Raw genomic sequence first — 72,089 nt, 5'->3', positions numbered from 1 at the left:
TTGCAGACCGAGCGCCGCCACACGGCAGGTCTAGAGACTCCCTAGCACTCGCCCCAGTTGTACAACCGACTTTGCTAGCGATGGTTCACTGACAAAATACGCTCTTATTTGCCGAGACGATAGTTTAGCATAGCCTTCAGCTACGCCATTTACTACGACCTAGTAAGGCGCCTTATTCAGTTACTATTCTGACAGATAATATTGTGAATCATGTACCGTCAAGAGCGACGTTCATCATTAATGGATTAAAATTAAGTATTCCATCAGCTACGTCCGTTTTTTCTAAATTCTAATTTCCTTGTCCTGTTCCAGACCTCACGCCAGCCTGCGTGAGCTAAAACGCGTGCCTTTCGGCCTCCTCTAGTAACACGGTGTTGACTCTCCTGCCAACCACAACACTTTGAAATATCTTTGAGTAAATAACTAGCTGTCAAACTCGAATTTCTACAATTGTCAGATACTAAAAAATGTATTATAATATACGTGCAACAGCTACTTTAAAACGTTGCTGAAAGTAACAACCAACAGCTACAGACAGCAATAATACTTTGTTGAAAGTTGAGATACGTCCATCTACAAGTCAGGACACGTACTGATGAAGGCAATAAAGCCGAAATAAGCTTATATACTAACATAAAATATCAAGCTGCCAACTGTCTTCCAATTTTCTGCATAAAATCCAGATTGCTGCTATAGTAGTTTGATTATGTATTTATTGTGATGGATCGATTTCCGCTAGATTGGCGTCTTCAGACCATTCACAAAAATTACATAACATTTTTATTTTATTATAATATTGGTTGATCGTATTTTCGTATATACAAATTTGGCACTTACGTCCATGTACCGTTTGGTTCAAAAAGATCGTCGGTTTTGATGTATCAAAGTAAATAGTTTTTAAAAAAAAACACAAACAAAATGCATGAACATGTTCATCTAACCTTCCCATTTCATGTATGAAAAATGTGAGGTATGTGACCTCCTCTACTGCGCTGGCTTGCAGAACTCTGTCCATGAAATCCACTATGACTGTACCGTAAGTTTCCTCATCCATTTCGCTGACGACTCGTCAAATTTCCTCCATCAGGTAATAGATGTTTCGGGTCTGTTGGCATCCACCATTGACTTAAGATGACCCCAAAGAAAAAAGTGAGAAGGAGTTAAGTCGCAGGATCTCGGTGGCTGTTGATGATCGGCGTTGCGCGAGATGACACGATCCGGGAATCGCTCGTAAAGCAACAGAATTGTTTTGCGGGACTATCCTGCTGAAACCATACCGTTCGACCCAAATGAGGCTACAAAAACTCCCTTATCATCGTACGGTATCGGTTGCCATTGACTGTCACCAAAATCAGCAACAAACTGTCACTCGTAGTGGATGCGGTTCTCTTTCTTGACTCGTGCGAGGGTTTTCTGAGCCCCAGATACAGTAGTTATGCATATTCACAAAACTATTCAAGCGGTGATGTGCAGATGATTTTGTTTCGAAGCTGTCTTGTTAGGACCCAGTCCACAAACTGTTGTCTCTTCTGGAGATCCGTCACTTCCAGCTGCTGCGTCGACTGAAGAACAGCTTAGGCCCAATTGTTGGGAATGGTTACGAATTGATTTCATCGGGCTAACAGCCATACTGTCTCGAACCACTCCAGTGTTCCGCTCATGTCAGCCAGGACGACGACGCCGAGGACTTTGTTGTACCTCTCTTAAAGTCTCCGAACTATTGATCCATTCAGAGTTTCATCACGCCCTCGAATCGCACGAAGTCGCCTGACACTTGGTGCGTTCTTACAAAACATTTTGACGACTTGCACACGTTGTGCACAAATGGACTGCTCCTTGGTTAGACGCCAAATGCGAGAAATTCAGAACTGAGCCAACAGATGGAATGTTCCTGGAAATAAAAACGAAGCAAAACAATGTCAGCAACCAACAAAGAAAAATTTACCAGCAGTTTCAAAACCGGCGGTCATTTTGAACCACCCTTTGTCATCACTGGTCGCTGTCACTCTGCGTAGTATTATAATGTATCGTAGTCTTAGGACTCTTATGCTGTAATCTGTTTTGTGCTTTGCGCCCGTTGTTAATCGGACTTTTTTGATAATTTTTATAATTTGACGTTTTTTTTATCGTCTGATATCCTAACCATAGCTAACGGACGGACACAAACATCTACCCACTGACCCATCGATTGCAAAATGATGACTTCAACACACCATAGCAACGGCAACCATATAGCATCTTTGGTCAACTGTCACAACCATAAATCAGTCACATCTGTTGAGAAAACGTCGAATTATAAAAATTACAAAAAAGGACGATTAAGAACGGGAACAAACCAGACAACAGCGTATAGAGCAAGATTCCTAAATCACACCACGTTATAATACTATACGGAGTGACAGCGACCCCTGATGATGTATGGACATAAGTACCAAATTTGTGTATCCAAAAATAAGATTAACCAACATTATAATAAAATAACAAATATGACATAACTATCACAGAAAATGCATCTAAGAGATATCTTCTACACTGCGGGCCACTTGGATCCTAAAGTGTAAAAATATCAATATTGTCATGTTGAGAATCATTACGTGAACTGCCACACAGTGTACTAACAGTTTGTGTTTAGAACACGGATTCTAAGTGCTTTGCTGTGTTCACAGATAGCTACATTTTCAATCAGTCAATGTAAAGGCGATTCAGAGACTCAGAGATAGGTTATACATCGATAGAGTCACAGTTCCGGTGTAACCACAAGCGCCGACACGAAGATGAAGAACGCAAGAGCAGAGAAGGCTGTGAGGCGACGTCAGCCAGTAGGCCGCCGACTAGGACCGCACCGCGACACGAGCGGCCTCTACGTGAAGAGAATACACTCATGGAAATGGAAAAAAGAACACATTGACACCGGTGTGTCAGACCCACCATACTTGCTCCGGACACTGCGAGAGGGCTGTACAAGCAATGATCACACGCACGGCACAGCGGACACACCAGGAACCGCGGTGTTGGCCGTCGAATGGCGCTAGCTGCGCTGCATTTGTGCACCGCCGCCGTCAGTGTCAGCCAGTTTGCCGTGGCATCCGGAGCTCCATCGCAGTCTTTAACACTGGTAGCATGCCGCGACAGCGTGGACGTGAACCGTATGTGCAGTTGACGGACTTTGAGCGAGGGCGTATAGTGGGCATGCGGGAGGCCGGGTGGACGTACCGCCGAATTGCTCAACACGTGGGGCGTGAGGTCTCCACAGTACATCGATGTTGTCGCCAGTGGTCGGCGGAAGGTGCACGTGCCCGTCGACCTGGGACCGGACCGCAGCGACGCACGGATGCACCCCAAGACCGTAGGATCCTACGCAGTGCCGTAGGGGACCGCACCGCCACTTCCCAGCAAATTAGGGACACTGTTGCTCCTGGGGTATCGGCGAGGACCATTCGCAACCGTCTCCATGAAGCTGGGCTACGGTCCCGCATACCGTTAGGCCGTCTTCCGCTCACGCCCCAACATCGTGCAGCCCGCCTCCAGTGGTGTCGCGACAGGCGTGAATGGAGGGACGAATGGAGACGTGTCGTCTTCAGCGATGAGAGTCGCTTCTGCCTTGGTGCCAATGACGGTCGTATGCGTGTTTGGCGCCGTGCAGGTGAGCGCCACAATCAGGACTGCATACGACCGAGGCACACAGGGCCAACACCCGGCATCATGATGTGGGGAGCGATCTCCTACACTGGCCGTACACCACTGATGATCGTCGAGGGGACACTGAATAGTGCACGGTACATCCAAACCGTCATCGAACCCATCGTTCTACCATTCCTAGACCGGCAAGGGAACTTGCTGTTCCAACAGGACAATGCACGTCCGCATGTATCCCGTGCCACCCAACGTGCTCTAGAAGGTGTAAGTCAACTACCCTGGCCAGCAAGATCTCCGGATCTGTCCACCATTGAGCATGTTTGGGACTGGATGAAGCGTCGTCTCACGCGGTCTGCACGTCCAGCACGAACGCTGGTCCAACTGAGGCGCCAGGTGGAAATGGCATGGCAAGCCGTTCCACAGGACTACATCCAGCATCTCTACGATCGTCTCCATGGGAGAATAGCAGCCTGCATTGCTGCGAAAGGTGGATATACACTGTACTAGTGCCGACATTGTGCATGCTCTGTTGCCTGTGTCTATGTGCCTGTGGTTCTGTCAGTGTGATCATGTGATGTATCGGACCCCAGGAATGTGTCAATAAAGTTTCCCCTTCCTGGGACAATGAATTCACGGTGTTCTTATTTCAATTTCGAGGAGTGTATAAGCGCCGCTCCTGCCATGCCTCGGCCCCATAGTACTAGGACAGAACTAGCAGAGAGCATTGCGATAGTACTTGTTAGTGTTCCACATCCAGTTATTTACATGGACTTTGTAAATGGCGAAGAACATTAATGGTTTGCATGTCGCCCATCGCTTGTGACAACTCTTTGTAGAACAAAAACTATTAATGTGATTTGCTTGAATTGCATAGCCATCCGAATATGCAGCATCCTTTAGGCACCCTGTAAGTGGGCAGACCCCACAGAAGTAAGTAGGAACTTCAGCCCAGAGGCGCTCTCACTTTCCACGTCAGTTTGGGCAAAACATTTTCCCAACACTGTTGAAAGTGAAATTTTGAGGACAGTGTTATCTGCTCATTATTTTTTCATATTAGTTTCTACAGCGCACATTTAATACCTGGTCAATGCTATAAACATAAACAAGCTCACAGTATAATTATAGCAAAACCTGTTTTTAGATTCAAAGATTTTACGTTGCCCCGCCGTTGACGTTATTTTTGTTGGTCATATTTAAGTCCTTCATTTCTTGCGTGTTGTGTTTAATTTACATTTAGGACACAACAATTCAGTTTTTTAAAATTGGCAAGAACGAGCAATGGACATGCCTCTAGGAAAAAAGGAACAAAGTTCTTCGTAATTGTATTCGTATATGTTGGAAGAAAATTGGTAGTTCGTCTGCTTTTGTCATTGTCCCGTCACGGGCAACAAATTTCACTACAGTTCTGCCCAGCGTCACCAATGACGTGCTCCACAATGGTAAGGTCGTTACACCCCCTCCTACCCATATTTCACCCCTATTTTCGACGCCTCTGAATGGAGGTGAAAACCGAGACGGTCAGTGTTGAAATCATATGATTTTCTTAAGGGTGGTCACGGAAAACATTTCAGACATACCACCACCCACAATCGACACGAAAAGGCCTAGGAAGTTGGCATAAAGGGCTTCAAAGGAACCACTCATTTCCTTGGGGAGTTCATTTTCACACAGTTCGCTCAAAACGACAGCTCGCAGTGCGATGAGCAGCAGGACGACGTTCTGGCAACTTTCGTCACTGCTGAATCCCCAAACGTTTCACTCCTCCTATAAGGACACTCTGGGGCTGCATCCTAATTGAACACCACCGTACCCCTTTGGGGCGAAGTGCTCTTGTGTACAGGTTGGAACTACTGGGGACCGTTCAAAACAATTCGACGTAACTTGAATATAATCTGATAATCATCGCCAGTCCCGTTTCGTTTCCACCTACAGCACGATGACGACGGGCTGCGACATTGACACGTGCCTGATAGAACAGCAAACGGTCCCCCTAACACACCCAAGTCCAGCAGTATCCTCAGTGGCAGCCACTCGACTTTACTGAAAGTTTAATAAATGTACCTGTGCTGAGAGAACTTGCCAAATAGTCGTAGGCGCCTGCAGACAGGCAACACTCTGACACACCTCAGGTTCGAGATGCCCGCCTGCACGCGCCGAGGAATACTTTGCAACCTGTTGTTGTAAAGCGCATTTCTAAAATTCTCAACAAAAATGGGCAGTGATAGGTACAGTCTTCCTGATCTTGGAGGAGGAGTGGATGTCACAGAGGGCCCCTCAGCTGTTTTATTCACACATTCACACATGCATCAATGTTGCAACCCCTCGTGATCACACAAGAGGAAGGAGCGAAACAGGAGGTGTGAAAATGCATAAACACCCTCTGCTGCTTCCAAACATCTTCAGATTTCATCGAATGGTTTTGCGTATAAGCGCAAAAATTGTGGTCGGATGGCACTTCAAAGAGACATGATCACGTGTTCAGTGCGGATTTCACCACACAGTGACCTTAGAGAACGGCAGAAACTTCTGCGGCTGTCAGCAGTGTCAGAGTTGGACGAGAGAGGCGTCCTTTTGCTCATCGCACCACGAACTGTCGTTTTCGACCGCGATATGTGTGATACTCAGGAGGACGCCGCTATCAGGAGAAACAAAACTGGCGTTCTGCGGATCGGAGCGTGGATTGTCAGATCCCTTAATCGGGCAGGTAGGTTAGAAAATTTAAAGAGGGAAGTGGATAGATTAAAGTTAGATGCAGTGGGAATTAGTCAAATTCAGTGGCAGGAGGAACAAGACTTCTGGTCAGGTGAATACAGGGTTATAAATACGAAATCAAATAGGAGTAATGCAGGAGTAGGTTTAATAATGAATAAAAAAAATAGGAGCGCAGGTTAGCTACTACGAACAGCATAGCGAACGCATTATTGTTATCAAGGTAGAAACGAAGCCCACGCCTACCACAGTAGTACAAGTTTATATGCCAACTACCTCTGCAGATGTCGAAGAGATTGAAGAAATGTATGATGAGATAAAAGAAATGATTCACATGGTGAAAGGAGACGAAAATTTAATAGTCATGGGGGACTGGAACTCGATAGTAAGAAAAGGAAGAGAAGGAAATGTAGTAGGTGAATATGGAATGTGGGGTACGGAATGAAAGAGGAAGCCGCCTGGTAGAATTTTGCACAGAGCATAACTTAATTATAGCTAACACTTGGATCTTGAATCATGAAAGAATGTTGTATACATGGAAGAGGCCTGGAGATACTAGAAGGTATCAGATAGATTGTATAATGGTATGACAGATATTTAGGAACCAGGTTTTAAATTGTAAGACATTTCCAGAAGCAGATGTGGATTCTGACCACAATTAATTGGATATGAACTGTAGATAGAAACTGCAAAAAGGTGGGAATTTAAGGTGATGGTACATGGATATGGAGAACATCGTTCTGTAGAGAGTTTCAGAGAGAGAATTAGAGACCGATTAACAAGAACAGGGGAAAGAAATGCAATAGAAGAATGGTTAGCTTTGATAAATTAAATACTGAAGGCAGTAGAGGATCAAGTAGGGAAAAAGACGAGGGCTAGTAGAAAGCCTTGGGTAACACAAGAAATATTGAATTTAATTGATGAGAAAATAGACAAATTAAATACTGAAGGCAGTAGAGGATCAAGTAGGGAAAAAACGAGGGCTAGTAGAAAGCCTTGGGTAACACAAGAAATATTGAATTTAATTGATGAGAAAATATAAAAATGTAGTAAATGAAGCAGGCAAAAGGAATACAAACGTCTGAAAAATGAGATCGACAGGAAGTCCAAAATGGCTAAGCAGGAATGGATAGAGTACAAATGTAAGGATGTAGAGGCATTTATCACAGGAAAATTAAAGAGACCTTTGAAGAAAAGAAAACCAATTGTATGAATATGAAGAGCTCAGATGGAAAATCAGTTCTAAGCACGGAAGGGAAAGCAGTAAGGTGGAAGGAGTATACAGAGGGTCTCTACAAGGGCGATGTACTCGAGGGCCTTATTATGCAAATAGAAGAGGACGTAGGTGAAGATGAAATGGGAGACACGATACTGCGTGAAGAGTTTGACAGAGCACTGATGGACCTAAGACAAAACAAGGCCCCGGGAGTAGACAACATTCCATTAAACCTATTGATAGCCTTGGGAGAGCCAGTCCTGACAAAACTCTACCATCTGGTGAACAAGATGTATGAGATAGCCGAAATACCCTCAGACTTCAAGAAGAATATAATAATTCCAATCCCAAAGAAACTAGGTGTTGTCAGGTGTAAAAATTACCGAACTATCAGTTTAATAAGTCATGGCTGCAAAATACTAACACGAATTCTTTACAGACGAATGGAAAAACTGGTAGAAGCCGACCTTGGAGAAGATCAGTTTGGATCCCGTAGAAATGTTGGAACACGTGAGCCAATACTGTCCCTACGACTTATGTTAGAAGATATGTTAAGGGGAGGCATACCTACGTTGCCAGTGTTTGTAGACTTAGGGAAGGCTTTTGAAAAGATTTAGTAAATAGTCTCTTTCCAATTCTGAAGGTGGCAAGGGTAAAATACAGGGAGCGAAAGGCTATTTACAATTTGTATAGAAACCAGATGGCAGTTATAAGAGTCGAGGGACATGAAAGGGAAGCAGTTGTTGAGAAGGGAGTAGCCTAGCCCCGATGTTTTTCAATCTGTGTATTGAGCAAGCAGTAAAGGAGACAAAAGAAAAATTTGGAGTAGGAGTTATAATCCATGGAGAAGAAATGTAATTATGTCAGAGACAGCAAAGGACCTGGAAGAGCAGTTCAACGGAATGGACAGTGTCTTGAAAGGAGGGTATAAGATGAACATCAACAACAAAAGCAAAACGAGGATAATGGAATGTGGTCCAGTTAAGTCGGGTGATGCTGAGGGGATTAGATTAGGAAATGAGACACTTAAAGTAGTAAAGGAGTTTTGCTATTTGGGGAGCAAAATAACTGATGATGGTCGAAGTAGAGAGGATATAAAATGTAGGCTGGCAATGGCACGGAAAGCTTTTCTGAAGAAGAGAAATTTGCTAACATCGAGTATAGATTTAAGTATCAGGAAGTCTTTTCTCAAAGTATTTGTATGGAGTGTAGCCATGTATGGAAGTGTAACGTGGACGATAAATAGTTTGGACAAGATGAGAATAGAAGCTTTCGAAATGTGGTGCTACGGAAGAATGCTGAAGATTAGATGGGTAGATCACATAAGTAATGAGGAGGTATTGAATTGAATTGGGGAGAAGAGGAGCCTGTGGCTCAACTTGACAAGAAGAAGGGATCGGTTGGTAGGAAATGTTCTGAGACATCAAGGGATCACTAAGTTAGTACTGGAGGTTTGCGTGGAGGGTAAAAATCGTAGTGGGAGACCAAGAGATGAATACACTAAGCAGATTCAGAAGGATGTAGAGTGCAGATGAAGAAGCTTGCACAGGGTAGAGTAACATGGAGAGCTGCATCAAACCAGTCTCTGGACTGAAGACCACAACAACAACATGTGTGATAATCAACTCCCAAAGGAAAGTGGTGGTTTTACTGATGTCCTTTACGCCGCCCATTTTGTGTCGATTCTCAGCGGCAGTGTGTATGAAATGTTTTCCTCTGCCACTCATAAGGAACCTGAGTGATTTAAGCACTGGGCGTCTGGGTTCTCAGCTCCGTCAAAAGCAGCAGTGAAATATCTTCAAGTGCTGGTGTGAAGATTTTCCCGTCGTGTGGCAAATCCAAAGTGGCGTTGGGCATAATTGTGGTCAACTTTGGTACCAGTGCCACGCTATCGACCGACCTTACACGTCACACCAACGTCTGAGCCCTGGCCTTTTTTTTCCACTTGTGTCGTCACCTTGCTGTCCGAGGCGTCGTGTTGCCGTTATGGCGATTCTCGTATACGACTGTGGTAGTTTTATCCTAACGCATTACGTTCCACCATGACAGACCGTCAGTGCACAGTATTACTGTTCGTTTTTGGCCACTGTACTAGAGTAATGAACTTTATAGACATTTGCAACTGAAGCTGGAAACAAGTCCGTCGGGAAAGCCTCTAGCAACATATGACAATTAATTTAAAAATACTCTGTTTCCTTCACGAAACCTTATCAACGTAGAGTTGTGGATATTGTTGTATAGTCATCTTAGAGGTATTCTGGTACACGACAGTCAGCACGCAGAGGTTCTCGAAAATGAGGACATGTCTGTTATAAGACAACATGAAACTGTACACTGAGTAACACTTTTTGGAACCTATGTAACTGTTTCGCAATATGACTTTGGCGCGAATCGTGCCCTCCGCAACACACCGCTGGGTGGCTAGCGGAGTATATATGTAGATGTAGATGTAGACGTCGGCCACTTAAGTCGAGATTTTTTCAAGAAATGAGCGTTGATATCGTAGCTGAGCACACTTCCCTAACTTTTTACAGCAACTCTCGCTGCCTTCACATGGGAACGGCTTGAAGAGAGTGCATTAACTCAGGAATGAAGTTTACTTTTAGCTTATTCAAGAGAAACGTTTGAATTCCAAGAAGTTCGGAGATACTGTGTTTCGAAGCTCCTGTGTCTTAGTGATACTTTTAAAAACTCGAGAGACTAAATGTGTCCCTTCAATGCAATGAGACCAACATTCTGCAACTGTCAGACAAAGTTTGAGCCGTCAGGAACAAACTGCTATTGTCGAAGATATCTTTGGATGATGTTGCTCCAAAAACGGCAACGGCAGATCGTCAGTGCACAGTATTACTGTTCGTTTTTTGGAGCATCACCTGCGACCAGCTTTGTCGAAAGAAGCGGCGACACTTTCTGCGCAACCCAGCCATCATTTTGCACGACAATGCGCGGGCGCACACAGCGCAAGCTATGGCTGCTCTGATCGGTCGATGGGACTGGGAAGTAATGTATCACCCACCATACTCCCCGGACTTAAGTCTGTGTGACTTTGATTTGATTCCGAAGATGAAGGAACCACTTCGTGGTATTCGCTTCGGAACTGTTCCAGAAATTCGACAGGCAGTAGACCGCTCCATGCGCACCCTCAACAGAACAGGCTCTGCTAACGGTATACTACGCCTCCCACATCGCTGACGACGGGTTCTGCACAACGCTGGTGACTACTTTGAAGGACAGTAACAGGTGCAAACACGTAACCCTTTTGTATCGGTTGTGAATAAATAGTTGCCACTATTTAAGTTGCAACCCCGTAATAAAAATGTCAATAAATAAGTAACTACTCTTAGTAATTTTTTCGAAACGTCAGTTTATTTAAGACCTACGTCGAGTAGAGTATGTGGGAAAGGAGTGTGTATGTTGATATGAAGGGAGTCGAAGACCCTATAAGTTTGACGGCGCCTAGAACCGCTCGGCCACCAGCGGCCGGCATCTCGTTATCATCCAAAGTTACCTTCGACAATAGCAGTTTGTTACTGACGGCTCAAACTTTGTCTGACAGTTGCAGAATGTTGGTCTCATTGCATTGAAATGGCTCTGAGCACTATGGGACTTAACATCTATGGTCATCAGTCCCCTAGAACTTAGAACTACTTAAACCTAACTAACCTAAGGACATCACACAACACCCAGCCATCACGAGGCAGAGAAAATCCCTGACCCCGCCGGGAATCGAACCCGGGAACCCGGGCGTGGGAAGCGAGAACGCTACCGCACGACCACGAGATGCGGGCTCTCATTGCATTGAAGGGACACATTTAGTCTCTCGAGTTTTTAAAAGTATCACTAAGACACAGGAGCTTCGAAACACAGTATCTCCGAACTTCTTGGAATTCAAACGTTTCTCTTGAATAAGCTAAGAGTAAACTTCATTCCTGAGTTAATGCACTCTCTTCAAGGCGTTCCCATGTGAAGGCACCGAGAGTTGCTGTAAAAAGTTAGGGAAGTGTGCTCAGCTACGATATCAACGCTCATTTCTTGAAAAAATCTCGACTTAAGTGGCCGACGTCTACATCTACATCTACATATATACTCCGCTAGCCACCCAGCGGTGTGTGGCGGAGGGCACGATTCGCGCCAAAGTCATATTTCCCTCCTCTGTTCCACTCGCGGATCGCGCGAGAGAAAAACGACTGAACGCCTCAGTACGAGCTCTTATTTCCCTTATCTTTGAATGGTGATCATTGCGCTATTTGAAAGTTACTGGTAATAATATATGCTCTACATCCTCGGCGAATGTAGCATTTTGGAATTTAGTGAGTAGACCCTTCCGTTTGGCGCGCCTATATCTGCAAGTGTATCCCACTTCAAACTTACTATGAGATTTGTAACGCTCTCACGATGGCTAAATATACTAGTCAGGAATCTTGCCGTCCTTCTTTGGACCTTCTCAATCTCTTGAATCAGACCCATATGCTAAGGGCCCCATACAGACGAACAGTACTCTAAGACTGGACGAACTAACATATTGTAAGGAATTTCCTTTGCTGAAGGACTGCATCGCTTCAGGATTCTACCAATAAGCCGCAATCTAAAGTTCGCCTTGCACGTTACTTGTGTAATCTGATAATTCCATTTGAGATCATTTCGAATAGACGCATCCAGATACTTGACGGATGTTACCGCTTCCAAAGACTGGGAATTTATTTTGTACTCGCAGATTAATGGAGATTTTCACCTTGTTATTCGCAGTAGGTTACACTTACTAATATTGAGAGATAACTGCCGGTCATTACACCACGCATTTATTTTCTCTTTCGTGTGATACTACTTTCCTGTAGACTACTGCATCATCGGCAAACAGTCTAATGCCGCTGTAAATACCATCAACCACATCGTTTATGTAAATCGTAAAAAGCAGAGGACCTATTACGCTGCCCTGGGGCACACCTGAAGTTACGCTTGCTTCTGTTGAAGTCTCCGCATTCAGGACGACATACTGCTCTCTGTCTGTTAGAAAGCTTTCTATCCAACCACATATGTCATCGGATAGACCATAAGCGCACACTTTTTGGAGCAAGCGACAGTGCGGAACTGAGTCGAATGCCTTTCGAAAGTCGAGGAATATGGCATCAACTTGGGAGCCGGTATCTGGAGCCTGTTGTATATCATGCACAAAGAGGGCCAGCTGTGTCTCGCATGACCGCTGTTTCCTAAAACCTTGCTGGTTTCTGCAGATGAGCTTCTCAGAGTCTAGAAAGGTCATTATGTCTGAACACAAAATGTGTTCCATGATTCTACAAGAAATCGATGTCAGTGAAATTAGCCGGTAATTATGTGCATCCGATTTTCTCCGCATTTTATAGATTGCTATGACCTGGGCTTTCTTCCAGTCTCATGGAACATTCCGCTGTTCCAATGATCTCTGAGAGATGATGGATAAGAATGGTGCTATATTTGTAGCATAGTCAAAATATATAATGTTACGGGGATACCGTCTGGGCCAGATGCCTTCCTGGCGCCTAAGGATCTTAACTGTTTTACAATTCCAAATACGCGAAATACTATGTCATTCATCCTCGCGTTTGTTCGATAAATGAAAGGGGGAATGGTGCTGCAGTCCTCTACCGCAAACGAGTTTTCGAAAGCTAGGTTTAGGATTTCCGCCTTCTGTTTATCATCATCCGTTACATTATCCGTACTGCCAGCAAGAGAAGGTATTGAATTATTTGTAGCGTTCATAGAGTTTACGTACGACCAAAATTTTTTGGGGTTATTTTTAGAATCTGCAGATGAAATACTGCTTTCAAATTCGTTACAAGAATCTCTCATTGATCTTTTAACAGCTGCTTTCATTTCGCATAATGAAGTTTACGACTGCAATCGCTGACTAACGACCCTCACGAAAGACGGGGCTCATCCTAGTGCTTCTCGGGGAATAAAACAGTGTGTCCAAATAGCAGGAGGGAGGCTCTTTACGGATCTGAGCTTGCAATCCGGTGTAACAGCTGCCCATACTACGACGCCCATCTGTACACATGGCTACACAGTTTTCCCAATTTTCTTCCATAAAAGAGAGTAGTAGTTCAAAGAATGGTATTGCCCAAATAAAGCAACTCCCCGTCTAAAGACCTGCGCGCATCCACAAAATATGGTGTTATGCCTCTGGTGGAACGGCGACGGAGTGGTGTACTACGAACTGCTTCCCAGATATGTAACCATCACCCCTGACATTTATTGTCAACAACTGAGACGCAGACCAAAGACAGCGACCAGGAAGACTGCGTGAAGTGAAGTGTTGCTACTACACGATAGCGCCGGCCCCCATTCTGCTTCACCGAGAAAAAACGCTATGCAGGCGTTGGGTTGGGAAGTCATTTCCCACCCATCTTATTCACTTGACCTTGCGCCCTCAGATTTTCACTTTTTCCGCTATCGAACAACCTTGAAAGAACTTTCTTTCCGGGTGAAAATGGTCGCCCAACATGGCTCGACGAGTTGTTCGCATCAAAACTACGTAGTTTCTACAATCGCAGAAGCGAAAAATTACCTCAGCGTCGGCAGAGTGTAGTAGATAGCGAAGGAGAATATATTACTGCTGACTAAAGTCTCTGTTATGTATATCTCTTTTGTTCGTTAAACGTACTTATGCACCAACACAGTTATAGGTAACATGTTCTGCGTAGCTTGTAAAATAATGTCTTCCGCTGTGGTGCGAGGTTTCTTGTTCTTTACTACACTGTAAGCAACATTGAAAGATGACAGAATAGCCTGTGTAGGAATTGGATCTTGTTTTGTGAATTTTTTTTTTTTTTTGGTGTGTTTTCTCTCAACTTATGGGAAAAGTATTCCAGTGTTTCCTTTGCCAAACTTCCGTGATTTGATTTCAAATGTCTCGTTTCATTTTATTAGGAATCATGCTTCAAGTAACTTGAGTTTCGAAACAAATGGCACATTGTGATCTTTTCTCATTTTCAACGGTAGTAGACGTACACTTAAATCCTGCCCTCGGGTATCTGCCGTCATACTTTCTGCATTTTCGTGCATACGTGTCATTGGTACTGCAAGACGCATTTAAAATATCACAATTCGTAGTTACATTTAAAAATTTGTCCATGCTAACAAACACAAATCACAGGAGACAATCAATAAATGAAAACGATAAACATTCGACAAAACTAATCTTCAAACTGATGTTTATTGAATGAAAGGAAATGAGTCACGTAGCACGATTCGACTGCCAGAGTAACTGCCAGATGTGACTGCCGGCGCGCGCGTTGTTCTTTTACTCACAAAGAAAACAAAATAAATTATTTGAAGTCACTGCGACACACATAGGGGAACACCTCGACGCTCCTGAAAGCTTCAAAGCACAGTTTCAAAACCGCTGTTCTCTAGTTAATTTTATAACTCACTTTACATGCGCTGTATATCAGTTTTACGTCGTTTTCTTGATATATTCATGTAATTTCTTGGTATTTTAGGTCATAAAAATGTAGGCCCTGTGGTTACGGCGTTGAATGTGATAGTGCTACTTGTGACTTGTAGCTGTGACTGAATCTACAGCCAGGTGGATAAATGATAACTTATTATTGAGGAAACTGTGACTGCTCAATTACTTCCGATTTTTAACAGATGTGTGTGTTTTTGCCTACCGTAATGTTCATCATTTATTTTAAAAATGGGCCATACCAACAACAACAACAACTAAAAAAAAATCTGGTTGCATCATTCGAACACACGATGAGACGAAATATTTAAAGATGAATTTGATAGCCACGAAATACGTATATTTGTGGATTTACCTTCATGGGGGCTCCAAACAAGTTGCTAATTGCCAATAATGACTAGGCAGATCGCCAAGTCTGCATTGTCAATTGGAGACTTAAATAGGATAGTTATACAATGGAAAATAGTGAAAAGTGAGGACACTTTAATATTTTAATCATCATTTATTATGTTTCACAAAATTATCAAATGATCACAGTTAATACAAGACCTTAAATAAGCGCACAACCAAAACCATATATGTTTTGTAACTATGTAAGTACGTACATAAATATTTTGGTATTTATTTAGAATATCGCTAAGCGTGACATATTTCAGGTTACAAGAGTAGAATATTTTATTTCATGTACTCGTAGCATTGACACATGAAGCATAGAGATATATACTTTAATATCAGATCCCAATATGGGACGGAAAAATAAGACACGGCGTGTACTTTCCAGAGTTCTTAAGCTCTGAAATGATATGCTTTCGACGAAAGATGCAATGGGAGGTGAACAATGGCGAAGACTTTTGAAGCACACAACGTTACGTTTTGAGTAACAGTTCGTCTCCTGATCGGCATTGTTTATTTAATGCCGACAAGGAAAGGTTTCTGAATATTCTGGTGAAAACAACATTAAGAAGATCAAAATGAAAGACCTGCTAAAAGGGGGTACGGGGTGACATGATCGAGTAACTAACATTATGCAGGTTATTTTTTGATTCTAAGGCGTGACAGCTTATTGTCTTTTTGTACATAACTGGTGTGAAATGAGTCTCCTGTAATTCGAATTGTATGACTGTAAAAGAAAATGACAAGTCCAAACATAGTTGCCGTATACTGGAGATATAGAGAGCACTCGTGAATGGCGTGACGTGCACCCTATTATCAAAGAGAGACAATAGTATTTGTATTATACGTCTGTCGTGGTTGTTTTCCTCAGCTGATGGTTGGCAACAAGAAGTGTTGGTACTAGCTACAGACTTCTCTAAAGATGATAGAAGTGATGAGTAATCTCCTAAAGAAAAGTACGAGGAAAACCATGCCTGACAATTTTAGAATATGATGTTTATTGATAGGGCTATGATAAGGGCGGTTTAAGACTGAGTTTAGGTATAGTAGTTCTTAATGTTTAAGTAGGAGCAGAGGAAGAAATTGCGTAGCTAATGGCGTGAAGTAATGGAATGATGACGTGAGGTAAGTGCTCCTGGTGATGTAGCGCGATTTGATCCACAATTCTGGTTGTTTTTTTTCACACAATGTCGCTTTTGTACAAAGGCAGTAGAAGCAGAACGTTTACTGCGAACAAAGAGCAGAATTTCTTCTGAGAACAGAGGCGGCGTGCCTTGAGGAAAGCGTTTAGAGACTGCGGTGGGACGGCGTGGGAGGTGAATTTCTCCTCCCCATAGTGACTCAGCGTCGCTTCCGTATGGAGAAGTTGCTGGAAAATCTCCAGTTCCTCGCAGCCCACTCCAGCTCTGCTGTGGACAGGCGGTGTCAGCTGGCTAGGCCGTAGAGTGTCGAACCGGTGACCAGCGAAGAGCGTGCGCCGTCGACGTCGGCGTGTTCATCCCCAGAAGGCGGAGAAGCCGCCGAAGGTCGTGTAGCTGCACTGCGACCCCAGCTGCGAGTAGCCGCGCACCTCTGCAACAGACACGGAGAGACCAGGTTGGCAACACTGCCCAGTCATGTCAATTACCACTAGAATGGACGTCATGTGCGGACGTCTCAAATAGGCTGTACTAGACCCATGCCACTAACAAGTTTTCATAGCTTATGCAGAAGTTAAATGTGTGCTGGACTGAAAACCTTATGGAAGTTTTCATCAGGATAAAGCACTACTGGTGTCACACAAGTTGTTTAAAAAAACTGGTCAGGTTTGAGAAGGTCTCGCACTCCGAGTATTCCGTACAAACTTAAATTCTGTATACAGACAGCTCATCCGTCCCACGAATCGAGAATATCGACGATTTTTGCCTCATATTGACACTGAGAAGATGTTGGCCCCGGGAATTCCAAGACTTTCGAGTCTATTTTAATTTTAATTCTGAAATCGGGTAATAAATGGCAAAAGAAATATCTTTTTCGTGTGATATAATTACAATCGACAATTTTTTTCTTTACTTGTCCCGGGAAACCGTGGTGCTTGCCAAATTTTATTGCTGTAGACGAAATGGAAACACCCTTTAATTTCTGATGAGTGAGTTTGCGAGCATCAAAATATATGATATAAATGGTCGTATCTTTTCATGGCACTGACGTAGAAGCTTAGATTTAATACGCCGCCAAGGGTCTATAGGTTTCATTATGTAACATAAATTTGAACTTGATACTTCTACCCGATCCCGAAAAAAAAAGAGTTCTTAACAGATGGACGAACATACAGTCGGATAATAAACGTCGAAAAAGATATTTTTCGTAAGTTTGTTTTCAGACGTTTCACGCCAAGTGGAGGATAAAACGCGATTCATTCGAAAAGGCCATCTGTGGGCACTCGGTGGACGTCCACAGGCTGTACTAGAGTGCAAATTCCACTCTTCATCGGGGATGAACGGGAGTCAGCATGGATGCACGAACCAGCCACCTACTGCAACGTTTGGTGAACATTCGTTGAGCAGATACTGTGGGTAGCCCCTCGGTTCATCTGGGCTGCCGGTTGCTCAACAGCTGGACGTCTGTTCGCCCATACGCTTCTCCGCAGCCTTCAGTCATGCCTTTTATCTGTGCCTGCGGTGGACCACAGTTGCCTTCGCTCCAGTTTTGGATAGTGCCATTTTTCCAAGCAGGGTGTACTTTAACTACGACGGCACACCAACTATTTACAAACTTAACCATGCCAGAAATGTTTGCACCCTCGATCCGCTTTTGTACGACGGATAAATCGCTCCGTGTTTACGTTACGGCAACGACTGCACTGTTTTGCGCGTCCCCCCGACTCGCTCTATATACCTTCCAGTGGTAGTTCTGCCAACTGTTGCCTGTACATGGTTATTATACAATACTTGCCATTACAATTTCTACACCAAGAAGAAATGCAGATGGTAAACGGGTATTCATTGAACAAATATATTATACTAGAACTGACATGTGATTACATTTTCACGCAATTTGGGTGCATAGATCCTGAGAAGTCAGTATCCAGAACAACCACCTCTGGCCGTAATAACGGCCTTGATACGCCTGGGCATTGAGTCAAACAGAGCTTGGATGGCGTGTACAGGTACAGTTGCCCATGCAGCTTCAACACGATACCACAGTTCATCAAGAGTAGTGAATGGCGTATTGTGACGAACCAGTTGTTCCGCCACCATTGACGAGACGTTTTCAATTGGTGAGAGATCTGGAGAATGTGCTGGCCAGGGCAGCAGACGAACATTTTCTGTATCCAGAGAGGGCCGTACATGACCTGCAACATGAAGTCGTGCATTATCCTACTGAAATGTAGGGTTTCGCAGAGATCGAATGTAGGGTAGAGCCACGGGTCGTAACACATCTGAAATGTAACGTCCACTGTTCAAAGTGCCGTCAATGCGAACAAGAGGTGACCGAGACGTGTAACCAATGGCACCCCATTCCATCACGCCGGGTGATATGCCAGTATGGCGATGACGAATACACGCTTGTAATGTGCGTTCACCGCGATGTTGCCAAACACGGATGCGACCATCGTGATGCTGTAAACAGAACCTGGATTCATCCGGAAAAATGACGTTTTGCCATTCGTGCACCCAGGTTTGTCGTCGAGTACACCATCGCAAGTGCTCCTGTATGTGATGCATCGCCAAGGGTAACCGCAGCCACGGTCTCCGAGCTGATAGTCCATGCTGCTGCAAACGTCGTCGAACTGTTCGTGCATATGGTTGTTGTCTTGCAAACGTCCCCATCTGTTGACTCAGGGATCGAGACGTGGCTGCACGATCCGTTACAGCCGTGCGGATAAGATGCCTGTCATCTCGACTGCTAGTGATACCATCCCGTTGGGATCCAGCATGGCGTTCCGTATTACCCTCCTGAACCCACCGATTCCATATTCTGCTAACAGTCATTGGATCTCGACTAACGCGAGCAGCAATGTCGCGATACGATAAACTGCAATCGAGATAGGCTACAACCCGATCTTTATCAAAGTCGGAAACGTGATGGTACGCATTTCTCCTCCTTACACGAGGCATCACAACAGCGTTTCACCAGAGCAACTCCGATCAACTGCTGTTTGTGTATGAGAAATCGGTTGGAAACTTTCCTCGTGTCAGCACGTTGTAGGTGTCGCCACCGGCGCCAGCCTTGTGTGAATGCTCTGAAAATCTAATCATTTCCATAGCACAGCATCTTATTCCTGTCGGTTAAATTTCGCGTCTGTAGCACGTCATCTTCGTGGTTAAGCAATTTTAATGGCCAGTAGTGTACGCTGACGAAAAACGAAGCTGATGTTCACATTAATGTGACTCAGACGTGTATTAGCACTTTATTTTTAGCACTAGAATCATGATACCGTCAATTCGAACAGTAGGCCTCACCTCCTCTCACCGAGACGGCAGTTACCGTAAAAAGGAGTGAAATTTTTTGACGTACATCGAGTTGTTATTTTATGGTACCTCGCGAAATGTCGTATCTGTTTCGGGGAGGGACACGTCTGCGATGAGAGTGGCTGTCCTGTTCCGGGTGCTCCTTACTCCGCCGGGCCACTCGGCGCACCTGCCAGAGGCTGACGGCGGAGGAAATTGCGAGGGGCCTAATTTCCCCGGCAGTCCGCCCCGAGTAATTTCCAAGCGTCGCCGAGGCGTGCTCTGCCGACCAATGAGCGTTGCCCGGCCCCACTCCTGGCCCTGGCTCTGGCCTTACCTATCGGACGCAGTGTCTCGCTTTGGTCGCTTGGGAACTTCGAACGTGTACACGCCTATGAGTGCCATAGGGCAGCGTTTTAGGTCCAGCTTTAGTAGCTGTCATACACTAAAGCTCCAAAGAAACTGGGTCAGGCATGCGTATTGAAATACAGAGAGATATGTAAACAGGCAGAATACGCCGCTGCGGTCGGCAATGCCTATATAAGACAACAAGTGTCTGACGCAGTTGTTAGATCAGTTACTGCAGCAGGTTATCAAGATTTAAGTGAGTCTGAACGCGGCGTTATAGTCTGCGCACGAGCGATGGGACACAGCATCTCCGAGGTACCGATGAACTGGGGATTTTCACGAGTGTACTGTAAATATCAGGAATGCGGTAAAACATCAAATCTCCGGCATTGCTGCGGCGAGAAAAAGATCCTGCAAGAACGGGACCAACAACGACTGAAGAGAATGGTTCAACGTGACACAAGTGTAACCCTTTCGCAAAGTGCTGCAGATTTCAATGTTCGGCCATGAACAAGTGTGAGCGTAAGAACCATTCAAGGACATCATCGATATGGGCTGTCGGAGTCGAACGCCCTCTCGTGTACACTTGATGAATGCACGACAAAGCTTTACGCCTCGTCTGGGCCCGTCAACACCGACACTGGAATGTTGATGACTGGAAACATATTGCCTGGTGAGATGACTCTCGTTCCAAATTAAATCGAGTGGATGGACGCGTACCAATACAGAGACAACCTCATAAATCCGTGGACCCTGCATGTCAGCAGGGGACAGTTCAAGCTGGTGGAAGCTCTGTAATGGTGTGGGGCGTGTGCAGTTGGAGTGAGTGACACGCGTAAAGCTGAAATACTAAACACCTTTTTCCAAAGCTGTTTCACAGAGGAAGACCGCACTGCAGTTCCTTCTCTAAATTCTCGCACAAACGAAAAAATGGCTAACATCGAAATAAGTGTCCAAGGAATAGAAAAGCAACTGGAATCACTCAACAGAGGAAAGTCCACTGGACCTGACGGGATACCAGCTCGATTCTACACAGAGTACGCGAAAGAGCTTGGCCCCCTTCTAACAGCCGTGTACCGCAAGTCTCTAGAGGAACGGAAGGTTCCAAATGATTGGAAAAGAGCACAGATAGTCCCAGTCTTCAAGAAGGGTCGTCGAGCAAATGCGCAAAACTATAGACCTATATCTCTAACGTCGATCTGTTGTAGAATTTTAGAGCATGTTTTTTGCTCGAGTATCATGTCACTTCTGGAAACCCAGAATCTACTCTGTAGGAATCAACATAGATTCTGGAAACAGCAATCATGTGAGACCCAACTCGCTTTATTTGTTCATGAGACCCAGAAAATATTAGATACAGGCTCCCAGGTAGATGCTATTTTCCTTGACTTCCGGAAGGCGTGCGGTACAGTTCCGCACTGTCGCCTGATAAACAAAGTAAGAGCCTACGGAATATGAGACCAGCTGTGTGGCTGGATTGAAGAGTTTTTGGCAAACAGAACACAGCATGTTGTTATCAAAGGAGAGATGTCTACAGACGTTAAAGTAACCTCTGGCGTGCCACAGGGGAGTGTTATGGGACCATTGCTTTTCACAATATATATAAATGACCTAGTAGATAGTGTCGGAAGTTCCATGCGGCTTTTCGCGGATGATGCTGTAGTGTACAGAGAAGTTGCAGCATTAGAAAATTGTAGCGAAATGCAGGAAGACCTGCAGCGGATAGGCACTTGGTGCAGGAAGTGGCAACTGACCCCTAACATAGACAAATATAATGTATTGCGAATACATAGAAAGAAGGATCCTTTATTGTATGATTATATGATAGAGGAACAAACACTGGTAGCAGTTACTTCTGTAAAATATCTGGGAGTATGCGTGCGGAACGATTTGAAGTGGAATGATCGTATAAAATTAATTGTTGGTAAGGCGGGTACAAGGTTGAGATTCATTAGGAGAGTCCTTAGAAAATGTAGTCCATCAACAAAGGAGGTGACTTACAAAACACTCGTTCGACCTATACTTGAGTATTGCTCATCAGTGTGGGATCCGTACCAGATCGGTTTGACGGAGGAGATAGAGAAGATCCAAAGAAGAGCGGCGCGTTTCGTCACAGGGTTATTTGGTAAGCGTGATAGCGTTACGGAGATGTTTAGCAAACTCGAGTGGCAGACTCTGCAAGAGAGGCGATCTGCATCGCGGTGTAGCTTGCTCGCCAGGTTTTGAGAGGGTGCGTTTCTGGATGAGGTATCGAATATATTGCTTCCGCCTACTTATACCTCCCGAGGAGATCACGAATGTAAAATTAGAGAGATTAGAGCGCGCACAGAGTCTTTCCGACAGTCGTTCTTCCAGCGAACCATACGAGACTGGAACAGGAAAGGAATGTAATGAAATGGTTCAAATGGCTCTGAGCACTATGCGACTTCTGAGGTCATCAGTCGCCTTGAACTTAGAACTAATTAAACCTAACTAACGTAAGGACATCACACACATCCATGTCCGAGGCAGGATTCGAACCTGCGATCGTAGCGGTCCTGCGGTTCCAGACTGAAGCGCCTAGAACCACACGCCCACAACGGCCGGCGGAAGGTAATGACAGTGGCACGTAAAGTGCCCTCCGCCACACACCGTTGGGTGGCTTGCGGAGTATAAATGTAGATGTAGATGTAGAATGGGTCGGTCAGGAGAACTCAGTTAGGTAGTTAAGTCGAATGTGGACTGGTCACTCAAACCCTTCTAAAGCTGCAAAAAACTGTTGGTGATGTCAGTGAGAGGGAACGTGTAGGAAGCTCCACAGCTACACAGACCCGGCAGACGTCACACAGGGACCGCCTAGCAGCGCGGAGGATGGTGGTGAAAAATCGCTTGAAATTAGTGAAATACTTCCAGCAGTCCAGCTGGCACGATAACAGTGCGTAGGGGGTTAATGGAGTCCAGTGGTTGAGCAGCTCTTCATTAGCCACACGTTTTTTCAGTCGGCGTTGAGCGACACGTGAGGTGGTGTAAACATCGACGCCACTGAACACTGGATGAATGGAAACGAGTGATTTCGTGGAATGAGTTACGGTATAACTTTTTGGCAAACCGATGGGAAGCTTTGAGTTTAGCGAATACCTGGAGAACGCCAACGCGAACAGTGAAGCATGAATTAATGGGAGCGTTCCTCGTGGTTAGGGTATGCTCCTGTTATTGCGGTTAAGAAAACCCTAAATGCGAAAGAATCCCAACACATTTTACAGAATTGTGTTCTGCATACAGTGGGGGGAATGTTCGGAGACGACGCTTGTTTATATCAGGATGACAATGTATCCTGTCACAGAGCAGCATCTTTGAGGGAATGTTTCTTGGACAATAACATTTCTGAAATGCATTAGCCTGACCGGAGCTCAACCTGAGCCCAATGGAACGCATACGGGGTGAAGTAGAATGTTGATTTCACTCCGGCTCTTGACGAAGAATGGGCTACCATTCCTCTGTAAACATTCAGACACATCACTAAGAGTGTTCCCAGCAGAGCTCAAGCACAATGTATATGGGAAAATGAATAACGTTCGTAGTTCCACACTTGCTATTCAGCCCACTGGAATGGACAGCTGAGATCCCTGTCTGACCATCCAGATATACGTTTTGTGCTGTTTCTCTAGATCGTTTAATAGTTGATTGTTTTTTAACGACACGGGCAGTTGACTTGCCTGCTGTTGCCTCAATGATCTTACGCTGCCTTTTGTGAAGACCTCGAAGTCGAAGTGACGTTAAACCTGAATCTTCCCTGTTTTGTACCCCGAAAGACTGTCATTGAAGTGTTTAGGAAGGTTCTTACGAGACAAATGGCATCTTTCGTCGAGCAGATTTAGAAAGAAGTGGAAGAAAGCGGTGCAGGGATGGATGGATGGATAGATAGGTAGATAAAAAATAGATAACCACAGAAAGAGAGAGTGATATATATATATATATATATATAAGCGGTGCAGGGATGGATGGATGGATAGATAGGTAGATAAAAAATGGATAACCACAGAAAGAGAGAGTTATATATATATATATATATATATATATATATATATATATATATATATATATATATATGTATATATATGTGTGTATATATATATGAGAGAGAGAGAGAGAGAGATCGAGAGAGAGAGAGATAGAGAGAGAGGAAGGGGGAGGTAGAAGGACGATACGTGAAGAAAACTAATAGGGAGGAGAAAACACACATAAATGTTAGTTCCTTCCATATGTGATAGGAGCACTTGAAAGAGAGAAACTTACCACAGAGTCCAGGGTAGCGCTTGGACGGGGAGATGCCCTGGGACGAACAGGATGGGCTGCCCTTCTCGTAAGGGGCTGCTCCAACAACGTTACCTCTGCAACAGCAACAACATACACAACATAATACAACGCTGAACACAGCTCACCTCAACAGTAACATGTCTGAAAACAAACACCCCCACCCCCCCCCCCCCCCCCCCCCCCCCATACACGCACACAGACCTACGACAAATTTCGTAAATGATTGAATGTGATGAGAAACGGTAGTTGGCATATCCAGTTATTTAATGAAGCATCTGCAAGAATTGTTAATTCACACAGACAATTAAGTTTTGGAAAAAAGAGAAAAAAAATTGTTTGGTTCATGGGTTACCTCAAAATATCATATTGAATGAAGTTACATACCCGACATGAAGAGAAGAGCACCCAGAAGACATGGTCGGACACCATTGTAGCTTGGCACATGTACGCACCATTGACCGTTATTTAACTTGCTAGAGCTGCAATTTTCTGTGACGGATAGAGCGGCCACGCATTGCATGACTGTTGTTCGTGTTTACTGCTTTTTAAGCTCAATTTGCTTTTATAGTAGTACAGGGAAGGACCACACCGGATTTATTGTAATGGCATTGTCCCCATATACGAGGGTTGCCCTGAAAGTAAGTTCTGATCGGTCGCGAAATGGAAACCACTGGGAAAATCCGGCAAAGCTTTTCACAGACGTGTTGGGCAGTGTCTCTAGTATGCCCGTCGATCGTGTCGCGTCGCTCTTTTCAGTTCTGAGTGAACAGTGAGCATGTAAAGATGCGCAGGGAATAGCGTCTCCCGCCAAGTATGACGGCCTGGTTAGAGATTTCGCCTGTGTCATGCAGCCCACATACCACAACTGTCGAGCAGTTAATTCCTCATGCCAATTCTCGGCCGCACACTGCAGGGGCAATGAAGACGCTCCTGCAGCACTGGGAAGTGTTTGATCACCCACAATACAGTCCGTAATTGGCTCTCCCTGGGTCTCATCTCTGCTCACAAGAAGCGCTGGCTATGAAGACAAAATTTTTCCACAGGCATCGAGCTGCAGACCAGTGCAGATAACTGGCCGAAAGCACAGGCGGCTGCTTTCTATGACGAGGATATTGGAAAGTTGACACAACACTACGAAAAAAACTCGAAGTTGGAGCGGCAACAATGTAGAGAAGAAGGTGGAAGGTGTACCTAAGTGTTGCAAATAAAACGTTTCTGGACTTCACTGTGTTTACCATTTCGCGACCGATAGGAATTTACTTACTGGACAGTCGTCGTATTTCAGGTAACCAGCTGTCCGGGCAGAACGCATCGTTCGTAAGTTAATAAAGAACATTCTGCGACCTACGACTGTTTTTTAAATAGTTAGGAGTTAATTTTATCACTTTGCGTATTGTGTTTTCCAATGAACCTCTTGCTAGTAACAAGTTTTTTCGAGAAGCGGCTCTCGTCTTTGTTTTGTGCCGTTGTATTTACGTTCTTGTCGTTCAATTTCACCATTGAAAAACTCAAAACACACTCTTATGCGTTAGCACGTACTTGCACCAGTCTCTTCAGTTCATGTAGCAGCCTGTAAAGCATCAGGGTCACGGAAGCACCAAGAATAGTAAATACAAAACATTACTTTTTAAACTTTTGTGTTTGTTGTTGACGGTACAGCAAGCGCGAAAACTGAAGTAGGCTCCTTTAAGAATTTTGGGGATAAGCTGCAGTAGTATAATACAGAAGCAAGACTGCGGTTATTAAAAGGCAAAGGACATGAAAGTGAAGCAGTAGACGAGAACGTAGTGAGTCATCTATCCTCGATGTTATCTAGTCTGCACAGTGAGCAAGCTGTGAAGGAAAGTAAGAATAAATTTGGAGACGGAATTTGAAGTTCAGGAAGAAAAAATAAAACCTTTGATGCTTGCCAGTGACATAGCAATCCTCTCAGAAACGACAAAGGAGCAAGGACGGGAGTTGAACGGAAAGGATAACGTCTTGGAACGGTGGTACAAGATGATCATTAACTGAAGTGAAACATCGGAAATGCAGTGCAGTCGAATTACATGGGGAGATACTGGCGGAATTATATTAGGAAATGAGACGCAAAAAGGAGTAGGCGAATTTAGCTATTTGGGCAGGAAAGTGAGAGGTGTTGGCCGAAACAGAGTGAATGTAAAATGAAGACTGGGAGTGGGAAGAAAAGCATTACTAAAAAATAGAAATTTGCTAATGTGTGTACGTATCATAAATTAAAGTACCCCGCCACGCTTTTGTGTCTGTATGCGAACGATAATCTCAGGTACTTCTGTAGCTATTTTCATAAGGTTTTTACTAACATGTTAGATCGATTCACGTGGAAGATTTGTGTGTATAATTTACAAAGATTTCGTACAAATTGGCTGAGCTACGATAATAATTGTCATTTGGTCGTGCCTCATGAGAAGTTTTCCGGCGTGCTCTTCTTAAATCGTTTAAGTTGTACGAAAATTGATGTGGAGGAATTGTTCCTCTAAAAAAAAGCTAAATAAAAGCCACCATATTGTATGTTTATCTGTTAAGAGAAATTAGTTAATATCATGTAAGATACACGTGAAAAACTTCAACGTAGGTGAGTGATTTGCAACACAAAATACGAATATTTATCAAAATACATATTGCATTTAAACTCCATTACAACAGTTTACATCCCAAACACTTAACACCAAGTGTTTTTAGGCTGACTGTGTATAGTTGGTGCTACCCGTGTAAAGCTGATGCGGGTCGCTAGTCGTGTATAAAATCAGAAAGTTTTTTCTAATGATGTTTGCCTGGAGTGTAGCCCTGAACAGAAGTGAAACATGGTCGATAAGCGCAAGAGAGCAGAAGCGTTTGGGATATTGTACTACAGAAGAAATCTGCAGAGTAGATGAGTAGATCAAATGAATAACAATTACGGAAAGAACCGAACAGGGGAAAAAAGGAAATTTATGGCGCAACGTGACTAGAGGAAGGGATTGCCAGTTTTGTAAAGGAAGGAAGTGTGTGTGTGTGTGTGTGTGTGTGTGTGAGTGAGTGAGTGAGTGAGTGAGTGAGAGAGAGAGAGAGAGAGAGAGAGAGAGAGAGAGGAGGGAGGGGGGGAGGGGAATTGCAGAAGGAGACGAAGGCTGGAATACAATAAGGTGGTTCAGGTATATGTAGGGTGCAATAGCTTTGCGGTTGCACAGGATAGACTATCACGGAATGACGATCAGAACAGTTACAACAGTTTTATGTTGTCAGACGATCGTTTCTAAGAAAGCTGGTAGCGATTAAAATTTGTGATAGATTAGCAGATGTTAGTGTTACATAAATGCAAAATTCCCTATTAATTGAGAGACTTACCCAGGGCCGTAGTTGCAGACATAGAGCTTGGTGTATCCGCGGCTGCGGTCGTAGAAGAAGCTGTAGCCGCAGCCCACCAGGTACGTGTCTCCCCACACCAGCTGCAACACAACAGCGGGGGCTGTGAGGGAGCAGCCAGTCTAGCCGCGAGCGGTAAATTCACGGACACGACAAAAACTTGAAATTTGGAGGGGGTGTTAATTTTATACTATAGGTATCGCTTAAGAAGTGATTTTTCGACATTCCTCCCCTCCATGCCCGTACAGGCCTCGGAAGGCCCAAAGGTACCGACCGACTGCCGTGTCATCCTCAAGTGAGAGGGGTCACCAGATGCCGAGGGGCATGTTCCGGTGTTTTTGGAAATTCAATCCCAAGGGGGTGAAATAGGGGATGAAAGTTTTTATGTGAATGGTTCGTTATATTACAACATTTTTAGAGCTAAATATATCAAATTTGGTGTCTCCTCTAGAAATATGTGTTATGACATGAAAGTCTGTACAGAAATGTTATCATAATATTGAAAGGGACGTATTAACAAAGACTTCCGATCCCCGGTACCTGTTAGTGAGAAGTACATTCGAAAAAGACCATCTTGCTATGGACTTAATTCAAAAATGGTTCAAATGGCTCTGAGCACAATGGGACTTAACATCTGAGGTCATCAGTCCCTTAGAACTTATTGTTGTTGTGGTCTTCAGTTCTGAGACTGGTTTGATGCAGCTCTCCATGCTACTCTATCCTGTTGCAAGCTTCTTCATCTCCCAGTACCTACTGCAGCCTACATCCTTCTGAATCTGCTTGGTGTATTCATCTCTTGGTCTCCCTCTACGATTTTTAACCTCCACGCTACCCTCCAATACTAAACTGGTGATCCCTTGATGCCTCAAAACATGTCCTACCAGCTGATCCCTTGTGCCACAAATTCCTCTTCTCCCCAATCCTATTCAATACCTCCTCATTAGTTATTTGATCTATCCATCTAATCTTCAGCATTCTTCTGTAGCACCACATTTCGAAAGCTTCTATTCTCTTCTTGTTTAAATTATTTATTGTCCACGTTTCACTTCCATACATGGCTACACTCCATACAAATACTTTCAGAAACGACTTCCTGACATTTAAATCTATACTCGGTGTTAACAAATTTTTCTTCTTCAGAAACGCTTTCCTTGCCATTGCCAATCTACATTTTATATCCTCTCTACTTCCACCATCATCAGTTATTCTGCTCAAATAGCAAAACTCCTTTACTACTTTAAGTGTCTCATTTCCTAATCTAATTCCCTCAGCATCACCCGACTTAATTCGACTACATTCCATTATCCTCGTTTTGCTTTTGTTGATGTTCATCTTATATCCTCCTTTTAAGACACTGCCCATTCCGTTCAACTGCTCTTCCAAGTCGTTTGCTGTGTCTGACAGAATTACGATGTCATCGGCGAACCTCAAAGTTTTTATTTCTTCTCCATGGATTTTAATACCTACTCCGAACTGTTCTTTTGTTTCCTTTATTGCTTGCTCAATATATAGATTGAATAACATCGGGGATAGGCTACAACCCTGTCTCACTCCCTTCCCAAACCTAGATCTTACAACTACTTAAACCTAACTAACCTAAGGACATCACACACATTCATGCCCGAGGCAGTATTCGAACCTGCAGCCGTAACAGTTGCGCGCTTCCGGACTGTTGCGCCTAAAACCGTTCTTCCACAGTGGACGGCTTGACCTTAATTAAAGTGAAAATTTAGATGATGTTGCAATACTGGGTATGCGAGCGAAGCAGAACGTGGTAAACTAGTATTATATGCGGCGTAAAAGTAATGAACGTAAAGTCTATGCGTGAAGCCCATGGCGGGGTGCGGGTAGAGCGGCACTAGGAGGGGAGTGCGGCGTGACGTACCTGCGTGTAGTGTCCGGTGGCGGCTCCCAGGCTGCCGTCCTGGTAGCGGTAGGCGGCCACCTCGCCGTACCAGGCGGCGATCTGCCGCGCGAAGTCCGGCTCCGGGCTCACCTGCCGGCGCGTCGTCCACGTGGCGGCCACGTTCTGGCCCACCGGGAAGCGCGCTGCAACACACGTGTGCGTCGCGTCAGCGCCGGCCCAGGCTGTGCCGTGTCATCGCTGTACTGCCGTCCCCACACCAGATGTGTGCTGTCACAGGGCTTCTAGTCGAGACCGATGGGAAATCTGCATCCCAGAAATATAAGGGTTATGACTGCAAAAGGCTTTTTTGATTGTTGACTGGCGACTCCATGGAGTGTTCTGTCCACCACGACCAGATAATGGATACATTTGGAAGGAGACACAGCATTGGTCGTTTTATTTATTTTCTTTTTTTCTCTTTTTTTTTCGTTTATTATCCGCAAAATCGGTTTTCGGTCACTTAGTGACCATCCTCAGTGCTGTAATATACAATTGAAATTGGTAGGCCCTGGTATCAACAACCTTAGAGCGATCACATGATTGTGAAAGTACTGGGCTGTCCCATGAGTTCGTTCGCCTTTCGTTACAGTGCAGTCACGAAGAACGCCTGGGAACATACCTCCCCGCAGTGCAGCTACGATAGGGTGGTTGCCGAGCTGTCTGCTTACACACTTCACGCACAATATCGTGCACAACTTAAGAACATGGATCGGTTTTGTAAACAAACTAATTATTTGGTGCAATATACACCATTATGGTCGCCAATATATATTTCATTTTCTCTGGAAGCTTATAAATGGCATTCTTACAAAACAGTGGAGGGGGGGGGGGGGGGTTCAGGTTGATGGACTTCTCGGGTCAGTCTGCAGTCCTCCAAGGAGATGAAAGGCGTTTGCCATCCAGGAAATTCTGCAGCGAATAGAATAGGTGAAAGTCGAAAGGGGCAATGCCTGGCGAATACAGCGGTCCGGGTAACACATCCCACTCAAATGAACGCAGCTTTTAATGGGTCAGCATAGAGGTATGTGGTCTGGCGTTGTCGTGGAGAAAGATGACTTCAGCCGTCTCTCATCGCTGCTCGCCCTATATGTCTCGGAAGTGAGAATCTCATTCGGAAGAACTTTGTAGCACAGGACGGCTTTGCAGCCCCGCCAGATGAGAAGTAAAGCCCTGGTTTAGGAACGGATAGTGGTGGCTGCACAGTCTTGCGCCACGCTTTACTCTTCTGGGTACTGTGTACACGAACCACATCTCATCTCAGTTACCATCCGTTCCAGAAAAGGTGTATTCTGATTGCGGCTCAGTAAGGAGGCTCAGAGGGACAGGCGCTGAATCAAATTCGCTTCACTCAGTTCGTGAAGAACCCATACATCGCGATATTTGCGTATCCCAGCTTCCTCAAGTTCCTGGCTACTGCGGCACGGGTGACATTGTGCTCCAACGCCACACCCCCGCTGTCATTCGTGGGTTGCTGACTATCATGTCATCAAGCCGTCCCACGTCCGTGACCGTTGGTCGTCTAGATCGAGGGTTGTCCGTTAGGCCTAACAAGTTTCCGTGCAGTACTCATTCATTACAGTTTGGTTATGGAATAAAAGGAGCAGTAAAGTAAAGTCTTACGAAGCAATCATGTAGGTTTGCGCTAAGCGCCATTTCATAAGATACGTATCCATTACTCATTTATTGTAAATTATTTACTGAATAAAACCAGTATTACGGTATGTTATCTTGACCACACAAACACTTAGCCTTGTGGGACAACATTTTCGACAAGTACAGAACAAAGAAGGCATAATATATAATCTAGAATATATGTATACACCTCTCTGTACTAAAGGGTATCTCACGAGTACAACATCAATTCTGATTAGTTACTGTTGTGTTGGCAGAAGAGCCAACACCGAGTTACTAGAGGAGGCCGAAATGCACGCGTTTTAGCTCACGCAGGCTGGCGCGAGGAGGGAAGGACTATACTGACGTGAGGTCTGGAACATGACAAGGAATTAGAATTCAGAAAGCAGACGTAATTAGTTTCATACTTAACTTTAATCCATTAATGATGAACGTCGCTCTTGACGGTACATGATTCACAATATTATCTGTCCAGATTATATTAACTGAATATGGCGCCTTGCTAGGTCTTAGCAAGTGACGTAGCTGAAGGCTATGCTACTGTCGTCTCTGCAAATGAGAGCGTATGTAGTCAGTGAACCACCGCTAGCAAACTTGGCTGTACAACTGGGGCGAGTGCTAGGGAGTCTCTCTAGACTAGACCTGCCGTGTGGCGGCGCTCGGTCTGCAATCACTGATAGTGGCGACACGCGGGTCCGACGTATACTAACGGACCGCGGCCGATTTAAAGGCTACTACCTAGCAAGTGTGGTGTCTGGCGGTGACCCCACAGTTACTACGACTGGTTCCGTGAGCAATACGGTTACCGAAATACAAGATTTAAGATTGGAGTCACGGTCCCCAATATAGATCAGCGTGAAACTTAAAAAGACAGCTGACTCTCCCCAGGAAAGTTAAAGTTTCATTCTAGAAGCAATCCCGTAGGTTGTGGCTAACTCGTCTATTATTGTAGTTGCGCGGGTCCAGCGAGGTGTGTATGAGAGCTTCTCTGAATGAAAAAATGGGAGTGAGATAATGGGAGAAGAAAAAGTGTGAGGGCGGGTCGTTAGTCATACATGGATAGCTCAGGCGCCAAGAAAGGTAAGTTTCTGGGTTCGAGTACCCTGTCAGGCACACAGCTTTATCCTGCCACGAAGTTTCAATCTTCGTAGAGTTTGAACGTAAAGGAGAGACGGGTAGTGCGGTACTGGTACTCACAGACGTCGCGGTTGTGGTCGTGTCCCATGGTGCACTGGTCAGCCCAGCGCTGAGCGATGGACGCCAGCTCCTCGTCCCACACCTGCAACACACCAACACAAGGGTGAGTCCTGACAGGCAGCTAAGTTTTCAGTATTTACTATCGCTGTCACTGGTGCAACGCTGATGTGACTGGGATTTCGAGATCCGTTAAATACAAACTCTCAGCTGACAGCGCCCCTGTTATTTTTAAATGTACCACGAACTGTACTGAGACGAACATCTCAGTATATTGGTAAACCTGTCACTCCAGGAAATTTCAGAACCCCAGTGACACACTATGCGATACCACAGGTCATACAAAATAGATTACACTGCTTCAAAAAAAAAAAAAAGAGAGAGAGAGAGAGAGAGAGAGAGAGAGAGAGAGAGAGAGAGAGAGAGAGAGAGAGAGAAGGGAGAGTGTGTTTCAAATGGCTCTGAGCACTATGGTACAGGACATCACACACATCCATGCCTGAGACAGGATTCGAACCTGCGACCGTAGCAGCAGCGTGGTTGCTGACTGAAGCGCCTAGAACGGCTCGGCCATAGCGGCCGTCAGAGAGAGAGAGAGAGACAAACATCTAGAAGGGGGCGAGAGTATGTGATGTTATGCTACTGATTACAAAGTCAAGTCAAATTTACAATGAACTTAGCAATATGAGCCCACTCACTGTAGCTTTGATACACGCAGTGATTCAATTTTGTAGGCTGTCAGAAATTGTTTGAATTCTCTCCTGAGACAAGCTGGCCCACAACTATTGTAACTGGTCCTGCATATCCTTGATACTGGCACTGGGATGATTTGACGATCGAACTGGTGCAGCACTTGTTCTTTCAGGTGGGTAACTCGTTGGCAACGAGTGTACATCAACATCACGCAGGTAGTTGACAGAGACACCTGCCGTGTCTGGACGAGCATTGTCCTTTTGAAAAATGGCATCAGAGATAATACGTGAGGAGCGAGGACGTCCGGGAGGCGCCGTTGCTCCACCATTCACTCAGTCACTACCGTCCGTGACCTGAACTTACACTCAACGGCTCCCCGTGCTATTACGCCGGTGTGCCTCTCCTCCAAAACATTGCAAATATGGTACCTCTCCCCAGATCGCCACTACTCAACGATCATGGTCATCCGGCTTAGAGCAGATCCGCGATTTATCGCTGAATACCATGCGACGCCACTCATCAGCATGTAATACCTCTTTATATTCGATGAATTATTCTGATACAATTCTACCGTTGAATGACGTTTACTAATTTTCTATCTTCATACTCGCAGAATCCATGCGCAAAGTAGTTTCATACAATAGCTACGCCATGAGCGCATAATTATTCTTTGTACTACTCTCTCTGGTGGTTGTTAAAATAAAAAAAAAAATTCCGAGATTATCCTCGTGCCGATTAGCCTGAGCTTTGTTTGAAGAATTGTAATCTGAATATTGAGATTTATGACAAAAGATAACTGATACGAAATTGTACGATTAAAAGGGACATATATACACTCCTGGAAATTGAATTAAGAACACCGTGAATTCATTGTCCCAGGAAGGGGAAACTTTATTGACACATTCCTGGGGTCAGATACATCACATGATCACACTGACAGAACCACAGGCACATAGACACAGGCAACAGAGCATGCACAATGTCGGCACTAGTACAGTGTATATCCACCTTTCGCAGCAATGCAGGCTGCTATTCTCCCATGGAGACGATCGTAGAGATGCTGGATGTAGTCCTGTGGAACGGCTTGCCATGCCATTTCCACCTGGCGCCTCAGTTGGACCAGCGTTCGTGCTGGACGTGCAGACCGCGTGAGACGACGCTTCATCCAGTCCCAAACATGCTCAATGGAGGACAGATCCGGAGATCTTGCTGGCCAGGGTAGTTGACTTACACCTTCTAGAGCACGTTGGGTGGCACGGGATACATGCAGACGTGCATTGTCCTGTTGGAACAGCAAGTTCCCTTGCCGGTCTAGGAATGGTAGAACGATGGGTTCGATGACGGTTTGGATGTACCGTGCACTATTCAGCGTCCCCTCGACGATCATCAGTGGTGTACGGCCAGTGTAGGAGATCGCTCCCCACACCATGATGCCGGGTGTTGGCCCTGTGTGCCTCGGTCGTATGCAGTCCTGATTGTGGCGCTCACCTGCACGGCGCCAAACACGCATACGACCATCATTGGCACCAAGGCAGAAGCGACTCTCATCGCTGAAGACGACACGTCTCCATTCGTCCCTCCATTCACGCCTGTCGCGACACCACTGGAGGCGGGCTGTACGATGTTGGGGCGTGAGCGGAAGACGGCCTAACGGTGTGCGGGACCGTAGCCCAGCTTCACGGAGACGGTTGCGAATGGTCCTCGCCGATACCCCAGGAGCAACAGTGTCCCTAATTTGCTGGGAAGTGGCGGTGCGGTCCCCTACGGCACTGCGTAGGATCCTACGGTCTTGGCGTGCATCCGTGCGTCGCTGCGGTCCGGTCCCAGGTCGACGGGCACGTGCACCTTCCGCCGACCACTGGCGACAACATCGATGTACTGTGGAGACCTCACGCCCCACGTGTTGAGCAATTCGGCGGTACGTCCACCCGGCCTCCCGCATGCCCACTATACGCCCTCGCTCAAAGTCCGTCAACTGCACATACGGTTCACGTCCACGCTGTCGCGGCATGCTACCAGTGTTAAAGACTGCGATGGAGCTCCGTATGCCACGGCAAACTGGCTGACACTGACGGCGGCGGTGCACAAATGCTGCGCAGCTAGCGCCATTCGACGGCGAACACCGCGGTTCCTGGTGTGTCCGCTGTGCCGTGCGTGTGATCATTGCTTGTACAGCCCTCTCGCAGTGTCCGGAGCAAGTATGGTGGGTCTGACACACCGGTGTCAATGTGTTCTTTTTTCCATTTCCAGGAGTGTATATATATATATATATATTGCTCCTTCATACAAAAGGTATGTATTTGACATTTGAGAATTAATGATATTCATCGATATACTGCGTAGTTGTTAATCACAAGGGAACGTCTGAAAGACTGGATACGAACCTGCATTTAATAATCCAAGACCTCCATTACTTTTTCGGAATGTTAAATTTCATCAAAGCCAAATATCCGCTTGATCTGAGGCTTCCCGACTGATTATACAACGCTCCCAAAAATACGAGGCATTTTATTTGTGCAGATCAGCAGACTGCCGCAATGCATGAGCCTGCAGAGAAGAAGAATCATCGCCTGATTTCATTCTAACAAGTAAAATTTCTGAATCATTTTGAGTGACAGAGTTATGACTGTGTTTCCTATTATGAATGATTGATTGCTCGATCGAATTGAGAACTACATAATTACATAGATAGGAGGAAAAATTACAAGCAGTATCTGCTTCCCGATCACCGCTGTAGGGTGACACAGAATGTTGCGGAGAGTCCATTAGTTATCGTCGCGTGGCGGACGCAGACGTACTTGCTGCTAGGTAGGGCGATCCTCCACTGGTAATCAGCACGCGGTCAGCTGGACCTCTGTTGATGAGTGTGCCCAGTCATCAGGACAGTCTTACATACGAATGCCCCACAAATCTGGAAATTGCAGGATTCCAGCAGCCCGCCTAATGGAGGCCAACCACGAGGCTCCTCTGAAACTCTGTCCAGTGCTCATAATGCTTTCTTATACGAGTGCGAGGCATCTCCGTATCCATCACAGTGCTTACTCAACTTGTGAGGCTGTTCACGACCCTTATATACTCCACTAAGACGGGTAACAGCAGCAGACACAAACAGCACTACGATACTTCCTGGCAGGTTAAAAACTGTGTGCCGGACCGAGACTCGAACTCGGGACCTTTGCCTTTCGCGGGAAACTGCTCTACCGCCAGAGTTCACTCGGTCATTACCGGCCGTGACCAAACATCCCCCAGGCTGTGGCTAAGCCATGTCTCCGCAATATCCTTTCTTCCAGGAGTGCTAGTTCTGCAAGGTTTGGAGGAGAGCTTCTGTGAAGTTTGGAAGGTAGGAGACGAGGTACTGACAGAAGTAAAGCTGTGAGGACGGGGCGTGATTCGTGCTTGGGTAGCTCAGTTGGTAGAGCACTTGCCCGCGAAAGGCAAAGGTCCCGACTTCGAGTCTCGGTCCGGCACACAGTTTTAATTTGCCAGGAAGTTTCATATCAGCGCACACTCCGCTGTAGAGTGAAAATCTCATTCTAGCACTATGATATTCTGGTGGCCATTCTGCCTGTCCACAAAGCTACATTGACATCCGATCATGTCTTCTGGATGCTTCACTTATTCTGCCAGGCAGTGTACTTATATCTCTTCTTGACCACGATCTATATTATGAATATAGAGTGTAGGCCAAAATAGTAGGTAATAATACTTGCAGGACAAGCTATGTATACACCCTCTGCCAAACTCCATATGCTTGTTTTTTGCAGTACTGATGTAAATCGTACGTCACAGACATCCTGCATCCTCATGCGTCTCACGTGTGACAACATCGAAGAACCATTTTTCAACAGGACAATGCTCATCCACGTGCTGCAGGTGTGTCTATAAACTGCCTCCGTCATGCTAAGGTAGTCTTGTGACGTTCGCGATGGAACGTGTATAGGACAAGTTCGGACATCCATTAGGCAGGCTGCTCGAATCCTGCAATTTCCAGATTTGTGGGGCATTCGGATCTAAAACTGACCTGATGAGTGGGCATACTCATCATCAGGGGTCCAGCATATCAAGGATCATTTACAACAGCCTGCCTCAGGAGAGAATACAACACCTTTCTGACACCCTACCACATTGAATCAGTGCATATATGAAGGCCACAGAGGCTGCAATGTCATACCAATAACTGGGCCCATATTGCCAAGCTCCTTATAAAATTGACTTGATTTTGTAATCATTAAAATGCTATTCTCTTAACCTGTGAGGTCTATTTCCGTTCATCTAGATGTTCCTTTTTTTATTGTTAAGCAGTGTAATCCATTTTGTATGCCGAGTCGTATCGCAGAGTGTGTCGCTGGGGTTCTGAAATTTCCTGGAGTAACAAGTTTACCATATACTGAGATGTTCCTCTGTGTGGTTCATTTAAAACGTGATAACACTGGCGCTATCAACTGGTAGTCTGTGATTATTGGATACTCGGATTACGAGGGCTATTCAGAAAGTAAGGCCCAATCGGGCGCGAAATGGAAACCACAGTGGAAACCAGGGGCAACTTTGCACACAAGTGTTGGACAGTTTCTCTAGTATGCCCATCGATCGCGTCACGTCGCTGTTTTCAGTTCTCAGAGGTCAGTGACCACGTAAAGATGCCTACAACAATAGTGTCCCCTGGCAAGTTGTTAGGTTTCGCCTGATTCCATGCAACCCCACATAACATACCTGTCACGCACTCTGCAGGGGCTATAAAGATGCTGCTGCAACGTTTTTGGCGGGAAGTGTTTGATCACCTACCACACATCCCGGACTTACCTCCCTCCCATTTTCATCTCCGCTCGCATGAACCGCTTGCTACAATGACAACAATTTGGCACAGACAAAGAGCTGCAGACCAGCGTAGAAACTTGGCGGTAAACACAGGCGGCTGCCTCCTATGATGAAGGTTTCGGAAAGGTATTACAGCGATACTACAGATGTCTTAAGTCGGATCGGCGATTGTGTAGAGAAGTAGCTGGAATTTGTAGCTAACTGTCGCAAGTAAAATATTTTTGATTTTACGTGTGGTTTCCATTTCACAACTGATCGGACCTTACTTTCCAAATAGCTCTCATACTCACTGGAAGCTAATTACAAACATCAAAATTATCTGATTGTGGCAAGTACTGGCAGTTGTACTGTGGCGAATAACAAACTGATAAAAAATGTGCACTGTGGATCATTGCAATAAATTACACAGTTACAGTACTCAAAAACAAAGACACATATTCGGAAATAGCTTAGCTCAAAATTACTAGTGGAAATCTATATTGTATAGGAACGTATAGAATACAAAAGGGCAAGGCGTGATTCGAAAATACTGCCTATAGCAAATGTCGCCAAATGGAGGCAGCAAGAAAGAAAACCTGTCAAAGGGAGAATGTATTGTGGCGTTTGAAAGGCGTGTGTATAACTCTGCGATACGGGCCGTGATAAAAGGCATCTTTCCGCCGCAAGTTCGGCAGCATCACACGTGTTGCGTACGGCTGGGTCGATGTGCAATGACGTCACGCACAGCAGACATAAAGCATTCAATACACAGGTCCTCCTCTGTCTGTTTGCGTACGCTAGCAGGCGCTGGCGCCCGATGTGCAGGCTACCCGCAACGCAGCACTGCCGCTTGGGTTACAAATGCTGCACGTACATTTAGCACACTTGCATGAGAGGAGAAAAGGACGACTTCGGTATTTTGTCACTTTCACCACTAGATCCAACACGTTCCTTGGGGCGAGTCGAAACATCTGTGCTTAAAATCACACTTACAGGGATGTTCGTCTGCCGAGTAGCTGAAAATACGAGACATTTTTAAGCAACTAGCATTGTGAAATAAAAATATGCATGTAGACTTTTCAGAATGAAATTTTCACTCTGAAATTTTCACTCTGCAGCCGGGCGTGCGCCGATATGAAATTTCCAGGCAGATTAAAACTGCGTGCCGGATCGAGACTCGAACTCGAGACCTTAGCCTTTCGCGGGCAAGTAAGAGGTGGGGATATTGTAATAAACTCTAGAAGCAGAATTTTTGAAAATGAAACGCCACGGAGTAGACCGGCGGCTAAATTTTTATCGAACTGTCTGATTGGGTAGAGGAGGGTAGAAATGTTGTGCCGTGCGAGTGGATTTCAAAAAATAAGTAAACGTTATTGTGGCCGACCAAAACACTCAGATGATTTATGCTATTGCTGAATATAATCGCGAAGTCTTGATAGACAACATTCGGAACGCTTTACAAATAGTTCAGTTCATTAACGACAGAAATCCGCCCTTTGGTCAAGGGCCCATTCGAGAACCGCGCTCGTTGGAAAATCCGCGATTTCTGCGACTGAGTTCTTCCACTGCCTGGACATCCTCGTCTATGATCGTTGTCGGCTGCCTTACTCCTCGATCACCATCACTCACGTGTCTGCGGCTTTGGTCAAAATTTTTGCCACCATTATTCTACGACTGGAATCGACGCTGCCTTTGATCCACATACCGCCGAAATTACTCGTTGAATCTGTGTGCGATTTAGATTAAATGAGAATCCTGCTTCCCGCGTACTTTAGTTTTGGATTACGTTTCAATTTGCGCCTCCATTTCACTCGCACGCTGTAACGCACCTGGTATCCATACCGTAGCAGAATCGTGTCCACCCGGTTTTGTGTAACTTACTTTCAGAAGTCACCACGTACAGTTAACCACTGTGATCGGTAAATAGCTGTTCACCTGACAGATGTGCTGCTACATACCGCTGTGGCAGTAATGAGTTGGGCCATCTGTTTATCACAGTCACGAAAAAATCTACAGAGGTGTGCTCTTAAGAGCAGACCTCTTTAGAATAAAATCTTAAATGGAGTCGCCCAGTGACCATACTGGTACCGCAGTACTAGATGACAGAAGAAGACGTTCGTAGTAAAAGACGGCAAATCATCGAGTAAATCTGAAGTAATATCAGGTGTTCCCCAGGGAAGCGTCCTGGGACCTCTGCTGTTCCTGATCTATATAAATGATCTGGGTGACAATCTGAGCAGTTCTCTTAGGTTGTTCGCAGATGATGCTGTAATTTACCGTCTAGTAAGATCATGCGAAGACCAGTATCAGCTGCAAAGCGATTCAGAAAAGATTGCTGTATGGTGTGGCAGGTGGCAGTTGACGCTAAATAACGAAACGTGTGAGGTGGTCGACATGAGTTCCAAAAGAAATCCGTTGGAATTCGATTACTCGATAAATAGTACAATTCTCAATGCTGTCAATTCAACTAAGTACCTGGGTGTTAAAATTACGAACAACTTCAGTTGGAAAGACCACATAGATAATATTGTGGGGAAGGCGAGCCAAAGGTTGCGTTTCATTGGCAGGACACTTAGAAGATGCAACAAGTCCACTAAAGAGACAGCTTACACTACACTCGTTCGTCCTCTGTTAGAATATTGCTGCGCTGTGTGGGATCCTTACCAGGTGGGATTGGCGGAGGACATCGAAAGGGTGCAAAAGAGGGCAGCTCGTTTTGTATTATCACGTAATAGGGGAGAGAGTGTGGCAGATATGATGCGCGAGTTGGGATGGAAGTCATTAAAGCAAAGACGTTTTTCGTCGCGGCGAGATCTATTTATGAAATTTCAGTCACCAACTTTCTCTTCCAATTGCGAAAATATTTTGTTGAGTCCAAACTACAGAGGTAGGAATGATCATCAAAATAAACAGAGAAATCAGAGCTCGAACAGAAAGGTTTAGGTGTTCGTTTTTCCCGCGCGCTGTTCGGGAGTGGAATGGTAGAGAGATAGTACGATTGAGGTTCGATGAACCCTCTGCCAAGCACTTAAATGTGAATTGCAGAGTAATCATGTAGATAGATATGTAGAAACGTCTTACCATTTCCAGCATTCTGGCGGCTCCAGGCTGTCCAGCGACGTAACCCAGCGCGATGGACTGTCGGTACTTGTTGTGCGCGTCCAGGATGGACTTCTTCACGTCGCAGGACAGGCCTCCGCTCTCTGCAATCAAGATGGAGTATCTGCTGTCATCGTTTGCCGTCTCAACGGGTTAGTGAATATCTCGTGACAAATGAATATCATAATACACGGTCCAGTCCCCTTAAGAAGGGTATGACGTCAAACTGGCCGACTTGGGGCAGGAGAGGCACCACAGGACATTTTAAATTGCACTGTCTATACTTTTACAAATAAATTCATAAAACTTTGTCAGCATGACCAGGAAGGGTTCAGGAGTCACGCTCATAGCACTGGAAGTTCAAAAATATAAGAAAATACATTTTTTTTACATGTGAAATGTCATCATTTTTTCACTTACTATTGGCTGCATTTGTTGCTATAGTTACACTTTTCTTCATAAGTAAGGGAGATTCTTCGATGAATTTTGCACAACGTAGAAACCATACTTACAGGTGTATGAAACTCTAGAATTTTCCAAATCTGTTAAAAACTGTGCTAAAAATTGAGATAATTAACCATAAAATTTGAGTTTTTTGTAAACATGAAGTTTAAAATGTAACAGCTCTTTCATTTTTTCATTAATTAAATAAATTCTAGAGTTTCATACACCTGTACGTATGGTTTGTACGCTGTGCAAAATTCATCGAGAAATCTCACTTACTTGTGAAGAAAAGTGTACCTATAGTAACAAATGCTGCCAATAGTAAGTGAAAAAATGATGAAATTTCACACGTGAAAAAAAATTTAGTTTGTTATACTTTTGAACTTATATTGCTATGAGTTTGAATCCTGAATCCTTCCTGGTCGTGTTGACAAACGTTTATGAATTTATTTGTAAAAGTATAGACAGTGGAAATTAAAATTTCGTGTGGTGCCTGTCCTGCTCCAGGTCGGCCGTTTGACGTCCTAACCCCCTTAATGTGACCGACGTCACCTCGCAATAATCACCGATAGATGGCCATGCGGCAGCACTGGCAGTGGATGGTATACAAAGCGCGGCAGGGAAACGCGGACAATGATGTAGTCGTTGCGGTAATGCAGAAACAGTGCGATTTATCTGACGCTCGGAAGGGCGTCATCATTGGCTTTCGGGCAAGGGGCGGAATAATTTCCGAAACGGCTATGTTCGTAAACTGCTCGAGTGCCGCAGTGGTTAAAGTATACCGTGCGTGGCAAAATGACGCTAGCGAAGGGAACTGCTGTGCACCACGGGCCATAGATGAGAGGGGAGAACGGCGGCTGCGGAGACGTGTGCGTGCAGCTGGCCGGCCTGATGAACTAAGTGCCTCTTCAACGACTGTTCAGCGGAAGTTGCTGCTTACCGGCCTTTGCAGCAGGTGCTTGCTTCATACACTCGAGGTGGCTGCTGGTCATTGGCGACGAAGGCTGGAACTTGCACGCCGATACGGTAACGGAAGTCCCCTGAGAGGCCACTTCAGATGAATCATATTTTATGGTCCATCAGATAAGGGTCCAGTCGCATAGGAGGGAGCGTTATGCTCTGAAGAAGGTTTTCGTGGCGTTCCCTGGGTGATCTCGTAATTCTGGAACGCACAGGCGCTCTACGCAACCATGCGCCTATCCTTGGGGACCATGTTCACTCCCACATGGAGTTGAATTCTAGTTGGCAAATGTTAAGATGTAAAGTCGGGCGAGAAGGCTCGTGTCTTCAGTGGGGTAGAAATCATCGAACGTGGACAGTATCTGACCACTAACGTGAACTAGGATGTTTGTTTAAACTTTCTGAATGATCAGGTGTTGCCTTCCACTCAACATCTGCATGACGAGTATACCACTGATCCCCTTATTTTTCAGAACAATAGAAGCAAAGTTCATCGCGCTGAAAGAATATGTGACTGGTTTGCTGACAAGCCCCATTTACATTTCTGTTGGCCTATAAAATCACGTCGTAAATCCTTGACACACGTTGCAACGGCGGCTAAAACGCCGATATCAGCTCTCCGCAATTCTATGGAACTGCAAGATCGAATTCTCAGCGAATGGCTTAAACTGGATGCGGCGTGCCTACACGACCTTGTGGCCTCACATCCTAACGGCATCCAGGCGACTGCCAAGCCCAGGTGGGGAATTACACGGTATTAAGTGATGCTCGTAATGATCTCTCTGGACGACGGTTCAAACCCGCCTCTGGCCGTCCTGATTTAGGTTTTCCGTGATTTCCTTAAATCGCTTCAGGCGATTGCCGTGATGGTTCCTTCCTTCCCCATCCCTCCCTAATCCTACGGGACAGCGGACCTCGCTGTTTGGTCCCCTTCCCCAAAACCAACCAATCAACCAATAACCTCTCTAGGGGTGCTAAGCTTAGAACATCACTGTGAAATCACAGAAACAGCCAGGCAAGCGTTGCTTCTGTTCGGTTCCTATTTGGCAAGTAATTCAGCTATGCGTGACACTCCACTTGTAAGAATGCCAGGATGTGCTCTGTTACTACGTCTGTTCCCTCTTTCTCAGTTGTAAAACGACGGTGCTGCCACCGTGGCCACATTTTTAGTTCGCTTTACCAGGTAATGTACGTAAATATAATGTTCCATCTTGATTGTTTTTCGTTTTCATAGACCATACACTCCTGGAAATTGAAATAAGAACACCGTGAATTCATTGTCCCAGGAAGGGGAAACTTTATTGACACATTTCTGGGGTCAGATACATCACATGATCACACTGACAGAACCACGGGCACATAGACACAGGCAACAGGGCATGCACAATGTCGGCACTAGTACAGTGTATATTCACCTTTCGCAGCAATGCAGGCTGCTATTCTCCCATGGAGACGATCGTAGAGATGCTGGATGTAGTCCTGTGGAACGGCTTGCCATGCCATTTCCACCTGGCGCCTCAGTTGGACCAGCGTTCGTGCCGGACGTGCAGACCGCGTGAGACGACGCTTCATCCAGTCCCAAACATGCTCAATGGGGGACAGATCCGGAGATCTTGCTGGCCAGGGTAGTTGACTTACACCTTCTAGAGCACGTTGGGTGGCACGGGATGCATGCGGACGTGCATTGTCCTGTTGGAACAGCAAGTTCCCTTGCCGGTCTAGGAATGGTAGAACGATGGGTTCGATGACGGTTTGAATGTACCGTGCACTATTCAGTGTCCCCTCGACGATCACCAGTAGTGTACGGCCAGTGTAGGAGATCACTCCCCACACCATGATGCCGGGTGTTGGCCCTGTGTGCCTCGGTCGTATGCAGTCCTGATTGTGGCGCTCACCTGCACGGCGCCAAACACGCATACGACCGTAATTGGCACCAAGGCAGAAGCGACTCTCATCGCTGAAGACGACACGTCTCCATTCGTCCCTCCATTCACGCCTGTAGCGACACCACTGGAGGCGGGCTGCACGATGTTGGGGCGTGAGCGGAAGACGGCCTAACAGTGTGCGGGACCGTAGCCCAGCTTCATGGAAACGGTTGCGAATGATCCTCGCCGATACCCCAGGAGCAACAGTGTCCCTAATTTGCTGGGAAGTGGCGGTGCGGTCCCCTACGGCACTGCGTAGGATCCTACGGTCTTGGCGTGCATCCGTGCGTCGCTGCGGTCCGGTCCCAGGTCGACGGGCACGTGCACCTTCCGCCGACCACTGGCGACAACATCGATGTACTGTGGAGACCTCACGCCCCACGTGTTGAGCAATTCGGCGGTACGTCCACCCGGCCTCCCGCATGCCCACTACACGCCCTCGCTCAAAGTCCGTCAACTGCACATACGGTTCACGTCCACGCTGTCGCGGCATGCTACCAGTGTTAAAGACTGCGATGGAGCTCCGTATGCCACGGCAAACTGGCTGACACTGACGGCGGCGGTGCACAAATGCTGCGCAGCTAGCGCCATTCGACGGCCAACACCGCGGTTCCTGGTGTGTCCGCTGTGCCGTGCGTGTGATCATTGCTTGTACAGCCCTCTCGCAGTGTCCGGAGCAAGTATGGTGGGTCTGACACACCGGTGTCAATGTGTTCTTTTTTCCATTTCCAGGAGTGTACTTGCCTAGTGCCCGTTTCGGCTTAAACCATCGTCAAAAATCACGTAAACTGACATTTGTACTGAGTACCTAGTTAGATTCCTACGTGCGAATGTGTATCACGGACTGGTGCTCACAGCACAACTGACCTTCGCTTTGACGGGTGTAAGGGCCATTGAGAGTCCACTTTTAACGCGCGCCGTATTCGGGATGTGGCAGTTCCGTTGAGGCGGGCCCTGTGACCCATGAGGCAGATTGTTCCGCGTGCCCGAAGACACCCACTGCCACCCACTCCTCGCACGCCTCCAAACTCCCACTCATTTGTGCACGCGCGTACGCATTCTCTGATACGCGCCCATTTCGACGCGTGACGGGTTCGGATACAGACATCAGAGACAGGTACTCACGTAGTAGCGAGCTTCCCCGGCAGGCGGCTCCGCTGTAGCCTGCCGCGCTGAAGCCGTCCCCGCTAGATGGCAGCAGCAGCACCACGGCGGCGCACAGCAGCAACCTCCTGCAGTTCACGGCGAGATACATCTCGATACTTTCCGCTGTACTGGAACATAAAAGTAACCATAAAACGATGTATCATCTGGTAACTGAAAGTGCAAAGCTAATGGAAAAGTTTTCTGTCTGTGCCGTTCGGGTCCATTTTTCGAGAAAACTCAGGAATAAAATCATAATTATTTCCTGCTAATATGTAATTTATCTGGCGTTCTTTTTAATAGAGAGGTTACACAAAGCAGTTTCATGGTTAGAGGACTGATAAATCACAACTTTAGATGGCTACTGAATGCCCGATGGAGCAGATACGCAAGGACTTTTTTCAATTCGATTTTCGACGCTGCGGTTGCTCTCGTATTCGCCGGCACTTGACTTTTTAGGCTTTTTGGATGACTTTCGAAGTGAGCATTTCTCTGATTGGCGTTTTCTATAATTTCGAGGGTGTCTACGAGTGGTATGAAACGGCATCTTTGATTATTTTGAGATTTTCAATTTATTGCCGATTTGCACTTATACTGTGGCGAATATTTTTACTGTCTCACTTTGGGTCCTCAAGTTCTTCACGATTACATCCTAATCCATGTTACATGAGTACTACAAGAGAATCTATCATTCTGAAATGCCTACAGATTGCGCTGACGGGAGCGAATGCCACCGAATTATGCTGTAGGTACTTCGAGATTGCTTGCTGATACACTACTGTTTGCTCTTGAGACATCGAAACTGAAGTCAGTGAACACGAAACATTTATTCGCCGGACTGAAGTTATTTTTAGAAAACTGAGCAATGCAGTCTCACTTTCACGCAGAATTTTTTGCTGAGATCCCAATCAGGAACATATTATTTCCACTTTCGGTTCATACTGCTTAAGCAGAGCAATGTTTCCGAAAGGCAGAAGCTGGCGAGTCTGTCAGTTTGATCCTTCCAGGTGTATTTGCTTTGATAACAACTTACACTACTGGCCATTAAAATTGCTACACCACGAAGATGACGTGCTACAGACGCGAAATTTAACCGACAGGAAGAAGATGCTGTGATATGCAAATGATCAGCTATTCAGAGCATTCACACAAGGCTGGCGCCGGTGGCGACACCTACAACGTGCTGACATGAGGAAAGTTTCCAACCGATTTCTCATACACAAACAGCACTTGACCGGCGTTGCCTGGTGAAACGTTGTTGTGATGCCTCGTGTAAGGAGGAGAAATGCGTACCATCACGTTTCCGACTTTGATAAAGGTCGGATTGTAGCCTTTCGCGATTGCGCTTTATCGTATCGCGACATTGCTACTCGCGTTGGTCGAAATTCAATGACTGTTAGCAGAATATGGAATCGGTCGGTTCAGGAGGGTAATACGGAACGCCGTGCTGGATCCCAACGGCCTCGTATCACTAGCAGTCGACATGACAGGCATCTTGTCCGCATGGCTGTAACGGATCGTGCAGCCACGTCTCGATCCCTGAGTCAACAGATGGGGACGTTTGCGAGACGACAACCAGCTGCATGAACAGTTTGACAACGTTTGCAGTAGCATGGACTATCAGCTCGGAGACCATTGCTGCGGTTACCCTTGACGCTGCATCACAGACAGTAGCGCCTGCGATGTTGTACTCGACGGATCTGGGTGCACTAAAGGCAAAACGTCATTTTTTCGGATGAATCCAGGTTCTGTTTACAGCATCACGATGGTCGCATCCGTGTTTGGTGACATCGCGGTGAACGCACATTGGAAGCGTGTATTCGTCTTCGCCATACTGGCGTATCACCTGGCGTGATGGTATGGCGTGCCATTGGTTACACGTCTTAGTCACGTCTTGTTCGCATTGACGGCACTTTGAACAGTGGACGTTACATTTCAGATGTGTTACAACCATTGGCTCTACCCTTCATTCGATCCCTGCGAAACCCTACATTTCAGCAGGATAATGCACGACCGCACGTTGCAGGTCCTGTACGGGCCTTTCTGGATACAGAAAATGTTCGACTGCTGCCCTGGCCAGCACATTCTCCAAATATGTCACCAATTGAAAATGTCTGGTCAATGGTGGCCGAGCAACTGGCTCGTCACAATACGCCAGTCACTACTCTTGATGAACTGTGGTGTCGTGTTGAAGCTGCACGAGCAGCTGTACCTGTACACGCCATCCAAGCTCTGTTTGACTCAATGCCCAGGCGTATCAAGGTCGTTATTACGTCCAGAGGGTGGTTGTTCTGGGGACTGATTTCTAGGGTCTATGCACCCAAATTGCGTGAAAATGTAATCACGTGTCAGTTCTAGTATAATATATTTGTCCAATGAATACCCGTTTATCATCTGCATTTCTTCTTGGTGCAGCAATTTTAATGACCAGAAGCGTAAGTAGTCTGTGCCAAAAATTCGTCTGCCAATAATGGTACTCGAAGATGAAACAAACTTTCAGATAGGGACAACCGGATGTTAGAAAGATTTTCTCGTATCCAGTATGAAAACCACTGACGCGGAGGTCACTGCTGAGTTTAATATACGTCTAGAGGGCCAGATCAAATGAGACGATAACTGGATCGAGAAAAAAATAGCCGCTAGTGTTAGGTACGTTTTCGACTCACCGTTTTTAAGATCTTTAAATGCAAGGGGTTAATTTCAATACCTACGGTACAAACAATTAAAATAATTTTACAAAGTCGTTTAAGAGATGGTCATTCTGTTCCTCCTACTGCGACACCAATCTGTCTAAAACGTTCGTTACGTTCAGATTGACATCTTGATAAAATGTTGTGTGTTGTTAACATTATCTCTTGCAGGTTGTTGTGGGAACAGTAGGAAGGGATAGCGCTGAAAAACTGATTGTAATGAGAAAGAATTAAGATCGGAAAGGGAACGACCAGCGCTGATGCCCCTGACAGGTCGGCAGCCCGGCAGTACAAACTTGGTGTGTGGTCTGCGAGCGGACTGTCCAGTCTCGTACTTCGCAGCAAGCATTGTTTCCCGAACGGAACAAAGTCCAGTTGAGGATACGAAGCCATCCGTTTGACTCAGATTGTGTGGGGAATGATGAAGTTTCCAAACAATCCAGCACGGAGTTACCAGTGAGGAGCTTTTCTTTCTCGGCACGTAGTGTTACAGATGTAGCTGTCTGACATTTACAGTAGGACAGGTATTTCCATACAGTTTGTCAGTTAAACCTTTTTCTGGTGTGCACGTTGAAAGACTCCCAAAATGCGTTCACAGACACCAACAATATCACTGTTCATGAAATACTTAAGTGTCAGGAAGTCGTTTCTGGAAGTATTTGTATGGAGTGTAGCCATGTATGGAAGCAAAACATGGACGATAAATAGTTTGGACAAGAATAGAATAGAAGCTTTCGAAATGTGGTGCTACAGAAGAATGCTGAAGGTTAGATGGGTAGATCACATAACTAATGAGGAGGTATTGAGTAGAATTGGGCAGAAGAGAAGTTTGTGGCACAACTTGACGAGAAACAGGGATCGGCTGATAGGACATGTTCTGAGGCATCAAGGGATCACCAATTTAGTATTGGAGGGCAGCGTGGAGGGTAAAAATCGTAGAGGGAGACCAAGAGATGAATACACTAAACAGATTCAGAAGGATGTAGGTTGCAGTAGACACTCGGAGATGAAAAGCTTGCACAGGATAGAGTAGCATGGAGAGCTGCATCAAACCAGTCTCAGGACTGAAGACCACAACAACAACAAGATGAAATACTTAAGAATTAATAAACAATGACAATGTTTGTTTGCGGCTACAGTTAAAATTTTATTTTTTATATGTATTCCATTGCCTGTACCGAGATATAGTCTTTAGTAGCACAATAACTCTCCTACATCATTTAATAAAACTGATGTAATACGGCCTATGTGAATCACAACACATAAGTTGAATCAAACAGTACACTAAAGAGTCTGTTGTGTCATTATTAACTATGTGCACTTCTGTTTTCCAATAAATGTCTATCTAATTTATCGTGTACAGAAAACACAGAATTCGATTCACTCCTAGTGTCAAGGAAATCAGAAAATTACACAGAAGTAAGATGTCTTGAGAACTGTATGTTGTGAGCAGTCGAAATTTAATAGCAATCATGCGTAAATTCACTTTATTTGTTTATTTATCTGATCTGATTAGGGGCACCAGGCCCTCTCTTACCTCACACCAGGACCTCACACACCCAGAAATAACGGTTAACAGTTAAGATTATGAGTAGGATGTCAGAAAGTGACAGTTGGAATCACTCAAGTCCTACAAACACCTGGGCGCAAGTATTTGTGTAAATATGGAGGTCCAGAGATGTAACACTAGCAACAAAGATCCGTATTGTGAGTGCTATAGTCTTTCCAGCTGTGATGTATGGATGTGAGACCTGGACCATTAGAAAGGCTGAACGGCGAAGAATTGACTCCTTCGAATTGTGGTGCTGGAAAAAACATTAATGCTGGGGAAGATTGAAGGAACTAGAAGAAGAGGACGTCAGAGGATGAAATGGATCGATGGCATCACAGAAGCAATGTGTTCCAACCTGGAAGGTCTACGGGAGAAAGTGCAAGACAGGAAAAAGTGGCGTGATTTGGTTCATGGGGTCACGAAGAGTCGGAACCGACTAAACGAATAAAAGAGAGAGAGAGAGAGAGATAGAGAGAGATAGAGAGAGAGAGAGAGAGAGAGAGAGATGGAGTGGAATGGTCACGTAGGCTGAGTCATAGGTAAGGCAGGTTCTAGACTTCGATACATTCTGTAGCAAATAGGACCAACAGGGGGCACTGGCCGAATACAGAGAGGGGAAGCAGAAATGGTCAAAGGTTCGTTTGACCCGTGGGAGATTGTCAGAGATGCTGAAGAAACTAAACTGGCGAACCACTGAAGATAGTAGCCCACATCCTACGACAGCGAACTTAAAAAGTTTTTTTTTTTCCTGTCTGTCTCTACAGTTTATTGCCCTCTACAGTTTCCTCTAGTACCAAGGAAGTCATTCCAAGATGTCTCAACACATATTCTATCATAATGTCCCTTCTTCTTCTGAGTGGTTTTCGTATAGTCCTTTCCTCACCAGTTAATTCGTCACTAATTCTACGAAGAACCTGCTCATTGCTTCCCTTATCAGTCCACCTAATTTTCAACATTCTTCTGTAGCACCACATTTCAAATTGTTCGATTCTCTTCTGTTCCGGTTTTCCCACAGTCCATGTTCCACTATCACCCAATGCTGTGCTCCCAGACGTACATTATCAGAAATTTCTTGCTCAGATTCAGGCCTATGTTTGATCCTAGTGCACTTCTCTTGACGAGGAATGCTCTTTTTGCCATTGTTAGTCTGTTTTTATATTTCCTCCTTGCTCCGACCGTAATGGATTATTTTGCTGCGTAGGTAGGAGAATTCCTGAACTTCGTTTACTTCCTGATTACCAATCCCGATGTTAACTTTCTCGCCGTTCTCATTTCTGCTACGTCTAATTATTTTCGTCTTCCTTCGATCTACTCTCAGTCCATATTTTGCACTCATTAGACTTCTCATTTCACTCAGTAGATCCTGTAATTCTTCTTCACTATTACTGAGGACAGCAAATGTCATCAATGAATTTTACGGTTGATATCCTTTAACCTTAAAGTTTATTTCCACTGTTGAACCTTTTATTTATTTCCTTCATTACTTCTTTGATGCACAGACTGAAAAGTAGGAACGAAAGACTATATCTGTCTTACGCCGTTTTTAATCCTTCGTCTCCCAATCTTATTTTTCCCTCTTGGTTTTGTACATATTGTACATCACCCGTTTTTCCGTAAAGATCGACCTCTTTTTCTCAGAATTTAGAACATCTTGCATCAGTTTACATTGTCGAACGCTTTTTCCACGTCGACAGATCCTGTGAACGTGTCTTGATTTTCTTTGCTCTTTCTCCCATTGTAAACCGCAATGTCAGAATTGCCCCTCTGGTGCCTTTACCTTTAAAGAACTAATAGTTATCGAAGTGTCTATGAAAGACCCGCAATCTGCATTGCTGCTGACACAGAATCGTGTTGTCAATAACACCAGATAATAGACCGGAGGGCTGAACTGCAGCGCCGTAACGAGAAATCACAGAGCTTTGATCAACGGGAAGAACCATGGTCCCAGGGGGAATGCAACTCTCGATGTTGTCACCGTGGTACAGAGATAGGCGGACGTGTTACTTACACGGACCTCCTTCAAGACGTGCCGTGACACATCAGGACCTTGCGGAACCGTAAATGGCGCCTGTTGTACCAACAAGAGGGAAGATATTACGCAGCCATAGTACCAAGCGTACCTGCATGACCATGGTAGTCTGTCGGTGGTTACTACAGTAACTGTCTGGACACTATGTTCAGCTTTAACCTCGGACGGTTCTGACTCCGCCTCTATTGGCTACAACTGATTGGCTCACTATCATGTGATTGTGGCGCCGACAGGACAACATAATTTTCGGCTGCCCACTGCGGTATCACGCGACATCGATTTCCTGCAGAGTTTTCTGCTTCGTGCACGATGACTGCCCACCAGAATGATGACGCAACTCGTAACACATGATGCTGCACTATGTAAACATACTGTCTTCGAAACCCGGCATTGCCCGGGTATTCATCTTCCCAATGTTCTTAAAAACAGCGACAAAAAATGAACCGTGTGAAATGTTGCAATTTGAATAATTAATAAAGTATGCGCCAAACGTTTAATCAGTGCTAAAAGACATTAAGAATAAAGTTTCTCTGTGTAAATAAATCTGTAAATTATGAAGAAAAGGTCATAATTTAATATAAAAATGTATTTTTTACTGTTCATATAAAGAATGTTGCTGAGAAATGTTTATATATCAAAACTTTGTAAAAGACACTCTGTAAGGCAAGGCAGTCGCCGTAATTTGTTTTGACTGTGTAAAAGCAGGAGCTGCGATCCTGTTCGCTCTGTCTCTCTCTCGTTTGTTATTGGTTGCTGTCTCATAAAATGTAAGAGTCGCTCTCATATCTGAAACTTTTGGTTAAATGATTACGCTAACGATAACAGCCGTGTTTGAATCAAGAAACCTACTTTCATCTTCCATTAATGCCACATCTCAGTTTATTATGTTGCATTTTAGAACTTTTTCAGGCTGCACCAAAGTTGCCGACGAATTATTTGGTGGCTACAGCCGAACGCTACTAGTGTTATTTCAGCGTCCCTGAGATCCTTTCTATATCCGTGCAACGTAGTTACGCAGACTGCGTAATTTTGAGATCGGTCACTGACCTCTGAACAATGCCGTCGGTCAACTTTCTGGTCGGTTTAATGGGAATCTAATGCAGGATGGCTGAATACAAATCAATTAACAAGCAAGTAACAACTTTCTATGCTCCGTTTCACCATTTCAGAAGCATTGCCACCAGCAGACCTGCTTAAAAGTTTTATAATATAACTTACTGTTTAATAATCAGTAAATGTCTTTTGGGGAATTAAATTAATTTCAATGAGGAATATTTAAAGGAGATATCAGAAATTAGCGTTCGCAGCTAATATTAATATTTCAAATTAACTTCCCCGCCTGTAAAAGATCATAATATAATGTTCTAATATTAGTAATATTATATGGGTTTGTAGTGTAATATCGAAAATATTTCCTGTCCTTGTACTCCTTAAAACAACTTTGAAATTATGAAACAACGCCTCTTCACAGTTCTATAGACGGCTATTGTTTGTCCTACAGCCATTTGCTCTTCCCAGCTGAAAGCTGTCTTGTGTCAGGGATTTCTTTAAGTTGACCCGACTATAGGAGTGTCTTACCAGTGGAAAGTAAATGTTCGAGGCCTGTTCGGAAAGTGAGGAACGACTAGTCGCCAAATGGAAACCTCAGTGAAAATCGAAAGTGTTTTATTTGCAGCAATTAGCAACATCTTCCAGCTTCTTCTCTGCATAGTCGCCTCCGATTTACACACTTGTTGTATTGCGGTAACAACTTTCCAATACCCTCATCATACCAAGCAGCCACTTGTGCTTTCTGGTAACTTTCTACGCTGGACTCCAGCTCGTTGTCTGTGCCAAAACGTTATCTTCATAGCCAGCGGTTCATGTGGGCACAGATGAAAATCGGAGGAACCAAATCTGGGCTGTACGGTGGGTGACCAAACGCTTCCCATCGAAAACACGGCAGGGCGTCGCCATTGTCCCTGCAGCGTGCGGCGGAGAACTGTCATGATTAAGGAACTGCATCACAGGTACGTTATGTGGTGATGCATGGAATCGAGCGAAATCTCTCGGCAGGCAACCTCGTGCTTAAGGCATCTTTACGTGCTGACTGCGCGTTCAGAAGCTAGCAGAGCGACGTGACGCGATCGGCGGCCATGCTAGAGACGCTGCCCCACACATCTGTGCGAAACTTCATCGGGTTTTCACTGTGGCTCCCATTTCGAGACCGCTCGTTCCTTACTTTCCCAGTACACCCTCCTACAGGCATCTCAGTGTGTATGACGTCATATCACCTTGAACTATGTCTGGTTTCTAGATATAATTTTGTAAGTACATTTAGTGAAATATTTGGATACTGTCTGCGAAATTTATTGCGAGTAACAGATTTAGACGTCATGCGCAATGCAACACTTTTTCACGCAACTCATTGTCCGTGATGTCATATTTGCTGAACTATGATAGGTAGGCGGTTCTTACTCCGACTGCGATTGTTGCCTGAGAGTGTGAGGCGTATGTGTACCCAATCTGGGTGAAATCGGTACAATTGTTTACGAGGAGATGTGGAAAACAAACACACACACACACACACACACACAAACACACACACACTTTTATAATATATAGGAATGTATAAATTTTAGCGGATGAACATATCATGATATAATTATATGCTTACAAAGAATGCATATCTGTGTGTCTGATTGTATGAGTCATTTAATTTGTAGCAGCATTTCATGTAGCCATACTTGGCTGAGTGCTCCATGTCCTGAGGTGACAAATAAAATGTAACAAAAAAAAGGAGGATATGGTGATATGTTTCAGCCCCCGAAGTACCGTGCTGTAGTTACTGTGAAGACAAGATCAGAACAATCCCAATGTTCATTGAGGCCCTTAACTAATCAGTCTTCCCGCACTCCGTACTCTGATGGAACTGCAAGAAACCCTAACATGTCGTACAGTGCTAAGTATCCTCTACCATGCACTTCACAGTAGTTTGCGCAGTATGTGTGTAGATGCAGAAGAAATCCAGGCCCGCGCTAGTCACTCATTTATTGACGTCACACACATCGATCGTTTATGCCTGGAAGTCAGACTCAGACACAAGATTTTTTAAAGATTCGAACTCCCATGCATCAAACAGCGTGATTAAGGCTTGATGGAAGTCTCTAAATATTCTCAGTATACTCTGGGTAATTCGCGTTCCATTTTAAGAAAAGTCATTCAGTATGTATGACATCATACCTCCTGAGCTATATGTCATAGAATCATACAATTTTGGAGATTAGCCATGTATGTGAATACGCTCTGCAAAATGTGTCGCCAATAGAGTTCGTAACAAAAAAGTGGTATATTAAAACGTCATACCTCATACCATAGTATTACTACATGAACCGTGAAAATATAGTACCGATGAAATTTTTATCTTTTGTTATTTTGTAGGAGGGTGTCGCCGAGAATACGTCTTGAGAATGTTTGAAGCTGTGTGTAAAGTTTTTTGCTAGACACTAACTGCTGCCATTCTCAAATACTCGATAAATATGTTCTGAGTACTTTGCGCGCCGTATGATTACGGCACCTCGAGGCATATAAACAGTCCCGAATTTTAATTCATGACTTTTTGTGTTAGACGTTTAACGTACGATTATACTCGTACCTGTTAAAGAATAGGATATTCCAGTGTTTTAAATTTTTAAATTCGGTCAATAATTGTATCAAATACTGAAAATCACATTTTCTTGGCCCCTAGAACCCATTCGATACGTATCCTGCAACGTTTTTTTATCTGTTTCGTGATATAGATAGCACAGAGACCAGTCCGTCATTCGTTTCGTCACATTTTTTATTCCTACACAGCCAACTGCTCCTGTAGTCACCGCTGTATTCCTTGTGGTTTTGCTCGCTCGATGCCTTTGCTGTTCATTTACTCAACTGAGAGTGTGTACGGCATGTCGTCCGCTGAAAGTTGTCGTGGCGGTAATGGAGTATGTTTGACTAGTTGCTGGGTCTGGAACACGCTGCATCTCCTCTGTGTAAAAGTAACCGCAACACGTGCGCGACAAGTGACTCCGGAGTGCGTGTCTCGTTTGCGAGAAGCGGAGGGCGGCCTTGTAGCGCACGGATAGTGTGTGCTGTCGTGATTCGAGAGAACCGCTGCGAAGGACCTGCGATGCGAGGCAAATATGGCGAGCGCATTAGTATTCTGCGAGGAGTCCCTACTCACAACTTCGTCGGGAGCTCACCTCGAGCACCCGGCGTAATATATGAGGGACACTAAAAAAAAAAAAGAGGGGACGGAAGTCTATAAACAGAAACTTGTAGCTCTAATATACATACACTATTAAGATGAGTCCTTTAATGAAGCTTAAAAATGGCCTACCACAGGGATCGGTGCTAGACCCTCTTCTGTTTTCCCTGAGTATTTCAGATATGTACAACATCAAAAAAATTTGGATATGCTAACAAAATGGTTCAATTGGAACCTGCGACCGTAGCGGTCGCGCGGTTCCAGACTGTAGCGCCTAGAACCGCTCGGCCACCCAGGCCGGCGGATATTCTGACAATCGGGCTCTTGCTGCGGGGCATAAAGACCTGGTCATTAGTGATTCTGTGTTGGCTGAAGAGCAACAAATTCTTCGCAAATACGCCTTAGACCGCTCGGCTAGGAAAACATCAACAAAAGAGAGAAAATCAGTACAGTGCTCATGTTTTTGTAATGCCTGATATAAATAGACCACTGGCTCGTGTAATTCCCGCATCTACTCATAATAAAACCAAAAGGCGTACACAGAAAAAAGTATTACTTTTGCAGAATAAAAGGAATTAAAATCAACTGCTGCTCTTTGTACTCAAACAGTGACATTAACGTGACCGCCGCCTACGTTCCACGTCAACATGTATACCACCCGCCGGCCGGTGTGGCTGAGCGGTTCTAGGCGCTTCAGTCTGGAACCGCGCGACCGCTACGGTCGCAGGTTCGAATCCTGCCTCGGGCATGGATGTGTGTGATGTCCTTAGGTTAGTTAGGTTTAAGTAGTTCTAAGTTCTAGGGGACTGATGACCTCAGATGTTAAGTCTCGTAGTGCTCAGAGCCATTTGAACCATTTGTATAACACCCACGCAGTGGAGAGTATATATAGCGTGCTGGGAGAGTGCGGACGACAGTGAAGTTTTTGTGGTGATACGGAGGCGTGTTATCTGACGTCCAAAAGGGCGTGATCATTGGCTTTGAGCCAAAGCTGGAAACATTTCCGAAACGGCTTCGTTTGTAAACAAATGGCTCAAAGGGCTCTGAGCACTATGGGACTTAAAATCTGAGGTCATCAGTCCCCTAGAACTTAGAACTACTTAAACCTAACTAACCTAAGGACATCACACACATCCATGCCCGAGGCAGGATTCCAACCTGCGACCGTAGCAGCAGCGCCGTTCCACACTGCAGCGCCTACAACCACTCGGCCACACCGGCCGGCGTTTGTAAACAGTTCGCGTGCCAGAGTCGTCGAAGTGTGTTGTGGATCGCAAAATGACGGTATGCAAAAGAAGCGCCGAGGAAACTGTGGCGTATCACAGGACATAGATGACGTGAACAACGGCCACGGAGATGTGTACGGGCGAATGAACGTGCAACTGTTCAGGAACTGGTCAGCAACATGAAGCAAGAGGCTAACAACAGTGTCTTCTGAACGACTGCTCATCCAAAGCTGTTGCGTATGGGCCTCCGCAAAAGACGCTTGGTTCATGCGCGCTTGCTGTGTGATGTTCATCGGCGACGTAGACCTGAATTCGGACGCCAGCTGGACGTCCGCTGAATGTCCACAGGTGGCCATTTCAGGTGAATCACGTTCCATGCCCTATCAGACTGAAACAAAACACTCTGCAACAATTGTCGGAAAGGCACAGGCCGGAGGAGGGAGGGTTATGGTCCGGAGAATCTTTTCGTGGCATTCCCTAGGTCACCTCATTTTCTGGAAAGCAGACTGGATCAACACAATGTGCATCCGTCCTTAGCACGATGTACGCCCATACACACAGCTTGTGTTTCCTCTCCACAATGGCATCTACCAGCAGAACAATGCAACGTGTCACACAGCTCTCAGCATAAATGCGTGGTTCGAAGAGTACCAGGATGAGTTTCTCTCGTACTCCCTTGGGCACCAAACTCCCCGGATTTAGACGAGATCCAGAATATGTGGGATCATCTCGATTGGGCTGTTCGCACAGTGGATCCCCAACCGAGAAACCCAGCGCAGCTGGAGTGGGCGTGGCTCCACATACCTGTCGATACTTCCCAAAACCTCATTGGCACTCTTCTTGCACGTCTAGCTCTGCATACGGTGGCTATTCAGGCTATTGAAAGGTGGTCACATTAATGTGACTAAAACTAAACTCCTCCCGAACAGGCCATGAAAGCCCAACGGTACCGACCGGCCGCCGTGTCATCCTCAGTCCACAGGCGTCACGGGATGCGGATATGGAGCGTCATGTGGTCAGCACACCGCTCTCCCGGCCGTACGTCAGTTTACGGGAGCGGAGCCGCTACTTCTCAATCAAGTAACTCCTCAGTTTGCCTCTCAAGGGCAGAGTGCACCCCGCTTGCCAACAGCGCGCGGCTGAGCGGATGGTCACCCTTCCAAGTGTACGAGATATATTGAAGGAACTGGGAGTGGAGGGGGGTGGAGGATTTTATTTATTCCTGTAACCTGCCCCAGGAAATATTTACCATTAGAGTGACTCGGGATTTACTGTTGCTAACGAAACTGGAAATGGTCATCGTTGACATCGATGGGGCACTATGCTCGATTTATCAAAGTGTGCGACACGCGTAGCATCCTGCCCGTCGGATGGCAGCGATAGCGTCTTTATTGTTCTGCTGTAGCTGTTCTAGTGTGTGAGGATTGTGTGAGCATACCTGGCGCTTCAGTTTGTCCCTCAAGGAGATACGTCGTCAGTCGATCGAGGTGTCCAGGAAATACTCGCACATTGCTGACGAGGTTGTCGAAGAAGCGGTGTGTGCTATTGCTCCATCTTACGGAAAATATCCATGCATCCGTTCAACTTCTGTGAGATGATAGACTTACAGATTAAACAGTTTCTAAACATACTGATTGTCATCAACAGTTTGGTGAAAGAACTATGTTACGATGCAGACATTAGACACTGCGCACCAGGGACCAATCTTGAGATTGTACAGCGACTAAAGAAACTACAGATGGGGCTTTTGTGTTGTATAGTGAAACATGTTGTGTCAGTTCACATACTCTGACAGGCTGAAACAGGACGCAGAGGTCCCCTGATTCCACTTCACCCAGACGCCACGGCCAAAAGTTAGCAAGCGGAAGTTCGTCTGGACGCCGTAATCCACGCACAACAGTAAATTTGCAGGTTTTTTCATAATTTTCCGATACTACGCTCTGTTAATTGTCGGCTATACAGGCAAATGACGTTGAGATTTTGTCAGACTACGCTAGAGGCTTTCCTTTACCGGTGTTACAACATTTTTTGGGTACTTACTGTTTTTATTCGCTACAGAGATCGTTTCACACCATTTTGCCACTAATAAGTTTGGCATTGCAGACTTTGCTGGATGTTTTCCAAAACACTTCCAGCCTTCAACCCTTGCACGAACAAATCTTTGTGTGACCCTACTAGTAGTAGATGCTTATAGGGACTTTTGTTGTCCAGTACGAAATGAAAATTAAAACACCTGCTATCGTCTGTTTTCCGTTTAATTTATTCACGCACACAGTTCCTTATACGATTTCCATGAACTGTGCTTAATATAACACTCGACAGTGAACACGCCCTTACTTATCGTCAGCACCCTTTTGCGTTGCATTGAACTAGCCACAGAGCACATCTGTTCCTCTCGACGTAATGGTAAAACCAAGTACTGAGACAGAACATGACGGGGAATGACATTTGCCGACATGCGACATCAACTATTTACCGCATCGAAATCATGCTTTCCAGCATTTTCCCTGATGGGCAGTTCTACTGTTCATTAATAAGACTCGCCGGCCATTGTGGCCGAGCGGTTCTAGGCGCTTCAGTCCGGAACCGCGCGACCGCTACGGTCCCAGGTTCGAATCCTACCTCGGGCATGGATGTATGTGTTGTCCTGAGGTTAGTTAGGTTTAAGTAGTTCTAAGTTCTAGGGGACTGATGATCTCAGATGTTGAGTCCCATAGCGCTCAGAGCCATTTGAACCATTAATATGACTCAACTGCACATCGGTCCTATAAGTATTTATCGCGCCAATTTTATTTTCACCAGCGCTTTTTCCAGTCCACTTTACAATTCTGGAACTCGATCTTTGAGATACAGTTCTCTGAGTGACGCGGTTTTCAGCTCATCTATACGTGTAAAACGATAGCCCTTTAAGGTTTTCTACATTTCTGGGTAAATAGAAAAGTCACATGGGCGAATATGAAGGCTGGTGCACCATTACAGTATCTCTTGTTTTTGGGCAAAAATTCACGAACAAAGAACGCAGTGTGAACAGTTGCATTATCGCGGTGCAAAAGCCGTGAATTGTTTCGTCAGATACCCGGAGTATTTTTTGGATTGTTTCTCGCTGACGGCGGAGACCTCGTAAGTAGCGCTCTTTACCGCTAGCTCGATCCTGTCGCAAGAACTCGTGGTGCACTGTCCTTAAAATCAAAGAACACAGCGAATCTGTGAGATTTGACCGCAATTACGAGTGTTTTTCGACTTGGCTATCCAGAATGCTTCTGCTGCGACGACTGAGCTTGGTTTCAACGTCATACACGTAGGCTCCCGTTTAATCGCACAATAAGTAGTCCTGCTTTTTTGATTTCTAATCCAGCAACTCCTGAGAAACTTGCATTCACCACCGTTTATATAAAAAATAAATAATCGCCGACACTACCAAAAGACACGTTACTTTTTTGACAGCTGACAACAGATTGTATATTCGGCATGACTGACACTATTCACATACTGGTCGACCACAATATTATTGCACCGGACAAAGGGGGCCTTGCGCCGGCTTATCGTGAGAGTTTACCTTAATATTTCACAAGGACACGCTGAACGACCTGACAGTATACGAACAGCTGTCTCGGAATGACTCACAGTGCGATGCTTTCTCCTTACTGACCACTGTATTTGTTTACTGTAACTTCTCCGTGCGTTTCCACAGTAGGCCAAGTGCAATAATATCTTGGTCGGGTAATACTTTTCAGATATAATTAAATGTTTCCCTGAGACATTTAAGTCTCTTCATTATCTACGACAATGATCGAAGCAGAAGATATGAATTAAAATTTGTGCTGCGGCCGGGAATCGAACCGGGATCTCCTTGCTTGCGAGGCAAAAATGCTAACCATTACATTGTAAGGGAAAATAAGCAAAAGATATGAATTGAAGTTTGTGTTGGGCAGGGCGCAACTTGGTTAGTTCGTGCATCAATGTTGACCATGGTGGTTTAATGGTTAGCGTTTCCGCCTAGCAAGCAAGAAGACCCGGGTTCGAGTCCCGGCCGGAGCACAAATTTTACTTTATTTCTTCTGCTTCGACTTTTCACATATGTTTACCAACACAGCAACACATGGTTGGTTCCGAGCACTAAGGGACTTTACATCTGTGGTCATCAGTCCCCTAGAACTTAGAACTACTTAAACCTAACTAACCTAAGGACACCACACACATCCATGCCCAAGGCAGGATTCGAACCTGCGACCGTAGCTGTCACGCGGTTCGAGACTGAAGAGCCTAGAACCGCACGGCCACACCGGCCGGCCAACAACACATGGGAACACCTGGAGGGAAGAATAAGCCCTTTTCGCGTAACAATACTGAAGAAGTTTAGAACCGGCACGTGCGATAGACAGCAGAATGGCTCTTCTGCCACCGATGTACATCTCGCATAACAACCGCGATGGCAAGGTGAGAGAAATTAAGCATCAGACGGGAGCATATACACAGCTATATTCCAGTTGCTCCTTTTGCGATAAGATCAGGAAAGGAAATGACTAGGGCTGTTAAAAGTGCCCTCTGTGAAGCGTCTGGCAGGATATGTCCTGTTGAGTGGAACTTAAGTAAATAAATTAGTGAAATCAAAGTGAACTAGAAATTAGAATATAAATGGTAAACTTGGTTTAGTTTGGAGAGTTACATACTGGCACACGGTGGGCACAACAGCAGAGCAGAAGAGACAATGACCGTGATGCCCTGACGGCTGAATCGACAGCGTCCGCTTATGTGGAACTTGCTGACTTCACGGTCATTGTCTCTTCTGCTCTGCTGTTGTGCCCGCTGTGTGCCAGTATGTAACTCTCCAAACTAAACCAAGTTTTCCATTTATATTCTAATTTCTAGTTCACTTTGATTTCACTAATTTATTTACTTAAGTACCACTCAACAGTACTGTATGTCGATTTACATGAACAGTGACTGTTTCACCCACGAGAGTGCAAATTTTCTGATAAACGAAACTGTGTTTCAGGTCGAGATTCCAACTCGTATCGGCTTCTGACGGGCAGTGATGACCCCTATCCGCCTATGACTGGACAGCTACGAGGCCAGGTAAACCATTCCAGTTACATTGATCGAGAATTTTTTATGACCATGATTAAGATATGAGTAATAAAGTGAACAAGTTAAACATTGCATCTCTAAGGATTAACAGGCACTTTAAAAGAGCTTCAGCACGATGAAATACTTATAGAAAAACGCTGTAAGATGGGTGTTGACAGAGCTTTAAATATGAGCTTTGAATATGATAAACGAAATACATATTCAAAGAGTTAAAATGAGAACTATAAGAGCTACCGGAGGATACAAAAGGAGTGAGAGGATCGATGTGGATGGATTGGTAACGAACCACAGACAGGTATTGTACAAGAAAAGCTAGGAGAAAACGGCAAGAACTAAGTAAACGACTGCACAGGTTAAGTTAAAATATCTCATGTCAAAAGTGAAAAGAACTGGTGGCAGACCAAAGAACCATGGGCGTCAAGGCGGGCAACAAACAGTGTAACGGGACGTGGCGGAGGAGGGGGGGTGGGATGGGGGTGGAGGAAAAGAGGTAGGGAAGAATAAATAAGAACCAGAGCTGTAACAGGGAAACAGCAATGGCGCTGGCAAATAGCCCACTGTCGCTGATATGACGTACCACCTCGCGCGTCGAAGACGAGAGAGCAGACACACTTCAAGAGCAATCAGCCTATGCTTGTTCATGACGTTCACAGTTCACAAAGACGGTGGATGTGATATACTTCTAGTAAACTTAACGTGTTCCACTTGTTGCGTCTATGTATTTTGTCCGAAATGCAGAGAAGACGCAGCGAGTCAGGTTTGATAGTGAGTCGACAGATGTAAATGTAACTGTATGTGTTCCCCACGGTCGTGTGTTGGGACCCTCACTGTTTATGTTGTATATTAATGTTTTGTAGAGAGATTTCATAGTATCCTCAGACTTTTCGCGTGTGATGTAGCTACCGTATCTACATCGGACTGCTGCCTGAAAAAGAGCTGCAGAAATATTCTGTCACGTACTGATAAGGTCGTGTCAGGATTGGCAGTTTGTTTATAATGTTTAAAAATAGAAAACTGTGCGTTTCACGAAACGATCCAACGAAGTACCATTTTGTTGTTGTTGTCTTCAGTCCTGAGCCTGGTTTGATGCAGCTCTCCATGCTACTCTATCCTGTGCAAGATACTTCATCTCCCAGTACCTACTGCAGCCTACATCCTTCTGAATCTGCTTAGTGTATTCATCTCTTGGTCTCCCTCTGCGATTTTTACCCTCCACGCCTCCTCTCAGAACATGTCATACAAACCGGTCCCTTCTTCTAGTCAAGTTGTGCCACAAGCTCCTGTTCTCCCCAATTCTATTCAATACCTCCTCATCCTCATTAGTTATGTGATATACCCATCTAATCTTCAGCATTCTTCTGTAGCACCACATTTCGAAAGCTTCTATTCTCATCTTGTCCAAACTATTTATCGTCCATGTTTCACTTCCATACATGGCTACACTCCATACAAATACTTTCAGAAACGACTTCCTAACACTTAAATTTATACTCGATGTTATCAAATTTCTCTTCTTCAGAAACGTTCTCCTTGCCATTGCCAGTCTACATTTTATATCTTCTCTACTTCGACCATCATCAGTTATTTTGCTCCCCAAATAGCAAAACTCCTTTAGTACTTTGTCTCATTTCCTAATCTAATTCCCTCAGCATCACCCGATTTAATTTGACTAGATTCCATTATCCTCGTTTTGCTTTTGTTGATGTTCATCTTATATCCTCCCTTCAAGACACTGTCCATTCCGTTCAGCTGCTCTTCCAAGTCCTTTGCTGTCTCTGACAGAATTACATTGTCATCGGTGAACCTCAAAATATTTATTTTTATCCATGGGTTTCAGTACCTACTCCGAATTTTTCTTTTGTTTCCTTTAGTGCTTGCTCAATATACAGATTGAATGACATCGGGGATAGGCTACAACCCTGACTCACTCCCTTCCCAACCATCATATGACACCAATATCAGTGAGTCACAATTCGAATCGGTCAACTCATGCCAATACCTGCGTGTAGCACTTTGCAGCGGTCACAGAGGCTCAGTCGTGGGCAACGCAGGTGGTCTACTTCGGTTCCTTGCTGAGATGCGTGTGCAAATCAGACTGCTTGCAAAATAGTCGTGCGACCCGTCCTAGAATATTGCTCAAGTGTGTCTGACTCGCGCCAAACAGTACTATCGGCAGGTACTGAACGTATAGACAGCACTAATAGTCGTAGGTCTCTTTGAGCCATGGAACAATGTCACAGAGATGCTGAAGGAATTGTACTGAGAGACCTTGAAGAAGAACGCAAGCGTACCGAGAAACCGACCTTACAATGTTTCGAGATTTAAATGATCACTCTAGGAATATACTACAACCCTCTACGCATCGCTCACATAAGGGTCGTGAAGACAAGGTAGAATAATTACGGCACGCACAGAACCATTCAAACAAATATTTCTCCCGCGCCCCGTACCTGAATGGAGGAGGAAGAAACTCTAATAACCGGTACATGGGACACACTCTCTGCCATGGAGTGTTGTTTGTAGGGTGTGGATATTCAGGGTGATTCCATGTTGTTACAAACTTTTAGGGACGTTGGAGAAGGGTAAATGTTTCAGTTTGAACGGACCCTGGTCCGGAAACGACGGAGTTAACAATTACGAGTGAAAATCGTTCTCACACATCTGATAGTGGAATATATATGACCCGGTACTATTATTGTTAAGATTGTTGGTACACAACTTTCGGATCAAAACAAGATAAAAATGTCCAGTAAACATAGGCCATACACTGCCTTCCTTAAAAACTGTCGGCACTTGTTCACTAGAAAAGATGTGTTTCACAGCAGCGAAGTTGAACAAATGTTCATAGTTCTTAAGGTACGCATTGTAGAGCCCGTGTTTATTGGATATTTTTTCTTGCTTTGGTTCGCAGTACCACCTCTGGAAATTAACTACTGTGCAAACTAAGCAGCAAAGTGCCGGTACATGTATTCTACTGGCAGGGGATGTTCAGATGTGTGTGAAATCTTATGGGACTTAACTGCTAAGGTCATCAGTCCCTAAGCTTACACACTACTTAACCTAAATTATGCTAAGGACAAACACACACACCCATTCCCGAGGGAGGACTCGAACCTCCGCCGGGACCAGCCCACAGTCCATGACTGCAGCGCCTCAGACCGCTCCGCTAACCCCGCGCGGCTTACTGGCAGGGGTATCACAAGGATTTTCGCTTATAACTTTCGACTAGGTCGTTTCCAGACCATGGTCAGTTTCCCCAAAGTGATACATTTGCCCTTCTCCGTCGTCCTTGAAAGTTTGCACAGTCGTAACGGAATCGTCTTATAGATGCAGAAGAGAATATCGTATCGGAAAAAAAATCCTTCGTGGAAAAAAAAGGCCACATGATTCGGTTAAAGGGAGAAAACAAAAACAATAAATCACAGAAAAAAAGTATTCAGTGGGTGTATAAACTTGAATATAAAATTCAAATATTTGCGTAGTAAATTAAAGTGAAACCAGCTATATTGTATAAAACAAGGTCTAACAGCGGTGGGCAACAAGGATGACTTTCAGTTTATTTCTGAGAAACTAAGGCTCTGAAGGTGGACCATTTAGTCTGTGAATTAGACGGCTACTAAAATTTTTAAGTATTATTAGGCTTTCTTGATTTCGTGTTTTCATTGGTATCCTGAACCAAAGATTTGGAGACTACTGTCTGTCTCATTACATATATTGCCGGATTCTACAATAGAGATAGGAAAAATTTCACTAATAAACACTAACGCGAGATATAATTATTGTGTGGTGTTGTTCACCCCAGTTTAAGCAATGATCATAAAGAAACACGTAAGATAAGACAGCGAATCAATCCTTATGATTATTGACAATATTTACGTTCCTTACGGTATTGACATATTGAGATCATTTTGCTAATTTTTGAAATCGTCGTCAAACACTTTACACAGACAATTATATTAAAGTACTTGGAAGCACGAACGCCAATTTGTTAACAGGGACGTCAGATAGGTGAAACAGAGAAATCTACTGTACCGCGAATGAACTTGGTATTCGAATGTCTTCAGGGTTATTAACGACTTTGAATCTGTATGCGTATGCTAAAAGGTAAAGAAGAATGTTATTGTATGTAAGGAAGTATTCCAAGCTGTGGAACTTCTGCTAAGATTCTCTTTGATCTTTAATAGTGTGCCGCATAGATTCCCTGTCAGACATTTTGATATTTTGTCGGAATGTACAATGCAGTCAAGCATAACTGCGCTGTACATATAAACACTAATGTCGGATTTCTGTGATTTCCCTAAATCGCTTCAGGCAAATACCATGATGGTTCCTTCTGAAGGGCAGGGCAGATTTCCCGTCCTATCCCCTCCTAAAAATGAGCTCGAAATTACGAAAAATAACTAAATCCTTAGAATCACTGCCAGTGTTTGTGTTCGGTACAAATATACAATCTGAAAGATTCATTTCACTGTCCATATGACTTAACGCCGAAGACTTTATTCAGAAACCTCCATTAAAATCTTTCTAAGAACTATCATCAATATTGTTATCAAGGGCGAGGTACAACCTAATCAGTAAGACTTCTTTTTAATGAGAATAAGCATTGAAGCATAGTGTCCTACAGTGATCAGAATTCATAACGAATATAACCGTATACTGCAGATACTAGAGGTTAAACAAAAATCTTACGTCGCATATCGAAGCCTTCTGAACTGAAAAAACTCTGTTGAGAATAGCTGCGATCGTAAATTTCCGCATTGAGAGATTCCCACCAGACGCGGTATTTCGTACGTTTCGCGAACATATGAGGCAATGTTCTGTGTCTTCAGAGACTACATTATTCTTAAAAATCAGATTCACCAAGACCGCATGTAATTCTTTCTATTGATCACCGGTTACGACAGATGTGTGCTGTCATCATTTCATCGGGTTTTGTAACACATGATCTTTACAAACATGCAAACCATGTTATTGTAAAATGACGCTACACCAGTACGTTTGTTAAGATCATAAACTTCAGTTAATAGCTCACAAGATCCGATGAGGACAGCAGAGATCTGTCCAAATTGGTAATCAACAAAAAGATTTGCAAGCGATCTCGACGAAACTGGTTCTTAAAAATAATATAACAATTTAGATCAACCGCAACAATTGACACAATTCAGACATATGTAGTCTTAGACTAATTGTAGTCTTAGACTAATTGTTATACTAGTCATGGTTTTTTAATCAGCTATTTGAAGAAAATACCGAAAAATCAACGACTATATCACTACAATCACTGTCAATATTTATAATCGGTACATATGTACAGCTTGATTACTTGATTTCGCGATTTTTAGATACTTTCGTCACATTTTAATCTGGTACTTCTTTCAACGTTATATTGATGTGGTAACGAGGGCGGGAGATAGCGAAAATATTGATACTAATTTTATTGCGAATAAGCATAAAAGCTTGATGTTCACTGGCGATCAGAGTAACGACTCTGCCTGTATCTTGTGGATGCTAGAAACTAAACGAAATCCATACCTGGTGTACGGAAGCGTTCTGAATTGCTGCACTGCTTTCGAGAATCGCTGTGGCCGTCAATTGCCGGCTGGAGCGCTTTCCCGCGGGACGCCGTCGTAGATCGGGCGCGATCGGCTTTCTCCGGCGCTGTTCGGAATGTCAGCGGCGGCGACTGGTCCTCGGCGGGTGTCGGGCGCGCGTTGTCGCGAAGTGGACGCTAACCTCTTAGGTGACGACTGCCGAGCGCCGCATCCACTTATATACCGCCACTGGCTGTCTCCCTCTCTCTCAAACACACACACACGCGATCGCAGGACTGGACCCGCGGGTCACGTGGTCCGGCGCGTCGGTGTCGCCGCACCATCATGGGCGATTTCGCCGCCGTGTACTGGCTGGCTGATTCGCCGCGGGCGCAAAACACACGACCCGACCGGCGCAAACACAAACGCCGTAACTTTGTGCGCTGCCGCGGGCGGAGTAATGGTCGAGAACTCGGCGCGCACGGCCGGCGGGAATATTTCGGAACAGGACGCAGCGCAACAACACTGACGAATCAGCTAATCACTGTTCGATCGTTACTCTTGTTTACGGCCGTGACTGAGCGGTGGCTTTGTCAACAACTCGTGAGACCTCCGTTCTTTGACCTAGTTTCGAACATCAACGCACCGTCGACGTTATCTACACCTACGCTTCCACTGCACAACCGAGTGTGCTGCGCATAGCAGAGGGTGTTTTCTCGCAACATTAGGGACTAATGTTCTCTTGTCTGTTGTTGCGGTCTTCAGTCCGAAAGTAGGTCTGATGCAGCTCTCCGTAGTACTCTATCCTGAGCGATACTCCTTATCCCCGCACAGCTGCTGCAACCAACATCCTTCTTGAATCTGCTTAGTGTATTTACTCGTGGCACTTGCCCCCCACATTTCCCTCCAACACTAAATTGGTGATCCCTTGATGTCTTAGAATGTGTCCGATCAACCGATACTTTCTTATAGTCAGGTTCTGTGACAAATTTCTTGTCTCCCCAATTCTCTTCAGCACCTCGACATTAGTTATGTGATCTACCCATCTAATCTTCAGCATTCTTTTGTAGCACCACATTGCCTGAACTTTTAATCGTCCACGTTTCACTTCCATACAAGGTTATACTCTAGACCAGGGGTTCCCAAAAAATTTTTCTCGAGGACCCCCCCCCCATCGAGCTTGATTGGTACCTTGTCATATCACAGTATCAAGTACCTAAAAGAGCCAAATTAATAGTCTTTTTATACCTTTTCTATTTTTGGTACTTAGAAAAAACATTGACATATTCGTTATTGAAAGATATAGAGCGGCCAAAACAAAAAAAATCTGTTATCATACGAAATATATTTCATATATTTTTTATTCTAATAGCATCTTGCGGACCCCTCTGGCATAGCTCGCGGACCCCTGGGGGACCCCCTGTTGGGAACCACTGCTCTAGACAAATACGTCTAGAAATTACTCAAAAAAAATGGCTCTGAGCACTATGGGACTTAACTTCTGTGGTCATCAGTCCCCTAGAACTTAGAACTACTTAAACCTAACTAACCTAAGGACATCACACACATCCATGCCCGAGGCAGGATTCGAACCTACGACCGTAGCAGTCGCGCGCTTCCGGACTGAGCGCCTTAACCGCGAGACCACCGCGGCCGGCTCTAGAAATTACTTCCTAACACTGAAATCTATATATATGTGCTGTCTGTTCTTTTGGAGACCACATGTGTGTATATAGTTATGGCGAAGACAGCCAATGACCTCTTCAGTACGGACTCACACAGGCTCGAACTGGAATAGGCGAAATGCTGCGAGTAATGAGGACAATGGGCAAGGGGCACTATATTACTAATTTGTGGATAAATTGAGAATTTGTGTCTGACGAGAGGCGTGCTAGGGTAGTCCGTGCATTTGCGATGACCACTGTGTCCCGATGGCTGAGTGATCAGAAAATCTGTCTAGTAAGCAGAAGACTTGGTTTGGGATACTGGTCCGACACAAATTTCCAAGTTTCCCCATTGATCGTGTCCACTCATAACCAATCTCTGCAGTTGCTTTGTGACTTAGATCTATTTTTGACACACTACTGTCCATTAAAATTGCTACACCACGAAGATGACGTGCTACAGAAGCGAAATTTATCCGACAGGAAAAAGATGCTGTGATATGCAAATGTTTAGCTTTTCAGAGAATTCACACAAGGTTGGCGCCGGTGGCGACACCTACAACGTGCTGACATGAGGAAAGTTTCCAACCGATTTCTCATACACAAACAGCAGTTGACCGGCGTTGCCTGGTGAAACGTTGTTGTGGTGCCTCGTGTAAGGAAGAGAAATGCGCACCATCACGTTTCCGACTTTGATAAAGGTCGGATTGTAGCCTTTCGCGAATGCGGTGTATCGTATCGCGACATCGCTGCTCGCGTTAGTTGAGATCCAATGACTGTTAGCAGAATATGGAATCGGTGGGTTCAGGAGGGTAATACGGAACGCCGTGCCGGATCCCAACGGCCTCGTAGCAGTCGAGATGACAGGCATCTTATCCGCACGGCTGTAACAGATCGTGCAGCCACGTCTCGATCCCTCCGTCAACAGATGGGAACGTTTGCAAGACAACAACCATCTGCAGGAACAGTTCGACGACGTTTGCAGCCGCGTGGACTATCAGCTCGGAAACCATGGCTGCGGTTACCCTTGACGCTGCATCACAGACAGGAGCGCCTGCGTTGGTGTACTCGACGACGAAACTGGGTGCAAAAATGGGAAAAGGTAATTTTTTCGGATGAATCCAGGTTATGTTTGCAGCATCCGTGTTTGGCGACGTTACGGTGAACGCACATTGGAAGCGTGTATTCGTCATCGCCATACTGGCGTATCACCTGGCGTGATGGTATGGAATGCCATTGGTTACACGTCTCGGTCACCTCTTGTTCACATTGACTGCACTATGAACGGTGGACGTTACATATCAGATGTGCTACGACCAGTGGCTCTACCCTTCATTTGATCCCTGCGAAACCCTACATTTCAGCAGGATAATGCACGACCGCATGTTGCAGGTCCTGTACGGGCCTTTCTGGATACAGAAAATGTTCGACTGCTGCCCTGGCCAGCACATTCTCCAGATCTGTCACCAATTGAAAACGTCTGGTCAATGGTGGCCGAGCAACTGGCTCGTCACAATACGCCAGTCACTACTCTTGATGAACTGCGGTATCGTTTTGAAGCTGCATGGGCAGCTGTATGTACCTGTACAACCATCCAAGCTCTCTTTGACTCAATGCCCAGGCGTATGAAGGCCGTTATTACGGCCAGAGGTGGTTGTTGTGGGTACTGATTTCTCAGGATCTATGCACCCAAATTGCGTGAAAATGTAATCATATGTCAGTTATAGTATAATGTATTTTTCCAATGAGCACCCGTTCATCATCTGCATTTCTTCTTGGTGTTGTTAATGGAAGCCCGCGCATGGGGCGGTGATTCCCTAGTCCGGCTGCTGCTAGCCTACGACCAGTGGTCCGGGATGATACAGACCGTTGCACGGAGTCCTTTACTTGTTCTCGGATGGCAGGCACAGATGTGAAGGGAGTACGACGAAACAGGGATAGTGGTCAGCTATGGGCGACCGGAATCTTCACGACGAATATCCCTGCTCTCAAGTTCCAACGCAGACCAATATCGAGTCACTGTCCCATCCGATTGGTTCACAAATCCGGATACTGCACGATTCGGCCAGCTGGCCAAATGAGGACTCACAATGAGGCCCCTACCATGCTCTGTCAGGTACTGATGACGCTGCCCCACACGAGTACGCGGAATCTCCGAGCTATTCACAATGATTATTCAACATCTGATAGTCGTCCACGCCCCTCCCAGGGCTAGTGGGAACACAAAAGACGTACCTACGACGCTGACGGCTGATGTACCTGTTACAAAGAATTTACGTGCTCGCCGATGTTACGTTAACGTGGACCTGTTCCTTCTGGGTTCTTCGCTTTTTTTGTGCAAATATTGTAAATTTGTAGAGTAAGTTTTGTGCATTTCGAGGTTTCCTCATTAGTTCAGAACCGAATATTCTGTGTGAAGCTAAATCTTTCACTTCAACATTTATCTTGTACGAGGG

The 72,089-nt window shown here is 45.1% G+C and overlaps 1 protein-coding gene across 1 annotated transcript; it reads right to left on the bottom strand.

Annotated features, from left to right (window-relative positions):
* Window positions 1-15,520: 15,520 nt before the first annotated feature.
* LOC124718938 (venom allergen 5.02-like) lies at window positions 15,521-68,166 on the bottom strand. Its single transcript, XM_047244603.1, has 8 exons — window positions 67,971-68,166; window positions 45,611-45,759; window positions 41,139-41,260; window positions 32,574-32,655; window positions 29,724-29,887; window positions 27,821-27,921; window positions 24,455-24,549; window positions 15,521-16,970 (listed from the first exon to the last, which is right to left on the bottom strand). Exons 2-8 carry the CDS (start codon window positions 45,738-45,740, stop codon window positions 16,894-16,896), a joined length of 771 nt encoding a protein of 256 aa, XP_047100559.1. The 5' UTR covers window positions 45,741-45,759; window positions 67,971-68,166; the 3' UTR covers window positions 15,521-16,893.
* Between the last annotated feature and the right edge of the window lie 3,923 nt (window positions 68,167-72,089).

This window comes from Schistocerca piceifrons, chromosome 10 (genome assembly GCF_021461385.2).
Source record: "Schistocerca piceifrons isolate TAMUIC-IGC-003096 chromosome 10, iqSchPice1.1, whole genome shotgun sequence".
In the NCBI taxonomy this organism is placed as follows: Eukaryota; Metazoa; Arthropoda; class Insecta; order Orthoptera; family Acrididae; genus Schistocerca; species Schistocerca piceifrons.
Note: the sequence above shows the minus strand (reverse complement) of the source record. Positions and strands in the feature narration are given on the sequence as shown.

Coding starts and splice junctions, on each gene's coding strand:
- LOC124718938 (XM_047244603.1), bottom strand. CDS start 45,740: ATGTATCTCGCCGTGAACTGCAGGAGGTTGCTGCTGTGCGCCGCCGTG. Junction 32,656..41,138: donor CCGCCAGAATGCTGGAAATG/GTAAGACGTTTC, acceptor GGTGTGTTGCAG/GTGTGGGACGAGGAGCTGGC. Junction 29,888..32,573: donor CGACCACAACCGCGACGTCT/GTGAGTACCAGT, acceptor CGTGTGTTGCAG/CGCGCTTCCCGGTGGGCCAG.